The following is a 68,593-nucleotide window of genomic DNA, read 5'->3' as shown; positions in this document are numbered from 1 at the left end:
CGACCCTCACGCCGCTAACACCAGCGACTCGTCCTCTGTGACCCGTCACCTTTTTTTAGTCACTCATGTGTAGTGGTTCATGTAGCAGAGAAGATTTAGTCAGGAAACCCCCATAGAGTTTTTCCCCTCTCTTTTTAGGCTCTTTGAGTGAGTGTCTGTCGCCTGTCGGACTTTGTGTTGCTAGAATCGCTGAGCAATTTTGCGCTTCCTTTGCAATGAAAGGTGCCTTGTGTGTGATAGTTTGTGCGGGGTCAGGGGTGTGTGACTGAGTGTGTGTGTGAGACAGAGTTTTGAGTGTGTCTGTCTGTGTGTATGTACTTGCACTAATGTACTTGAAGGTGGAGTCAACTCCCCAAAATTCTTTATAAGAATATGTTCTATGCAGCCCCACTAGTTGAGACATTGCATTCTGATTGGTGCCTTTGTGGAATATGAGTTAAGCAGCAAAGTGCACTCGTTTTTAGCCATCTCTGGGGGCGGCCATTTTGTCTTCTGTCGACTGACAGTGACATCACAACTGCTCACGACGACCCATCACGGCTCAGATTCGGAAAACAGGTCAGCCGCGATGGGTCGTTGTGAGCAGTTGTGATGTGATTTTCAGTCGACAGAAGACAAAATGGCCGCCCCCACAGATGGCTAAAAACGAGTGCACTTTGCTGCTTAACTTATATTCCACAAACGCAAAATTGATCAGAATGCCGTGTTTCAACGAGTGGGCCTGCTGGGAACATATTCTTGAACAAAATATGTTTGCCTTGACTTGCGCTTTAAGCAGCAAAATCCACCCGTTTTTAGCCATCTCAGGGGGCGGCCATTTTGTCACTTCTGTCGACCGAAAATGACATCACAGTTGCTCAGGGCTGTGGCTAACGATCAATCATGGCTCAGTTTCAGATAAACGTGAGCCGTGATTGGTCGTTACCTGAGCCCTGAGCAGCTGTGATGTCATTTTCAGTCGACAGAAGTGACAAAATGGCCGCCCCCTGAAATGGCTAAAAACGGGTGGATTAACTCTGATCCCACAAACGCCATATCAATCAGAATACCGTGTTCAGACTATTGGAGGCGCATAGAAAATATTATTGCAAAGAAAACTTTTGAGTTAAGTGAGCTTCAGTGTGTGTGTGTGTGTGTTTTCTGAGTGAGCGAGCGAGTGTGTGTTTGCGTGTGCTCGTGCGAGTGGCTGTGCGATTTGCCGCCACTGGATGACTTGAAACGGAGCCTTTGAGTTTTCTTGGTCGGCCATTGCACATGTTCACCTGCCTGATGAGTGTGCGTAGATTAGCGGCGCTCTCTGCCTGCCTTCGCGCTGCCTTCAAGTGCAAGAAAGACCGCGGCAAGAGAAAAGCGCCGTCTTGATTGCACTCTGCGCTCGCCTCACACAACTTTAGGTGCACCGGTTCGATCCAAGACGAGATGCCTTGCAAAGATGATGCAGTTTCAAATGTGATTGTTTCTAAATTTGAATATTTACATACAAGCATTCAGAGGTATGATTATAAAAAATAAAAAAAAATCAGTTTGATAGTCTAAAGTTGAATTGCATACAAGCCATGAAGTTGTTCTTCTTAACATAGAGTGCTGAGTGTAAAATATTTTTGCAAATGCCACCGTCATTTTTTTATTTTTTTATTTCATTCATCCATTCTCGGTAGCACTTTTCCTCACTAGGGTCAAAGTTCTGACAATTTGTCTGGATAGTCACCCAAATCAAATTTAAACATCAACATTAAAAATAAACTATCACCGGGAAGTCTAAAACACAATAATGATAATTAATGCTCACTTTTTTGACACAGAGGCTAACCACTATGTCTAATATTTCGACCATTTCATTCAGTTTAACACGCAATTCAGTGTTAATCAATTGAGATGGCATTTATAGTTTATAAAGCCAAAATGTTTGGTCCATCTTTTTGTTTTGGATCTTATAGGATTACTGTACTGTACCTAATGTTGTGTCCAGCAAGTGCTGCTATCTTACATTATTTTTGCTTTTAAACTGAATGTCTGCATGTGCCATTGCTTGGTTGTGCCGTCTTTTGAATCTGGCGCGTAATCTAAATCGTTTGTCTTTATCGATTCTCCAACACTTCCAATGAAATCAAAGTTTTTGTATTATCTGGGACCAGAGGCTAATCCGGTTTCCGTCCGTCCGTGCGCAGCCATGAACGACCTTCTCCAGACCATGACGGCGGCCGGCGGTCCGGGCGCCGACTGGGCGGGCAGCACGGAGAACCTGGACGGCGGCCAGGCGGCAGACGCGGGCGGCGGCCGGCGAGGAGGGGGCGGCGGCCAGCGCATGAAGGAGCTGGCCTTCTCCACCAACGCCATCGACTGCGCCGCCCTCACGCTGCCCTCGTCCGCCCACAGGAAGGCCGCCCACAGGCTCCGCGTCAAAGGTTTGCAACCCTCCTTTTACGATTATTTCTTTTTATTATTAAAAAGAAATATAATTGCTATTAGGGATGGACCGATTAGCGGCCGGGGCGATTATCGGCACCGATATCTGGCTTTGTGACAAATATCGGCATCGGCCTTAGTCAAAATTCTGCTGGCCGATAATAAATCAATTGAAAACTGTGGAAATGAAAACTAAAATACGTGAAAGTTGAACATTTCTGTCGTTTTGAAATTTTCATTTACTGTCAAAAACTACATGGGGCTATCAAATTTTTATTTATCCTTACGAAGACATGCTGACAACCCTGGGCGCTCCCTTAAGTTTTTGTTAGAATTTTATAACAGATGTATATTGTCAAAAATGTCTTGAAATAATAATAAAAAATAAAAAAAAATCAACATTATGCAAACCTGAACCATTGTTCAATAAAAATGCTTAAAGACGTTGCAACAAAGTTAAGAGTAAATTTTTGCTTTAGAGTTTGATGGATATTTTCCTTTTTACTGAAAATGAATATCGGCTCCAAATATCGGTTATCGGCCTCCTTGACTACTAATAATCGGTATCGGCCCTGCAAAAAGCATATCGCTCCATCTCTAGTTAGCATCAGAGAAAGAAATGCTAACTGTATTTGGCATACGGTACGAATGAAATGATCCATCAAGTTCCTTTTCATCAACAGACAACGCTTCCTGCGAGGATGTCGCCGGCTCCTCGGATGACCCAAAGAGTCAAGGTAAACTCAGTTGGGAATCTGAATGCTGTCAAAAGCAGGTCAACAGTCTCAGTAATCTTTAGGCCCCCCCGCTTGCTTCTTTGACGAAGCCTGGCAGCGGCCATTTTGAGAGTGAGCAAAGGAAAGCCCCGTCCAAAGCTGGATTGACTCTGTTGCGGTCTGCAAGACGCAAATCAGGGCACGTGTTCATTACGTGGGATGTACAGCACGTTTGATCACTGTTTACATGCGTTCTTAAGCTTCTCTTAACACTCTCACTGGGCCTCCTTAATTATGGAAACGTCTTTGCTGATGACTTCCCAGAATGCACTCATAAAACTCCACTCCAAACCTGTAATTAGTCCGCCGTAAATGTATAATACGAGACACGTTACTGAATGCAAAGTCACTAATGAGAAAAATCGTCCCTCTTGGCAGACAGAACGTTTAAGGCTTTTGTCTTTCATTTTAAAATAAAAAGTTATTGAAAATCGACTTTCTCACTAACCCCAATGAATGACCATGTCTTTAGTTATGATAATACTGCCATAATCTCCGATGATATCATCAAATTTCTCTCACAATATAATTTGTCTGTGTTAATGTCATAATCTATGAAGTCATGGTTTGATAATGACATAAACCGGTGTAGTGATGTAACAATGTTGAATTACGATAGTGATGTCTTAATCGACTAACTGTCAATCTGTAACGATGTCATTATCTCCAAGAACGACATGTGCAATGCGTATTAACAAAAACATCACTTCATCAACAATGGTCATCATCTGTCATGTCTTAATCCACATTAACATTGTCATATCTAATAATGTTATCTATTATGTCAATCTTTCATAATGATCAAATCAAATTACGTTAATCCATGATATCAATTGCATAATCTTTAATAACAATGCATTCATCTGTAGTAACAATATTAGTGTTTTAATCTACGATATTGCCATAATCCCTAATAAAAATGTTTTTTAGTGATTTTAAAATGTCTTTGGTAATGTCAAACTATGAGGACGTAATAACGGCAGCTCACTGTCTTACTCTACGATGGCTTCATCGTCTATAGCAGCAATTTCTTCCTGTATGTTGACAAATGTGGCCAACATTTAGTTTGCCGTAAATCCAGTCATGTCTACTTTCCTGGCCCGCCTCCTCTTCCTCGCCGCGGGTTCCGTCTTTGTTCCTCCGGCGGCCACGTTGGCAGCCGGCCACGCTTCCCGTCCGTCCGCCCGGCACGCGCCATCTGCCGCCCCAGCGGGGGGGGGGGGGGGGGGGGCCACCGCCGCCGCCGTGCGCTGTCAAACCTTCACGTTACTTCCTCTGTGTGTTACTACATGTGTCTTCCCTCTTTGTCCTTTCACCCCCACGCCAGCCTCCAGACCCTCCAGTCTCCATAGCAACAGGACCACCAGTAGTAATAGTAACAATAACTCCCAGCTCACCTCTCCCCTGGAGGGAAAAGGTACGCTCTCCCTCCACCTTCCCCCCCCCCCCCCCCCCCTCCTCCTCCTCCTCAGTTATCGGTTTAGTACATGGCGGCACATCTCCGTGCCCCCCGAAAAATCCCCAATGTCTTAATCTATCATGATTTCATAATCTATTTGCACAATGTCTTAATCCATAATAGTGACGCGACAATGTGCATGTTGACTTTGTCATCATATGCAATGACAATTTCATCATCGATAACAACACTAATATGATGTTGCAATCGGTGATAATGGCCTGCTACGCAGTCGGAGTAAAACAATCTTTCAATCTGTTATAATAATCGTGTCATCAAATTGTCATAATCTATGATAAACAGGGTCATAATCTTCATATTCATAATGCAATAATATCTTAATCTATGACATAATGTAACATGATTCTGATAATGTCATAAACGCATGTTGACAACACTGTCATGTTTGAGAATACGAAATGACGACAACATTTTGAAGTATATCACAATCTGATAATGTCATCATCTCAATGAATGGTGTCATATTACAAAATACTGTCATGATCTCATAATTTTGGAGGGAATAAAACTATTTTGTTTTAATCCATAATCACAATGTCTTCTAATGATACAATTTCATCATTTGGATTTGTCTATGTGCTATTAATCAATTTCTTTATATTGGGTTGCAATTAGGATGGCGGATCAATGAAATGATAATGTTACAATCCATAAGTTGTATTCAATAATAACACGAATAATTAGGGATGTAACGATGAATCGAAGATCGATATAAAAGCGATTTGCCTCGTATGATCGAATCGATTCATCGAAAAATCGTGTTGATTAAATTCATTTCGAAAGTGATGTCTTGAAACGTTTTTTTCATTCCAGATGCATAGCACATTTTGAATGTGTAGATCAAATGATGCTTTTGCGCCATCGCGTTTGTGGATGGCTGCACAGGGAGACAAGCATGGTAGCAATTTGTAAAATATCAAATCAAATCAAAAATTGGAAACTGATCAAAAATCGAATCGGGCCTTGAGTGAATCGTTACATCCCTCTGAATAATCCTAATCCCGAACAATTTTGTAATATAGCAGTGTCTTAATCCACAATCCCACTGTTGTTATCTACGACAACAAAATCGGAGTCCGCACTAACGATGCGCTAATGTGCTCCCTCCCTCCCCGTCAGGCACGTGCAACGGCAGCGCGAGCCGTCCTCACAGCGAGAGCAGCGGCGAGTTCAGCTTGAGTTTGGAGCAGGAGGCCTGGTCCAGCAGCGGCAGCAGTCCCGTCCAGCAGCCTTCGTCGTCGCGCTCGTCCCACCAGAGCCCCGGCCCCACGCGGCACTCCCTCGAACCGGCCGCTAACGCCGCCGCCGCTAACGCCAACGCCGCCGCCACCCCAGGCCAGATCAGGAAAACGGCGTCCCCGGGCAGCGAGGTGCTTTCTCTGCAGCAGTTCCTGGACGAGGGAATCGACCCTGCCGAGGTGAGCTCTTAAGTCTGATGTTCTACTGATAGGATACTAAATGATGACGTACTCTATATAGTTAATACAGAGTAGTGATGTGTGTGTGTGTAGAAAAACATGTCTACTGTAGTTTTGTGACTTTCACAGCAGTTCTGGTGCCGCCCTGTGAAATCTGCTTAGCGACCGGTAGCAAAAAAAAAAAATATCCCACCCCCTCCAAAAAATTCGATCATTTTGTATATTGTCGTTGTTCTGTGAAAAATCTCCAGTTTTGGAAACTTTTTAAATGTTCGCATTAATGCCTGTAACGCGGAAACACCGTTCATGTAAAAATAAGAAAATGGAAAAAAAAAAAATGGAGATAAAGTGTTTTTTCACATGACTAACGATATTTTCAAACCTGCTTGAAACAAGCGTCGCAACAAACGTCACAAAAAGCCGAATGTGTTCATCCTATTTTCGGGGTGCTAGGTTTTTAATTAGTGTACGTCCTTTTTAGCAGAATACTCAAAGTTGAGAAGTTGCGTTTATATTAGAAGACAAATGGGCAAAATAAAATAAGTTGATTATCTGTCTGCGATAGTGCTTCTCAGTGTGGCACGCTGGCGCCCCCTGGTGGTATGCAAATCAATCACTGAATCAATGTTTTAACCTGGGCAAAATGTTTAATTAAGATGAAAGTTAGTTTTAACCCAATACAGTTTTGTAAAGTACACTTCAGTCGTTTTTAAATTTAAACACATTTTCATGTTGTTCTTTAGAATTCTTTGTTTTCAAACATTTATTGGGATACAATTTTTATTTAATGCGTACGTGCAATGTTTTATAATCGAATGATTATTTTAGTACATTTTTTTGTTTTTTTATTGGCCTATATCAAGTTATTTGGGTGAATTCTTGCTCTGAGTTTGATGAGTTTGTGGCTGCTTCAAACCAAAATAGTCAACTTCTTGTTCAATATCAGGCATGGGTCTTTGAGACTCTTTGGTGCATCCCGTTTTGAGAAACTGCTGTCGGGATTTTTTTTTTTTTTTCTCTACTTTTGAGGGCGTCATGTTAGGGATTTAAAAAAAAAAAAAACGAATAACCGCACTGATTCCTCCCTGTGTCTCATGTAGTCGGGCAGTCAGGAAAACCTCACCGTGGACTCGCCCCGCCTCCCCGTTTGTTCTGAGCGCGTGCAGAAGGAGCGCCCGGCCGCCCGTGGCCGCGGCATCCTGCGCTCCTCCAGCGGCAAAGCGGCGCCCGTCGGCGCCGAGCGCCCGCCGCGCTCCTCGGGCCAGCCGGGGCGCCCCAGCCTGCGCAAGGCCGAGAGCACCCGCGTGAGGGGCTCGGTCCGGACGGGCCTGTCGGCCCAGGCCCGGGCCACGTCCGTGTCGGAGCGGCTGGACCGGGCGTCGGGCTCGCCGTCGCCGTCGCCCTCGGCGCCGTCGCCGTCGGCGTCCACCCTGCCCCGAGCCAGCAGCGTCATCTCCACGGCCGAGGGCAGCTCGCGGCGCACCAGCATCCACGACATGCTCTCCAAGGACAACCGGCAGCCCGTCTCCGTGGACGAGGTCCGAGCCCCGCCCCAAGCCAGTGAGTACGCCCCAAAGGGAGCCTCGAGTAGCGCCCCCTTGCCAAAGTCCCTCAGCTTGCCGTGCCCGAGCTCGGACGAAGCCGAGCTGCCCACCCTCGAGTCCTTCCTGGGTCCTTCCTTCACCGCCGAGTCGGTCTTCATGGACTCCATCTTTAGCGAGTCGGCGGGCAAAAGCCTCCCCTTCCTCTCCCTCAACCCCTCCCTCGTCAGCAACATCAGCGGACCCCCCGTGGCGGCGCCGAGCCGAGCCGACGGCCCGCCGCCGCCGCCGCCGTCGTCCGGGGCTGAGCATTTGGACGCGGACGAGAACCAGTCGCTGTGGTTCGAGTACGGCTGCGTGTGACGGAGGGGGAGGTTCTGGCCCGCCCGTATCTCTTTGGGGGGGGGGGGGGGCGTGCGCGCGGGTGGTTGGAGGCTCCTTTCCTCTTGTTCTGGTGGTCCCATGGTGCTGTTTTTTTTTTTTTGTCGTTGTTGGTTTTTTTTTGTTTTGGTGTGTAACTTTCTGCTGTTTTGTTTCTCACCGTCCGCCTTCGATTTCCCCTGAAATCGCTTGACTCTGAGCCGGATGCTTCAGTTTGACACACGAAGGATTGTCATATCCTAAAAAGCAAATGAATGTCGCATTAATATTCATGGCACGCTGGTACCTTGACTTACGAGTGCCGCAACTTGGCAATTTTTCAAGCTAGTCGAGTGACGTGAGGGGGGAAAAAAAAAAAAAAAAAAAATTGGAGGAATGAGGGCATTGTTGCGTATGGACTTTTAAGAAATGCCACAAACGGTCAAAACACACAATTAGAAAATGGGAACGCTCGCGAGGAGCTGCTGTCGGCCGCTGCTCAAGCCCAGGCACTCGCGTGCAAAATAACCAACCGACCCGACTCCAGGTCCCGACACGGTAATTAGTTTATGAAATCTGTCGATTTTCTTGACATTTTCTCTTTTTTTTTGGAATGTTTTTATACAGAACAGTAAGTCAAGGGACCACTGTATTCACACTCCACCTGCTGTTTGTGTCTGCATGTTTCATTTTGATCGCTGGGATCAAAATGGCGTTTTTATTTTGTATTTTTTTTTTTTTTTTTTTTTTTGTACACTTCCCCCGGTTTCCTGTCTGTCCCTTTGCGTATATGATTTTCTCGCTTCAGGTTGCCCAAGGGAAAAAAGAAAAGAAAAAAAAAAAAAAAGGTGTATTAGGGTATAGACGGTGTTATTAACCCTCCTGTTATGTTTGTTTCCTCAGGGCACCAAAATTGGCCATGAGTCAATTGGACAATTTGACCTGATGGATGCAAATTCATCCAAATGAAAGATAAAAAAAAATAGCAGAGCATTGATTTTTCAAATGTGAATCTGTAAAACGGGTCAGGATCATAGCAGGAGGGTTCTAAATGAGCGGGGGTGCAGGGATGATGTCATATTTGCTTTTTTTGGGATGGGCTCAGGCAGGGGTGGGCAACCCAAATCGGACCCCAAAATATGGAGCAATGAATTGCTGTCGTTCTACATTGTGAGCGTTTGACGGGCCCGTTGGGTTGGCCACCCCTGCGCTAGCGAGGGACGCTTTCATAGGTGGCTCGAGCGAAAGTGACTTTGAGGGCAAGGAAAGGCGTCGTGAACCCTCTCGTTACATTTTGCCTCTGGTAGACGCCCGGGCAATGCGACCCACCGCATATCCATCCGTTATCCCCAATTTTTTTTTTTTTTTAAACATGTATTTTGGGGCATATTTTTGTGGAAATTGTACACATTACATGTGCCTATTTCAAGAATTTTTTACGTGTATGAAAGGAGGTCTTTTAAGTTGACAAAAATCATCATTTAGAAATATTAGCAGTGAATTAAAGTTAGCTTCTTTTTTTTTTTTTAGACCCCCCCCCCCAAAAAAAAAAAGCTTTTAAAAATAGGTCATTTTCAAGTTCTCAAGTTCTCTTTCCCCATTCTAATGAATGGAAATGCCATTATTCAAAGTTATGTGCTTTGAAGAAACGCTGACGATCTCCTGCTCGCGTTTTCGAGCGCTCACATCCGACATGCCCACGGAAAAGAATCCAAATGAGGCCAGCGGAGCAAATTAAATCCGTTTAAAAATGATTTTAAAACGGGGTCACTTTCACCCGCGGCACACGTGTGACGGGAGGGTTATTAGTGAAAGTCATTGCCGAGATGACGCTCTTTGTACATATTAAGTTATAAACTCATACAAGCATTCGTTGTTGTGCTACTTGCCTATGCTTATTTATTCCCTCTTGTGTTCATTCACTCGCTTGTTTTTGTGTCGGATTTCAAGGTGTGCGCTTGCGGGCGCGTGTGCGTGCGTGCGTGCGTGTAACGACGTTGCTTTATTCCACAGATGTGGAGGGCAGAAAGTCAAAAAGCAGAAGTGGCGAGTGCTAAGCCCCCCACGCGTGGTGAGTGAGCGCGTGCGGGATGGGAGGGAAGGTGGGCTTGCTTGCTTGTTGCCATGGGGAACCTCACACGTGATGTAACCCGTGTCCTCCATCACCCCTTGCAAAGCACTCCCCAAATAATCGGACGCAGATTATTTTTAGTTTTGCCCATCCCTGACTCCTCCTTGTTGCCATGACAACGCATGTAGTTCCCGGCTGGCTGCTACTTCCTGATTCCTGTTTTTTTTTTTCCCGCTGTCATCATCAACTTCTCAACTCCTCCTCTTCCTGTCTCCAGAACAGGGTTCTCCCGAACTTTTGTCCCTTTTACGTTAGGTTGAGGGTCCAATTGACCCAATTTAAATCGGAGGTAATGAACAAAATATTGATTTGAAATGATATTAGACATTTTATACATAAATGACAAAAAAACAAACATTTTGGATCATTAAACATGCCTGGGTCAGATTGACCCTGGAACCATGCATGCGTCAAGTTGACCCAAGAACATTATTGCTGTTTCTGAAAAACGAGTATTAAAAATGAAGTAAAGAAAAATATTTTGTAAAAAAAATTAATATTTCAAACCTATAACGCAGGCGTTACCAACTTTTTTTGAGTTTCTTCTTGGGTACTGATAGAGTTGAAGGGCCACCAGTGTGATACACACGTTTGAAATGTATTCAGAGTACCTTTCATTTCTAATTAAAAATGATATTCATATATTTGGAGGCACTTATTTCACAAGGTAAAAAAACTGATAAACTGCACAACTATTTGCATTTTCAAATGATCACTTCTACAAAGTTCCTCACTGGTGAGTTTTTTTTTTTTTTGTTTGTTTTGTTTTGTTTTGGGGTGACCCCTGATAAAGAATAAACACATTTTTGAACAATTGTAATTGTCTTAACCATGATCCAGTAAAAAAAAATAATACAGATTTATCTAAATTGAATTGAATAAATGGCACGATTAGATAATTAAACAGGTCAAATTGACCCAGCAAACACACCCAAGTCAAATTGAGGAAACATGCTTGGTTCAAATGAACCATTATTGCTCTTGCTGAGAAACAAACACAACAGGAGTGTTTGTTCATTTAAAAAATGGCTTTAAATGGTGAAAAATGAAAAAAAAAAAAAAAAATTTTACTTCCAACCGATTTTTGTTTTCTTGCTCCCTCGAGTTTTGGAAGGCCTTTTCTGGAGTGTCCTGTTCTATTTACTCCCGTGTTGTTTCTAATTTGCTCTCTTCATCTTTCCACTCTGTCGTTGTTCTTCTTGGCTTGCCGGGGACTCACAAGGTGGTCTTGGAGGGTCTGAGGCCCGGTAGACAGACGGCGTGCGTACCCGCGAGGAAAACGATTGTAAAATCCCACCATTTTGTTTCGTGCTCTCCCAACCCTCCTCGAGAGAAAATGGCTTCCTTCTGTTTTGTTTTTCTTCCTTGAATCAAGGAAACGGACGAAGATGCACCCATTTTTTTTTTTTTTTTTTTTTTTTTTCCCCCCCTGGTTCCTCCCCCATGCGTCCTCCGCTGTGATGTGCACTACTCTTTGTAAAGACGACAATTCAAGTGCCAAATCACAGCCCTTCGCCACCCCTCCGGAAAAAAAACGACCTGGATGATTCCCTTTTGGATCTTCTGTGAACTTTAATCAATGATGACAGCATGTACACGCGTGTTCCATACATTCAGCATGTGTACTTCCAAGGCGGAGCCAACAGCCGACCAATCGGAACGTTTCCCGTCCTGTTGGAATTTTGGGAAAAGCCATGAGCGTGTGTGCGCAGTGGATATGAAAAGTCTACACGCCGATTGTTGAAGTGCCAGGTTTTTGTGACATCAAGAAAATTGAGATAAATCATTTGAAAGCTTTACCCATCATCCTGACCTGTAATCCGTACAACTCGACTGAAAAGCACATTTGGCTGCGCAAGTGTGCACACCCTCGTTACTGTGTTCCAAGTTAACCAATCACATTCAAACTCATGTTTAACGGACGTCAGCACACACCTGCCACCGTTTAAAGTGCCTCTGATTAACCCCAAATAAACTTCTGCTGATCTAGTAGGCTTTTCCTGGCATTTTTGTCGTCAAATCATACAGCACAAGCCATAGTCCACAGTTTTTGTTTTTTGATGATTTATCTTGGTCTTTTTTTTCCATATACTCTACATTATAGACGTCACAATAAAGCCGCTATTTGAACAGGGGTGTGTAGACTTTTCTACGTGTGAGGGACGCTTCCACAATAATGTACCATCTTATCAATTAATTCTGTAGTGGTTTTCTGTTTGTCACCTTGCACTCTGGAAAACCTTACTAAAAGCACACATGTATACAGTACATACACAAATGCACACATCTTTCTGTGATCCAGGTGCAATGTTGTTGCTATGGCGATAGAGTTTTCCCTCCTTTTCCACTTTTACATAAACCCATTTGATGTAATTAAAATTCATCAATTAAGAGAAATCGGTGTGTGTGTGTTTTTGTTTGAATTCTTGTAACACTTTGGTTTATGTAGTTTTTTATTCTCAAAAGATGCTTGAATGTAAAAGGAAATGTTAAAAACAAGCTTGTAATGTTTATCAGAGGGTAGGCCATAATTTTAAATGACTTGCATACTTTTGTCAATTTGATTTAGTCTGTTTTTTACTTTTTTCATTTTTAACAATCTTAATCATTAAAGGGGAGGCCTATTTGTAGTACATTTATTTTTGCTTCTATAGTTTTTCACAAATCATAATTTTTATCAATTTTTTTTTTACTGTTTTACAATTTTCCACAAAATCTACATGTCCAAAGATGTTTTATTAGAGGGTAGGCATTTATTTAAATATTCTATTAAATATGATTTCCTCCTTATTTTCATTTAATTTTTTAACAATATAATTTTTACACAATTACTGAAGGGTAGACATTTTTTTCAATAAAATTACACTGTACATAATTTGTACATATTTTAATTGATCGAATTTGACCATTTTGCAATGTCCACAAGTAATTATACTTGACTACATCACACCAAACTAGTGTATACTGGTGTGATAATCAGTGATGCTACGTAAAGGCTTTAGCCCTCTATTGAATACTGTTTTCCAATTCAATTTCGCGTCTTTGTTTAACCATTTCATAATACGTATCCAACGATCGTTATTTGTATTAGATATTTTTTTATTTATTACTCTAAAAATATATTCACAGATCTATTTTCAAATGGCCATTAGTGCACTGAGTTAGTGCGTGAAAAATATCTCCGTCACATCAAACATAAGGACCTACTGTAAAAGTGTGTGCTTGTGTCTTTGTATGGGAACTCTGCAATTAACTGGAGTGTGCAGATGTGTGCGTGTGAAAGTAATTTGGAGTGTGGAAAGATGTGCTGTTAAGGTTCCTCTGTTGCTGTGGCAACGGCAGCATCCCCGCTGCTCAAACCAGCTGGCTAATTAGTACAGTATACAAGTGACTGGAAACTTCATTTGATACACATGCACAATCTAATGAGATCAATACTAGAGTGTATCAAAATATCATCCCTGCGTCTGGGCCTTTTTTATTCAGTGGAAACTTAAACGTGACACCATTCTATGTGGCGGGAATACGAAAAAGAAAAAATCAAAATTATTGTTGTAAATATTTATATTCTATCATGGTTGAATTTAATAAACTATATTTTTGCGGCAGAGTGAAGAAAATATATATTTGGAAAGCTAGTAAACTACCAACAAACCTTAAATGTAAAAAATGTAATGTTTTGATAAAAAACTGTGGTGGCAAAATTATGTCCGTCAAATAGCAGCTAGTTTAGCAGCTATTAAAGTTGGCATTTTCACCACGCAGACTACGAGACAACAAAGACAGCATAATAATGCAAGCGGTTTTTAATTTATTTTAATATCTGTGTTTGGTCGCTTTAAAATGTCATTTCTCTAATAGCTGTTGCAAGTCGGACACTTTTCTTGCCGGACACTAGACCTCAACGTCCAATCACAAACCCCCTTATCGACGTACTTCCGCACATGTGACTTACTGTCATGGAAGCCTCCACGCGCACAAATCTGGCGTGAAGTCGCTATTTCCTTTCTGTCGTATTTTATCTTATTTCCTCGTTCTTACAAATTGAGCCATGAGGCGTTTACTACAGCTTGGACGTTCCTTTTCTCGCTGCCGCGCGCGTCTGTGCCACCAGAGCGTGTACAAAAGTCACGGCACTGTCCGAAGTGTGGGAGTGGACCTTGGAGACAAGTGAGTTGATTTCAGCCTTGTTTCGATTTCCTCGGAAGTGCTCAGAAGGTGGAGCATCACTAAAACCAGGAGTAAGTCACATTAAGATCATTTCGTGGAGGCTTACCAAAAGCCACTCCGAAAAGAAATGAAGACACAACACCACGAGATTTCAGGGGACGAAAAAAAAGTGTTCAATACATTGAAAGTAGTATATTTTAATAGGATGACACTAATCTCAAGTTTTTATCCCGACAACATACCGGTTCAATTTTTCATTAAAAGAATAAAAGACTGAATTCTCATCCGATTCCAAATTTGTGTACGTTTCCGATTTGCAGAAAGCTGGAGATTTCCTCTGGGAGGCTCGCCAAGTTTGCTGATGGCTCTGCTGTAGTCCAGGTAGGCACACACACCACATCTATCGCTCCAAAAGCAAAGCAGAACTGCAGTGTTGTACGCAGCCTTCTTGCACATGTTGTTTCCCTAATAATTCTAATCTAACTGCCTTGCTGCAGCTTGGCAACACTTCTGTGATGGTGACAGCTGTGAGCAAAACCAAACCGTCTCCCTCTCAGTTCATGCCTCTGGTGGTATGTCATTTGTGCACATGTAACGGTACCTTCTGCTTTTCTGGTGCGTCAAATGTGCTGTTTGATTGGCTGGTTGACAGGTAGACTACAGGCAGAAAGCGGCGGCCGCCGGCAGGATCCCCACCAACTATTTGAGGCGAGAGTTGGGCACCACCGACCATGAGATTCTCACCAGCAGACTCATAGGTAACCTAAAAAGCAATCGCATGACGGTGGTACCTCGCTTTACAAGTCGAGCTGACTTATGGCTTTTTTTGCGATACAACCTTTTATTTGGATGATTTTTTAATATATTTTTTTGTCTGACTTTATTGAAAATTTGAGTAACGTGCGATAGATGGGGGCAGCAATAATAGCTTTGTCTCCCAAAAGTATGCTAGCTTAATGCTAACACGGGCAATGAAAAACTTCATAGATGGGCTAAAGAAACTAGCATTGATGTTGCTGTAACTGTAAACTTTGAAACAAGTTATCATTAAATCTAAGTGTACTTTGTCTGGATTATGCTGCCCCCCTGGTGGCCAAGGCGTGTACAACAGAAGGAGCGGCACAATGTCAATAGAATTTAATTGAATCTACATTCTTTTTAATGATCTTATTACTGTACTTAATACTGTAGGGTGCTACTTTTCATATTAAAAAAAACACTTTAAAAAATGTTGGTGTTTTTGGGGCGCTGGAACGAATGAATGAATTAATTGATTCATCTCAGTGGGGAAAGAGGATTTGAGATAAGAATGCTTTGTGTTCCAAGCTTGTTATCGGAAATAATGAAATGTCTTAAGTCAAAGCACCACTGAATATTTGTCTGAATGACTTATGTTTTCTTGTGTTCAGACAGGTCCATTCGACCTCTTTTCCCATCCGGTTACTTTTACGACACTCAGGTCGGTTCTACTTGTTGCTGCCGTGTCTTTTAAAGGGGACCTATGAGGCCTATTGTTCTATATATTATCTTTGTTATATATATATTTTATATTTATATTTTTTATTATATATTATATTATATTATCTTTATGTAGATTCTGTGCAACTTGCTGGCCGTGGATGGCGTCAATGATCCGGACGTGCTGGCTATTAACGCAGGTGGATATGAAATATTCCGTCGTTTGTTCCTATTGTAATTATGGTTTGAGGTCATTGTTTTGTTGTCTTTTCTGTTCCAGCCTCAGCTGCTCTCGCACTCTCCGACATCCCTTGGAACGGCCCCATAGGTGAGCGACGCACGAGTTGCACATTTTCAAACAATTTGGAACAGTGAGGGAAAATTTGTATAATTGTAACTGTGCCGACATTTGTACCGTCATCTGAATCGAAATCAATGCCACTTGATATGAATTGACTGCAGGTGCAGTGCGTATGGGATTGGTGGACGGCGAGCTGCTGGTCAACCCCACCAGAGCGGAGATGGCATCCAGCACGCTCAACATGATCGTGGCGGGAGCCCCCAGCAGTCAAGTGGGTGAGTTAAGGGTTAGGGTTAAAAAAAAAAAAACTAAAAAAAAGAAGAAGAGAAAAAAAAAAAAAAAAGCCTCCACATGCAAGGTTATGTACAATCGGGATCTTGCCCACAAGATGGCGCAACAACACTCTTAATTGTGCTTAGTTGCTTATGTGTGATTCTGATGTCAGGTTGCAAAAGGGTGGAAAAAGTGTGATACATTTACATAATTTTTGTTTTAATATTGTTGTTAATTTTAATGATGATAACAATTATAATATTGTAATGTTCAGTTGCTCTTCCTGACAAAACGCACCATTTTTTTAAAAATCTGGGCTTCGGACAATAATGCAATTCTTAAAAAAAAAAAAAAAAAAGTAAATATTGAAATATAAAGTATAATTGTTATTAAATTACTGTTGTTCTGATTAAATATTAATATCATCACTTTTATATCATTGATATTAACTACAATAATAGTCAATAATTATGTATTATATAAATTTCCAGACAGTTTCTGTATATTGTTATTAGTCATAGAAATGTTTGCAATATTATTACTATTATTGTCAAAATCAATTTCACCATTCAATAATTGTCATGTTTTCAGATTTATATCACTAAGAACACTTATTGTTGTTGTTAGCTATTGCTGCTATTATTACCAATATTTTATCATTGATATTAACAGTAATAAATATAATGCTAATCAAATAATTAGCATGAATATATTCCAAGAGATAAATTTCCAAATGTTGTTAATCATATTGTAGTGTAAATGTATGCCCTATTATGATTATTATTGCCAATAATAATAATTATGTATTATATTTCCATTCATACCATTTTGCGATTTTTCCATTAGACAAAAGCAGCAGCAATATTAATAACAACACGTAGCAGGGCAATTCTTGGCTTTTTTTTTTTTTTTTTATTACCTTGCCATGACTTCACAAAGCAGCCCAGCCCCTCTGACCTGCGTCACCTGCTTCATGTGTGTCGCGGCCAGTGATGATCGAGGCGTCGGCCGAGAACGTTCTGCAGCAGGACTTCTCTCACGCCGTCAAGGTGGGCGTCAAGCACGCGCAGCAAATCATCCTGGCCATCCAGCAGCTGGCGCGAGAGCTCAAAGTCACCAAGCGCACGCCGCCCAAGATGTTCTCGCCCCCCGCCGACATGGTGGCGCACGTGCGGCAGTAAGAACCACGCGCACCACTTCCATGTTGATAAGTCGTGGGGTGTCCATGGAAACGGGCGGCCCACCCACTGTAGTCCAATCACCATCGATTTTATAGAAAGTCGACTCACCTCGGTTCAAAAAGAAAAAGCGATGATCATGCAGTGGCGCCTTGACTTGCGAGTTTAATTTGTGACACGACCATACTCGTAACACAAAACAGACACTCGTATCTGAAATTGATTTTTTTTTTTTTCCCTTCGCTGCCATTGACAGTTTTAAACATCAAAGATTCACTTTTACTGGGCTGGTGAGTACGTTAAGAAAAACAGCACTTCACAGTATTGTACTTTTTTCTTTTTTCTTTTTTTTAAATGTACAAGAGCGCAAACGTATGACCTCTGTAAATGTGCAAAAATTGTACATTAAAATAGTCAGCTCACTTCCTGTACATTTTGAGGTATGGCTACCAGACTTTTTTTTTTGTATGTGCCTCCCACTTTTTGGAGTTATACAAAGTAAACCCATTGTTTTTGTACCCGTGTACTCGTCTGACTTATGTGGTTTAGTCAGACACAAAGTGAAATTAACTTTGTTTTTATTTTTACAGTAACAGTAAAACTTGTAAATGAATACATATTACAGAAAATACATTATTCTTTTAAACTTGAATAGCAAAATAACTAAATCGTGTAATTATTCTGTTTAAGACACTATCGCACAAAATCAACTATTTAAATTGATATTGGTTAAATTCTTTTGAAAAACCGTTTTTAGCTGAAATGCGGTGAGTTCACTTTCTCCATCTCCGCAAAGGCGTTGTTGTTTCTCATCGGCGTGACAATTTTGGACATTTTACGCATCCTATATTGTTGAATGTGCACGCAGGTCCGCCTCAGAGAAGATCTACGCCGTTTTCACCGATTACACACACGACAAGGTCAGCGCCAGACTCACCGTGCTGCTCGCTTTCAAACTGTCCGGTCTCCTCCTTTACCGTAGCAACACTTTCGTCGCAGATTTCAAGAGACGACGCCATCAACAGGATTCGCCTGGAAACCGAGGAGTACCTCAAAGGTAGCCGTCTTGACGCTCTTTGCCTGTCACGATTCCAAATGAAAATGTGTCATTCCCATCTGTCGTTCAGAGAAATTTCCTCAAGCGGAACCTTTCGAAGTCATCGAGTCGTTCAACAATGTGAGCAGGGACATCTTTAGGAATTTAGTGCTCAACGAATACAGGAGGTACGCGTTTGCGATCGCTGCAAGACGTACGCAAAAGTTCAGGACGATAACGCTGCCTTGTGTGCGCTCAGGTGCGACGGCAGGGAGCTAACGGCGTTGCGAGACATCTCCTGCGACGTGGACCTCTTTAAACCGCTTCATGGCTCCGCTTTGTTCCAGAGAGGACAAACGCAGGTATGCTTCATCTTAGACGATTACCTTGAAGAAGAAAGGGAAAAAAAAAAAAAAAAAAAGTCCTAAAAATGAGCTCTCCTCTAGGTGCTGTGTAGCGTCACGTTTGATTCGCTGGAATCCAGCATTAAAGCAGACATCATCACCACAGCTTTAAGGTGAACACGGTTTCAGTAAACGCCCGCGATAGGTGAAACGCTGCCATAGAGACGCCGGCAGCCGTTTCCCGTTGACAAATGTAAACACAGATGGAGTTAACACCAGCCGTTGTAGCTCTAAACCGGAGCATGTAGCGATGCTCACACACATGCGGTGTGCTCTGTGGGAACGACAACTTTTCTTGAAGCGGGTAGTTGGGGACCTTCTCTGCCTCTTCTTCTTACACATATTTTGCATTCCTCGTGTTAACATTCAGTGTATGACACTACATTCTGTCCGCAGTGGCATCAAAGACAAAAACTTTATGCTCCATTATGAGGTAAGGGAAAGCCCTGTTTTGTTTAAAAAGAAAAAAATTTAAAAAAGTGAATTCATGCGGTTGTTTTCATTTCAGTTCCCGCCTTATGCCACCAATGAGATCGGCAAGATGGGAGGTCTCAACAGGAGAGAGCTCGGACACGGTGAGCTGGGATGAATTAGTCGGCTAATACCTCGCGCCTCCCATTTTCAAGCGGGGGGCAGATAGCCGAGAAAACATTCCGGCTTTTTGGAGGAATGCCGATTGCGGGTGCCGTCATTTGTTGTGGCTAATATTACGTCGGGTGTGGCTGCGTGTTTTGACAGGGGCCTTGGCGGAGAAAGCGCTGCGGCCTGTCATTCCCAAAGACTTCCCTTTCACCATCAGAGTCACGGCTGAGGTGCTGGAGTCAAATGGTGAGGAGGGGTGTTTTTTTTTTGCGTGGGGTCCACACTGATTGGTTGACTGACTGTCTGTTTGTGTTTTCACTGGCCAGGGTCTTCATCCATGGCCTCAGCGTGCGGAGGCAGCCTGGCACTCATGGACGCAGGTACGCCACATCAGGCTGAGAGATCCGTCCTCCTTTCATTGCTCTTCTCTTCCACCTTTATTTTCTATGCTTTCCTCCTCCTTCTATTCTCCCTAGTTTTTCTTTCCGCCTGTCTTCCTTTTTGCTAATTCCATCCATCCCTTGTCTGTACCCCTTATACTTTTTTTTTTTTTTTTTTTTTTCCCAAATAGTGGTTTTGTAAATATCTTTCTTCCTTCTGCCAACCTTCCCTTTTTTCTAACGTTTGACCGTCGCAGGGGTCCCCATCTCGTCAGCCGTGGCCGGTGTGGCCGTGGGCCTCGTCTCCAAGTGCAACCCCGACAGGCCCTCTGAGATCCAAGACTACAGACTGCTCACTGACATTCTGGTAATGCGCACTCGGTCACTTGCTGCGAAAGTGAAGCCACAGGCCGAGGTGATCGAGTGACAGCCGTTGCACTTGACCGGGTCTTGAAAGTTCTTTGGGCGCAGGGAATTGAGGATTACCTCGGAGACATGGACTTCAAACTGGCAGGAACAAACAAAGGCATCACCGCCGTACAGGTAGTGAGGTTTCTCGAAGACGGTGGGATTGTGAATATTGAGAAAATATCAAATCCTGATGTACAGTATTATTTAAGATTTCTTTTTCTGAAAGAAAACCTTTTCCTTTTTGTTCACCTTGCAGGCGGACGTGAAGATTCCCGGTCTGCCTCTCAAGGTGGTCATGGAGGCCATCCAGCAGGCCACAGGTAACACGGTCTTCTTTGAAGGTTAAGAAATCGCTGAAATGACATTTTTCCCTCTGGTTCGATGTGGCGAAAATGACATTTTAGTGGCAAAGCGGGAAATCTTGGGCATCATGAACAAGACTCTGGCAAAGCCCAGGACGAGCAGGAAGCCGAACGGGCCCGTTGTCGGTGAGTTTTGGGTCCAACTTAGTTTGTTGGAGGAATTATTCATTATTGTTGAGGGTTTTTTTTTTTTTTCCTCAGAGGATGTGCGGGTGCCCGTGTCCAGACGGGCTCGCTTCGTGGGTCCGGGAGGCTACAACCTTCGGCGGTTACAAGCTCAGACAGGTAACGCCGGTCGCTGTACAAAAAGCCTCTGATGGGAAGCGATGCCAAAACTTCAGCAAGTTGCATTTGGTGTCACGTAAAAGGCGTGACCATCAGTCAGGTGGACGAGGAGACCTTCTCCGTGTTTGCCCCCACGCCGGGAGCGCTGAGCGAGGCGCAGGACTTCATCGGGGAGATCTGCAGAGATGATGTGAGTCACTTTTAGTGTTGTTTTTTTATTTTATTTTTTACATTACATAAATACTGCACGCAAGTCGTGAGGCGCCGTCGTCTATCCATAACCTTGTGACATGACAATCCAGCAACATTCCAAAAGGCTCACTTAAAAACATAATGGAGTGCATTTATTTTGCTTCGTTTTGCAGCAAGAGCAGCAGCTGGAGTTTGGCGCCATTTACACCGCCACCATCACTGAAATAAGGTCAGCTGCTACAGTAAATACGGGGGACTTTACGTGTTTTGAATGGAGAATGTTTTTTTCTTTTCTGTTGCAATTACACCTTTTTGTGCTGCAGGGACATTGGTGTGATGGTGAAGCTCTATCCCAACATGAGTGCCGTCCTGCTGCACAACTCGCAGTTGGACCACAAACGGGTGCGCGCATGTCTGTGAGAGTGCGAAAGTGTGCCTCAGTTCGACATTTTGTTTGAGAGAGAGCGGGTGTGAGAGAACGTTTATGTGTGTGTGTCTGCCAGTGAATTTGAGAGGCTGATCGCATGTGAAAGAAAGACCGATTCAATATTTCACTTGCTCTTCCCCCGAATTAGATCAAACATCCAAGTGCTTTGGGGTTAGAAGTGGGCCAGCAGATTCAGGTTTGTGGTCACCCAGGCTGTATTTCCACTCCATGCTGACACAATTCACAAAATGGGGCCTCTTCTCCCACCAGGTGAAGTATTTCGGACGGGACCCCACGGACGGCAGGATGCGCCTTTCGCGCAAAGTGCTCCAGTCGCCTGCCGCCACCGTAGTCAAGACTCTGAGCGAGAAGCAGAGCATCTCCATGGCGACGGCCGCAAACAACGTTGAAGCGTGAACAAGCAAAAGGCGCTAAAAGAAAACACAATTGCTGGACGTGACACTTGAACGCACCGCCGTGGAAAGTTTGACATGTGCTCTTTTTATTGTGGCAAAGAAGGAACAGAATGGACAAAACAACAATGGTGTAAAATATAGCTCTACGTTTTTGTAGTATGACTAGTACAATGTGATGCAATCACAAGACAGTATATGTTAGGCCTGTGTAAATAAAGTTTGAAGATTACACTGTACTGTGAACGACTGTGTCATACAGTAATTATGGGGCTAACACTCAAAAAGCTAAATATGAATGGAAATGCCATTCATATGTTCCAGCCTCCCCCAAATCATTTGTTGAGGAAAATAGTACTCTATAATACTGTATTTCATAAAAGCCCCCCCCACACAAAAAAATGTGTGATGCAGTGATATTGCAATAAGTGAACCCTGATCGCAATTTACTGTCAAACTAACCATAAAACAGAAAAAAAAACCTACCCGTTGTCTGTAAAACACCTACATAGTTCTACCTAAGCAAAGTTCGCTTAGTTAATGCTAACAATGCAAAACGCCATTAACGTACTAATGCTTAGCTTTGATTCTGACCCTTCACTGTCCGACCGTGAAGGGTATCCTTCGTCTCCTTCTTTTTCGATACTTTATTGATTTTCTGTCTCCACGATAACCGGCTCAAATCAGATTCAAATCTTCCTCTGTTTCAGTGGCGATTCTTCTTTTCCTAATGAACGTAGATTACAACGCTTTGTGGTACAAAGCGCCAACTACTGTACAGGAGGGACTTAGCAGTCGGTGCCATGATATGTCAATCATCTGGGGTGGCACCTGGGGGGTCCAATCAGATTTCGCTGAGGGGGGGTCCGTACCCCATTCAACCAGTTGTAAATCAATGTTTTAGCAGGAAAGTTATGAAAATATTTTACTGAGATCGAATACTTACGCGGTGTTTCTTTAATAGAATGCTATTTTTCCTCATGAAAAAAATATTTTGTGTATTTTTTGGGCAGGGCGAAGAAGAAAAGATGAATGGTTACAAGTTTTTAATCTTTCATTCTCCATTGTATTGTGTAAGTGTAAAAAAAAACCAACAACAACAAAAAGCAAGTCCTGGTGGTGTTGTTGGTGGACTTGGTTCTTTTCTTCTTTTTCCAACTTTTTTTTTTGAGATTTTGAGCGGACTTTGTTCCTTAAGCAACCTCTAGCTGTATGAATGACGTCTAGCTAAAAAAAACAAAAAACAAACAAAAAAAAAAACAAGATCGGATTACAAGATGGCGCCCCGTGGACGTTAGCGAGGAGGCCGCTGGAGTTGTGTTTCCCCCACCTCCACCTCCTCCTCCCCTCCTTCAAACTAGGGGGGGGGGCTTACCTTTCGATTTGTGCGCCGTGAGCATGCCGACGAAGTAGCAGTCGCCGCCGTCGATACTTTTCGTCCTCCCAGCTTGGCTCGCCCGTCCCGTGTAACATGCGGGCGCCAACAAAGTTGTCAGGCTAGGGAGGAAAACACCGAGGCGCCTCGCTTCGCTTGTTAGCATCCAGCTAGCCTAGCCTGCTAGCTCCCCCCCCCCCCAGTTCACAATGTCGGACACTCGGCGGCGAGTGAAAGTTTATACGCTCAACGAAGATCGCCAGTGGGACGACCGGGGCACCGGACACGTTTCGTCGACGTTTGTGGAACGACTCAAGGGAATATCTTTACTAGTTCGGGCTGAATCCGACGGTGAGTCCTCCCTACCCCACACCTCCACCGGCTGATGGTAGTAGCATAGCCACGCTAGCATTCGACGTGATCTCAGTAGCGTGGGGGAGTCATCGAGTCACCTTTTTTTTTTTTTTTTAAATAGAATCACACTTGTCTTTTTCACACGCTGTTTTACACTCTTGTTGAGATCCAATCTGGTTTATATTGAAACACGCTAGTGGTGACTAACACATCCACTCGCCTTTTGTCCTATGCTAAGTCTCACATTGTGTCCTCTTCCAGTCATAAAAGAGGCTCAACCACCATAAAAGTCCTACAACCGCGTTCTTAAATCACAAGTTACATTTAACATTGTATTGTCCGTTTTATTTTAGGGTCACTACTGTTGGAGTCGAAGATAAGCCCCAACACTGCATATCAGAAACAACAGGTAAGTGTAGTTGTAGCTAGGGCCAGCCACAAAGGCAATTACAAACACATCTGCTGTGTTTTATGTCCACAATTCATTTATTATTAACCGTATTTGGCCACAAGCAGTTAATTACTGATTACAGTAAGGGAGCAAGACCCGCGGAGCATACCGTCGTTAAAGATGCCCCCCTTAAACATATTTGTGCTTCACTAAAGGAATAATTCAAAGCCCGAATCTACTCCAAACTATGACATCAAATGAACCCTAAAAATAAATGCCTTCCAGCGGATGTGAATAGAGAAAATAAATGCAAAAGAAATACGAGGATCTAGCCTGTAGACAATAATTTGCTACTTTCTTATGAGCAATTTTATTGCCTAGTGATGCAGTTCCTCTCATTTTTGGATTTGAAGTCCACACACCCGTGTTCAATTGTTCATCACCCATGTTTTTGTCCCCAAAAAAAAATAAGACTAAATAAATCATTTGTAAACTTTTTGCACCACTTATGACCTGTAACCTCTGAAACACAATTAGAAAGTTTAATCTTGTCAAGCGGGGAAGTGAAACTAAACTGAGGCAATGTGGTTGCACAAGTGTGCACACCCTCTCATAACTGTGAACATGGCTGCCTTCAGAATGAACCAATCACACTCAAACATGTTAAATGCGAGTCAGCGATTATCTGCCACCATTTTAAAGTGCCTCTGATGTTTGCCGATTAAAGTTCAGATGTTCTAGTAGGTTTTTCCTGACATTGTTCTGCTTTCGCGCGGAAGCCTGACTGTTTTCTTACCACGAACTGGTGTTTTAAACTGTTCAGTTTGTCACTTTTGTTCTCGATTTTTTTTCCACTTGATGATGACTCCCTTCACTGTTCAATGCTTGAGATATTCTCTTCCACCTTTCTTCCTTTTTTGCCCCCATTACTTAATTGTCAATTCCACATGTCTCTGATCAACTGTCCTACGACCGAATGTTGAGCAGTTTGGTATTTTGGTGCCTGTGTGAGCTTTACTAGCGCAGGGGCTCATTCCATTTTACAAATAACCTTTTGTAGTTATCTAATTGAAAGTTTCCCTCCATATTTGCGCAGGACACGCTGATCGTCTGGTCGGAGGCGGATAATTACGACCTGGCTTTGAGTTTTCAGGAGAAAGCAGGCTGCGATGAGATCTGGGAAAAGATTTGCCAGGTAAACCGTAGTCGGGCGGGAATATTGTTTGGGATTCAAAGGAAGCACTTGTAGGTCAAGGTGCTCAGGGCAGCCATAACTACAACGATGAAAACAAGTGTAACCGTCGCCCTCGCGCAGGTGCAAGGGAAGGACCCCGCCCTGGACATCACCCAGGACCCCATCGACGAGTCGGAGGAGGAGCGTTTCGAGGAGATCCCCGAGACGAGTCACCTGGTGGAGCTCCCGCCCTGCGAGCTCAGCCACCTGGAGGAGATCGCCGACCTGGTGACGTCGGTGCTGTCGTCGCCCATCCGGCGGGAAAAACTGGCCTTGGCCCTCATGAGCGAGGGCTACCTCAAGAAACTGCTGGGCCTCTTCCGAGTGTGCGAGGACCTGGACAACCGGGAGGGCCTGCACCACCTGTACGAGGTGGTGCGCGGCGTCCTCTTCCTCAACAAGGCCGCCCTCTTCGAGGTGATGTTCTCCGACGACTGCATCATGGACGTGGTGGGCTGCCTGGAGTACGACCCGGCGCTGGTCCAGCCCAAGCGCCACCGCGAGTTCTTGACCAAGACGGCCAAGTTCAAGGAGGTGATCCCCATCACGGACTCTGAGCTGAGGCAGAAGATCCACCAGACGTACCGCGTGCAGTACATCCAGGACATCATCCTGCCCACGCCGTCCGTCTTCGAGGAGAACTTCCTCTCCACGCTCAACTCTTTCATCTTCTTCAACAAGGTGGAGATTGTCAGTATGTTGCAGGTATGGACCACATCTTTCCTAGACACACAATGTCCTCGCAAAATGTTGCTTTCTCCGCTTGCTGATCCTTCCGCAGATAGAATTTCGATGAGGGCTCATAGAAGACCACTTTGGAATAGTCCAGTGTTTTTACATTTCGATGACTAAAATGTTGTAATAGGGTTTTTTGGGCGTCTTCTTACTGATTTTTTTTTTTGGCGTGAAACTTTTTTTTTCTCTGCTGAAAATGCTATGCTAAATGCAGATAATGGCAAGATTACTCGTGGGGACCATCATGAACTGTGTGTAGATAAACCGCCTCACCTTTGAAGGCCAGTAAAGCACAGAAAACAAGGTCAAGGGATTCTGTTCTGAAAATCCTGTACTGTATTTCCCATTTGCTCTCTTCATTCACTGCGGAAGATGGTTGCGTTTTAGGGATCATTTGATACACTCTGTGAAAATACCTCCGTGTTTTTTTCGCATTGAATCTTTTGTCTATTGTCTATTGGGGAACCTACATTTTAACGATGGTACCGACATGCGAGGTTACGAAGTACTTTGCCTCGCGGTGTAAATACAATTCGTTGTCACCCGCACTTTTTCTGCTGCCGAGCCTGGACGCAGCGACTTGACTGTATTTTAATATGGAACGCATGCACTGCGTTTTCTTTTCTGTTGGTCTCAGGAGGACGAGAAGTTCCTCACCGAGGTTTTTGCACAGCTCACGGACGAAGGCACAGAGGACAGTAAAAGGCGAGAACTCGTGAGTCCAACAAAGTCGTTTTGATTCATTGCATTTGGCTCGGTGACTGTAGGTTGTTTGCAATGTTCACAGCCGCGCTGTTTCTTCTTCATTTCATGCCCGTCGCCCGATTTTGCATTATTTTTCAGTAGTCATACCTCAAATAACGAGTAACAGTTCGGCACAGTCAAACGGAGGCAAAATGTGAATACCACCTAAACCTAACATTGTATATTCAACCACACTACATAACTTTTGTCTCATGAAAATCAGCTAGCTTAAATGCTAACGCATAATGGGAAACGCTACAGTTGTACTAGCAAAACTAGCCTCGATGTTGTGCTACTTGTAAACCACTCACTTCTACTTCTACTTCTACTGCCGCTTATGGAGCTTAGTGGTGACTTCTTCTGTATTTGGGTGATACTGCCCCCCGGTGGCCAAGGAAGTGCCCGCACTACACCAAACAGAAAATCGTAAATCTCAGGGCTCTCCTACGTCATGTGTTCAAAGTGCAGTCTCAGCCCCAATGAAACGAGGCCATCGGATGGCGTTTTATCTCCATCTTTTGTGGGTGTGATAAACAACAAGTGTATTTATTCCCTTTCCCCTCAGGTGAACTTTGTCAAGGAGTTCTGCGCTTTCTCGCAGACGTTGCAGCCCCAAAACAGGGATGCTTTCTTCAAGACGCTAGCCAATCTCGGCATCTTGCCCGCGCTGGAAATCGTCATGGTAAGCAAGTGCCGCTGCTATTTGGAGCAGTGGAAATGGATGCTGATATGAAGAAGAAAAAAACAAAAAAAGTCCCGTCCACCCCCTCAGGGAATGGATGACCTGCAGGTGAGGGCGGCAGCCACGGACATCTTCTCCTACCTGGTGGAATTCAGCCCCTCTATGGTCCGAGAGTTTGTCATGCAGGAACTACAACAGACCGACGACGTAAGCGCCCGACAACAAATGGTTCATAAAATTGAACAATATCGTGGCAAACGTTTTTTTTTTGTTGTTTTTTTTAATCCCAAAGCAGTTTAATCATAATTCGAAACGCATATTTAAAAGAAAAAAAATCTGAAGTGTGACATGCACATGCGTGAAGACTTGTAACTTCTTTCTCGAACAACTGAGAAACTCCTTTCAACCTACAAACCTTTGTCTCTCAGTTGAGTTCACTTCAACGTACTTCCTTGTCACCAACGTACTCATTTCCTGTTAGCGCGAGCTTTGGTGCTATGGCATTTTGGGGCGTTACGCAAAGATGTTGATTTTTTATTTTTTATAACTGGGAACCGGTTGCATTGCCAAATAAAAACATGCAAGCACAAATATGAAGGCGATTGCTGAACTATAGAATATCGTGGGGAATTCAATTCGAGTAGTTCAATTCAAAAATTCAACTTGTATATTACATAGATTTGCCACAAACAGATGGAAATATTTTGTTGTATTTTTGTGGGATTTTGACATTTCAGCTCAAATTCACCATTTAAAGTAAGTAGAATAACACATCAAATTGATTCTAATTTTAAAAAAACTAAGTTGCAATTGGCTTTCTAAACATAAATTCTTAATGCGTTTGAGTTGTATAATTTTTTTTTTTTTTTTCAGTTTTCAAAATTGAACTACTGAAATGAAAGAAATGTTATACTCTCTTCTAATATCAGATGCACTTGCGTATTTGGTATGCATATATATGTGTGTGTGTGCGTGCGCGTTTCCAGGATGTGCTGCTCATCAACGTGGTGATCAAGCAGATGATCTGCGACTCGGACCCCGAGTTGGGCGGCGCCGTCCAGCTGATGGGGCTGCTCAGGACGCTCATCGACCCCGAGAACATGCTGGCCTCCACCAATGTAAGCGCAACTGCCCGCCCGTGTGGTCATTTGAACATTTCAAGTCATCGCAGGTGTTGAGGGCCAATCTAAATCTTCAACAGGTTGAGCATTTAGAATCGGTGGTCGGATTACTGGAGGGCAACTTCAGATCAAAACGCCCGATTGGGCCTTTGCTGAATTTGATCAGAAGGGAGGGGAAATTGTCAAAGTTGTCCCGATTTATGAGTGGACGAAAGCTCCGTACCGTCAGCTCATTTCACGTCTTTCCCGACAGAAAACGGAGAAGACCGAGTTCCTAAGTTTCTTCTACAAGTACTGCATGCAAGTTTTAACGGCGCCTCTGCTGGCCAACACGGCACATGACAAAAACTCAAAAGGTGAGCTGGCCGCAGGCGTCTTGGAGTAATCGCAACCCAAATGACAACGTGGGCGCTGTGACTCGCTAGTCTCTCGTTCTCTCTCCAAAAGATTTACAAGAGGCAGCCACCAAGATCAACGCTGTGTGTCCAGGTGAGACGCGTGACTCCGAACGTCGGCTGGGCGCCGGACAAACAGCCGTGCAAAATGATGCCCTGCAATTACGGTCATGAAACGAACAATATTAAACATGCAAGACTTGAATGGGGCCACAGTACTGTCACCATGTTTTTTTTTTCAGCATTGAAATTATATTTTGACCTTGAAAGGTCGTAGATTGAAAAACGAAAATGCAGACGTTGAAAAAAATATTTATCCCATATGTTGTTGTCTTTTTTTTCAAATCAGTTTTTGTTCAGATTTCCTCTTCATGTCCATCTTCTTTCTTTTAATAAAGATGAATTTATCGCTTGTGGTTGTTCAGAAAAAGCATAAGAAAGAGGACCTTGAAAAACAAAAGGCATCGCGTATATTAAATCGCAATTTCGAAGGGGGAAAAAAAAATTGCAATTTGATTATTTTTCAAAATCGTTCAGCTCTACGTATCAGTGCCAACATAAGCGTTTATTATTACCGTATTTTCTGGACTATAAGCCACACCTTTATATAAGCCGCATGGTTCACAACTTTCAAAACAAACCTTTTCCTAGGGGGAAAAAAAAAAAGTAGCGACTTATAGCCCGCAAAATACGGTATCTATGAACTGGGGGATTACGGGTGAAATATTCTACTTGCTGTTTTTATTTGTGAGGGAAAAGGAGAGGCCTCTATTTGAGGAAGTTTGAATGACTGATTTTTAAAAAAAAAAATTTCCCTTATTGTCTAGATAACTTTCAGATGGCCCAACTGCTGGCTCTGATCCTGGAGCTGCTTACCTTCTGCGTGGAGCACCACACGTATCACATCAAGACGTACATCATGAACAAAGACCTGCTGCGGCGAGTGCTGGTCCTCATGAACTCCAAGCACACCTTCCTGGCTCTCTGTAAGGCGCGCACACGCCAACAAAAACGCCGCGTTCCCGCCATCACCGGCCTTGTTTTGTCTGCGCCCCAAGGCGCGCTGCGCTTCATGCGGCGCATCATCGGCCTGAAGGACGAGTACTACAACCGCTACATCATCAAAGGGAACCTGTTTGAACCGGTCATCAACGCGCTGCTGGACAACGGCACCCGATACAACCTCCTCAACTCGGCCATCATCGAGCTCTTCGAGTTCATCAAAGTGGTGCGTTGCGGGTGAAATTAAAAAAAAAAAAAAAAAAACTGTTGTGAGAGTCGGTGTCGCCTCTTCCGTTTGCAGGAGGACATCAAGTCCCTCATCGCGCACATTGTGGATAACTTCTACAAAACGCTTGAGCCCATCGAGTACGTGCAGACCTTCAAGGGCCTGAAGGGACGATACGAGCAGGAGAAAGACAGACAGAGTCCCAAACTCACCAGGTTAGCGCACAACAGTTTTGTACATCGGAGAGGCGTTTGGAACCGCCAGCTAAATACCTCACTCGGCAAAAGTTAGAAATTTTAGGATTCACGCTCATGTCCGGCTCTTCGTTTCAATACATTTTTCTCTAACAAGGAGCTGAACAACCAATTAAAAAAAAAAAAAAAAAAATTGTATTTATTTTCAAGAACTTCCAGGGATTTTTTTCTTTTCTGTGCTTCTTGTATCTGTTCCAAGTCAAAATATAGAGCCGCCGCCCTAATTTCAATGCGTTTTTCAGATACCGGGGAGAGGCGCGCCCGTTGGACGAGGATGAGGAGCTGTGGTTCAACGAGGACGAAGACGACGACGAGGCGGAGGCGGCGGACAAGAGCCGCATGGAAGACGATTACTCAGACGGCTACGGCAAGTACATGGAGGCCAAAAAAGGTAAACGCACCAGCTGGCTTTTTAGGATTTGAACGGGTCATCGCTTGGCAAAGCCGAGCGGCGCTTACGCTGCCCTTCGTCTCAGCAGGCGCAGCTAACGGCGCTAACAACGGCAAAGCCCCGGCGCTGCCCCCCACCTCGCCCCCCGGCACGCCCAACAACAGCTCTACGTCCTCGGTCAAGGCGGTCGCACTTCCCGCCTCGCCACTTGTCAAGGTACGTAAAAAAAAAAGGTTTGGAAGGCGAGTGCTCGACAGCGCTACGGATTGGTAAAGCGGGATTTCGCAAAATTCAAATTCAATTCGCAGAAATATTAGCTCCGCTGTTGCCAAATGCAAAACATCAAAATCATTCTGCTCTCGTCTGTTTTCTTAGCAGGAATTAGTCGTGGTACAAGTTAAAAAAAAAAAAAAAAAAAAAAATCGTGAGATGTCACAAAACAAAAGTTCCTAAATTGGCAACATTGAAAACTAGTGGCCGGCAGCTGTTTTTGTTACTGTAAGCCGTCCACATCAACAGAAAGGCACTCCAAGGAAGGAAAGCCACAAAAAAAAAAATTTTTTTTTTTAAAGAAACAGCGGTAAATTTGGATTAATCGGCTTCTTTTTTAGACCTTGCGGCAGCCATTTTGGCTCAGGATGAAAGTGCTCGAATGGAATTAACCTCGCGTGTCTTGTCCGTCAGACCCCTCTGGTCGGTTTGGTGGACTACCCCGATGACGAGGATGAAGAGGAGGAAGATGAAGAGGAGGAAGAGGAGCAATCCCCCAGGAAGCGTCCGCGTCTCAGCTCTTAACATCCCGCAAGTCTGCCACGGGCTCCCGTTGCCCTCACGCTCGGAATTCGATGGACCACCTCCCCTCGTCTCCGGACCCTCGCTAACCTTTAACCTTTCTCCTCTTCTTCATCACCACCATCATCATCATCAAAGTGCCAAGGCCCTTCCCTTTCTCGGCTTTGTTGTTATAGCAACAGAAGCCGCCGACGTGCTACCGAAGCCCGAAGGGAAGCGCCTCACTGACTCACAAAATGGAGGCCGCCGGAGAACTGTGCCACAGGCCAGTCAGGCTAGCAGGACTAGCCCCCCCCCCCCCACAACAACATCCTCCCATTTGTAGTTGTTAGGACGCTTGACTGGCCGTTCGCGGAAAGGAATGGACACAAGCACACGACCGGGGAGCCCAGATGACTGTACAGATTTTGTTTTTCTTTCCACCCTTCGGTTTTATCATTGACGCCCCCCCCCCCTGCCCCCATTTTAAAAAGGGGACAATGACAAACACCCACTTGTTTTTTTTTTTGTTGTTGTTTTTTTTTGGTGGGATGACGTTGCTGTTCTCCCTTTTGGTCCAGTGCATTTGATTCAATGTAAATTTGCAAATGCTGGTTTGAGAAAAAAAAAAAAAAAAAGAAAAAAATGAGAGAGAGAAGGAAAAAGATCACATTGAAACTGCAGTAAAGTTGTTTTTTTGCAGCCAACTTTTGGAAATGTGTTTCAGTTGTGTATTTTTAGCAAGCTAACGCTGCTCAATCTGCATTTTGTTGTTCAAGGGGAAATAATTTCAAAGCAAATGTTGATTCCTTTGATCACTTTGTAGCTCTAAATGAATTTCAATCTCATTTGATACACATTTTTATACAAATGTCACCACTGAATGGACTCTTATTTACGTTATCAAAGCTTGTATCTTTATGTCCTGCACACTTGAGTAAGTGAGGGGTAAAAAAAAAAAACACTTCAGTGGGGACTCCTAAAACGTTTTACCAGTGGCATCTGGTGAATTTCAGACGTGGCCCTTCAGTGGGGCAATTGAAGCGACCTCACCCTCTCCACTGAATACCACCACTACCGCATTGCAATTTTTACAAAATAATATGCATAATTTAACAGTGTTTGAAATTACGAGCAGATATTTCACACATTTGTGATGAATATCATTATTTGAACTAAAGCAAGAACCGTAGTTAACCGCTACACTGCAGTACGATTTCGTCTAATTGACCGTATTTTTAAAAATCATTTAACGACAACCCGAAAGAAAATGCGTCACACTCACCAGAGATGCTAAAAAAATATATTTTTCTTTGCTCCAACTTGTAAGCTAGCTGTAGCCTTCATACTGTTCTCAAAGTGCAGAATAAAACCTCTTGCCAGCAAAGAGGATTTTAAATTCACCTTTAAAATCAATTTTAAGTGTTTGTTACGCACGAACGCACACGTTCTATTTTGAGTGAGGCAAAAGCGTACGCTCATTTGCTGGCTCCCATGTCACGAGGCCAAACCCCGCCTTTTAAAGCCACGCACATTCAAAGTCACAGATACCAGTGTAGAATGGGAGCGCAATCCCAAGTTTTCACATATTACTGAAATATTTGGCTGCCCACGTTTATTCTGTAGTGGAACCAGAGAAAAAGCATACCGCGACACAGTCCACTTTACAAAAGTTGATTTATTCATCCAAGAGCATAGTATATCAAGTATTGCATGGGTACGCCATTGACTCCCAAGATGCACAAAAAAGTACACGGAAAAAGCACTATCTTATTACAACGTAACATCGGGAAGTCGTAAACACCTACTGGTGGGAGTGCGATGCGCGCGCAGTGTTGCATTATGGGACGCAAGCGCAACATGCAGTTTACACAATGTCGTTTTTGTGACGCGATTAAAACGAACGTACTAGGTCCAAGTTGTCTGTGGAGCAAGAGGTGGAAAACATGCGGCTCTTAAACGTGCACACTTTTGACATCTTTTTGTACAACAGGCGGGAGCCGCTTTCACGCTGGCACCTTCCTCGTGGCTTGTCACTTAAGTCGACTTACAAAGTGGCGTCTTGACCACACCGGGCTGCGCAATATACATCGAAAAAAATATCATCATTGCCGTACTAGCACGTGCAATATGCGCAACCCGAATACTTGCGAACATTTTAAAGTGTTTTTTTCCAATATGGTGCAGCCCTACCTCATACAAGTATCAATTTTATGCAACAATAATACTCAACTATAATTTAGAGTGTCATACAACCTTTAGAATATTTACATCCGAAAGCTCCTTCCCTGACAAATGCAACATGTTTTTGTGATTCAATAAAAAAATTAATAAAATAATAATAAATACTGCACAGAATATTGTAACGCGGAGCCGGTTGAATTTGTTGAATTTGAGCTGGCGTTTTTTTTTTTTTTACCAGCTTGTTGTCCTGCCACAAAATCACCTGTCACCATATAATCATCCGAATGCGCTATGCCGCAACGGCCGCGTCAACGTACTCCGGAAGGGCCAATCGACTAAATCCCGGCGTCCAAAGCGTGAAAGTGTCTCATCTCTCATTCGGGAAGATCTCTGTGAGGCTAACCGCTTCTAACGGGAGAACAAAAGTGAGCGTTCCCACTTGCAGGAAAATAAATACATGCGACTGCATTCATATAGCGCACGGAGGTCATTTCTTGATGACTTCCTCCTTCAGCTTGTCGGCAAGGTGTTTTCTCTTCTGCAGCTTCTTGCGCTCCTCCGTCGAAATCTCCTGGGAGAAGAAGAAAAAAAAAAAAAAAAAAAAAGCGGCGTCAAAGTCAGCGGCGCCTGGCAAAGTTTCCGGTAGGACTCACGGAGGCTGGAGGAGGCGCGGGCGAGGAGGGAGAGCAAGGTGCCTCCTGCTCGGCCGCGGGGGTCTGCTTGGCGGCGCGGTCCTTCTTGAGAGCGTGCAGCTTGTCGCGCTGCTCGCGCAAGTAGGACGCCCTCTGCTGGAGACGCTCCTGCTGAGCTGCCGACAGCTCCTGTTGAGGACACGGGTGCGTTGAAATCGGCGGTTTGGGCTCAAGTACTTCGGCGAAGTTCTTGAGGTACACTCGCACAAGGGTTGTGCTAAACGGTCCGTCTTGATAAAGGCAATTCTAATGTTTATTGTAATTGTAGTACGCAGACGTGGACAACTTTAATGCACTGTATCATAATTGTGGAGAGCTGTTTGTAATATTTCTATGTGACTAAATAAAGTTGCCAAAATGGCAGTTAGTTTTTTTTTGTTTTTTTTTAATCCCCGAAAACATTTTTTTTACAGATGTATTCTAAAAAAAAGTCAAAAAATATTGTCAGTTAAAAAAAAAAAAATTATAACAAATTTAGGTGATAATTATTTGTCCCTTTTAAGTGACTGTTACTAAAAATATTAGGAACCTTTTTTCTTTTTTATACTTAAATATATTTTAAACAACAGTTTTTCTCATTGTTTTTATTATATCCCAATGTAGACATCTCCATTGCTCACATTTTTAAAAACAGGGTTATCATAAATATTTTTAAAAAATAAATAAATGAATAAACTGATTTGTTTGTCAGAAGTAATTGTAAAATGAACCATGACCAAACCAAAATCTTTTAGATTTTTTTCCAACGACATGCAGACATCGCCATTTAAAAGTGGTTAAATAATGTCACCACAAATATTTTTAAAAATACTGTACATATTTTTTTTCTATGTTCCTCAGATTCCGTTGTAAAAATTGTAAGTATTTTTCTTCACCATTTTGTTGATCCAAACAACAGTTCCAATCACTTTGGCAATGTGACTAAATGTTACCAAAAATACTACAACGCATTAAAAAATGTATCCCTTTTTTTTTTTTCCATTCACAAATTTGTATCTGTTTTTTAATCCAATTTGATCAATTTAATCCATTAACAACATGTGAGAAACCATTGATCTAATTGTAAGTATTAATTCAAATGACTTATAACTTTGACTTTTTGATAACGCACACCAAAAATATGGATTTCATTTTTTTTTTTTTTAAACAAGAGTGGTGTCAATGTGACAAATTCAAGTGATTAAGTGAGGTTACCCCAAATATTCCAAAATGTTTCTCAGATTTCTTCTTTTTTTGTGTGTGTGTGTGTGTGTGTTTGTAGCTAATTGAGCGTACTCACAGCGTACGGCTGAGCGAAGCCGGCCTCCTTGTGCGCTTCGTCCAGCCAAGCTTGCTCGGCGCCAACGGGCGCTTTGACGGGCGGCAGCACTCGGGGCTCCGCGCTGGCACTGACACTGCCTGCGCACGCCGTCCCTCACGTTAATACGCCTTCAAATGAATGCACACACTGCAAATGGTGCTGCTTTTACCAGAGGTGCGTGTTGAAGAAGAAGAAGAAGAAGAAGAAGAAGAAGAGGAGCTGCTTTTTTCTACATGCTTCACATCTGCTGTGACGGCAAACTTGCTCTCGGCGTTTTGGGGGGTTTTGCCATTCACCTGCACGGAAAAGACAAACAGAGTATAGTGTCATTGCAGTCAAAAAAATAAAATAAAATTGAAAGAAAAGAGGGGTTTATGGCTGTACTTTATCTTTTAATAAAGAAAAAAAAAATATTTGTCTTTTTATGAAAATGATTCTTTTGGTCCAACCTGGTTGGACTGCGCGGCTGCACTTTTCCCATTCATGGTTGGTCCTTGGTGGGCGATTGTGTCACTGCTGTCAGCCTGGGAGGAAAATAATTTTTTTTTTTTTTTTTTTTTTTTAAATCATTTTAAAAAATCCAATTCGGCAATGCTGGCAAGTGTGAGCCTGCCCAGAAGACTCCATTTCATTTGAATTTTCTCATTTGAGTTGGTTGACCTTGGCAGTGGCACCATCTTGTTGCGCGTGGCCGCCGGACGTCGAACACGCACGCTCCTCGTCCAGCAGCAACCTCCACGACATTTCCTCCTCGTATTCCTCTTTGGACTTTCTGGCGGAGGAAGAACGACGTTGTTAGCACACGCGCACAACAGCCTTGTGGATCAAAACATTTCAAATTCATTTGCAATTCATTTTATCCTCCAAAAATATATTTAAAAAAAAAAAAAATACTAAGATTAAAATTTGGTTTTGTCTTTGTTTCCGTTTTTTGTCAAAGTTGGGGTGGGGTTTCAATTTAGACTTTTTGACTGGGGTTTCAAAGTATGGTTTTAAACTAAGGTTAGGGATTCAAATTAGGGGTTTAAACAAGGGTTAGGGTATAAAAGTAGGTTTCAAACTAGAAATAGGGCTTCAAAGTAGGATTTGAAACTAGGGTTAGGGTTTCAATTAGGGTTTAAAACTAGAGTCAGGGTTTAAAAGTGGGGTTTTAAACTAAGGTTAAGGTTTCAAAGTAGGGTTAGGATTTGAAGTAGGGTTTCAAACTAGGGTTAGGGTTTCAAACTTCGGTTAGGGTTTAGAAGTAGGTTTCAAACTAGAGTTAGGGTTTAGAGGTAGGGTTTCAAACTAGGGTTAGGGTTTCAAAGTAGAGTTAGGGTTTAGAGGTAGGGTTTCAAAGTAGAGTTAGGGTTTAGAGGTAGGGTTTCAAACTAGGGTTAGGGTTTCAAAGTAGAGTTAGGGTATAGAGGTAGGGTTTCAAACTAGGGTTAGGGTTTCAAAGTAGAGTTAGGGTTTAGAGGTAGGGTTTCAAACTAGAGTTAGGGTTTAGATGTAGGGTTTCAAACTATGGTTAGGGTTTCAAAGTAGAGTTAGGGTTTAGAGGTAGGGTTTCAAACTAGGGTTAGGGTTTCAAAGTAGAGTTAGGGTTTAGAGGTATGGTTTCAAACTAGGGTTAGGGTTTAGAGGTAGGGTTTCAAACTAGGCTTAGGGTTTCAAAGTAGAGTTAGGGTTTAGAGGTAGGGTTTCAAAGTAGAGTTAGGGTTTAGAGGTAGGGTTTCAAAGTAGGGTTAGGGTTTAGAGGTAGGGTTTCAAACTAGGGTTAGGGTTTCAAAGTAGAGTTAGGGTTTAGAGGTAGGGTTTCAAACTAGAGTTAGGGTTTAGAGGTAGGGTTTCAAACTAGGGTTAGGGTTTCAAAGTAGAGTTAGGGTTTAGAGGTAGGGTTTCAAACTAGAGTTAGGGTTTAGAGGTAGGGTTTCAAACTAGAGTTAGGGTTTAGATGTAGGGTTTCAAACTATGGTTAGGGTTTCAAAGTAGAGTTAGGGTTTAGAGGTAGGGTTTCAAACTAGGGTTAGGGTTTCAAAGTAGAGTTAGGGTTTAGAGGTATGGTTTCAAACTAGGGTTAGGGTTTAGAGGTAGGGTTTCAAACTAGGGTTAGGGTTTCAAAGTAGAGTTAGGGTTTAGAGGTAGGGTTTCAAAGTAGAGTTAGGGTTTAGAGGTAGGGTTTCAAAGTAGGGTTAGGGTTTAGAGGTAGGGTTTCAAACTAGGGTTAGGGTTTCAAAGTAGAGTTAGGGTATAGAGGTAGGGTTTCAAACTAGGGTTAGGGTTTCAAAGTAGAGTTAGGGTTTAGAGGTAGGGTTTCAAACTAGAGTTAGGGTTTAGATGTAGGGTTTCAAACTATGGTTAGGGTTTCAAAGTAGAGTTAGGGTTTAGAGGTAGGGTTTCAAACTAGGGTTAGGGTTTCAAAGTAGAGTTAGGGTTTAGAGGTATGGTTTCAAACTAGGGTTAGGGTTTAGAGGTAGGGTTTCAAACTAGGGTTAGGGTTTCAAAGTAGAGTTAGGGGTTAGAGGTAGGGTTTCAAACTAGAGTTAGGGTTTAGAGGTAGGGTTTCAAACTAGGGTTAGGGTTTCAAAGTAGAGTTAGGGTTTAGAGGTAGGGTTTCAAAGTAGAGTTAGGGTTTAGAGGTAGGGTTTCAAACTAGGGTTAAAATGAGGGTTTCAAGGGTTAGGGTTTTAACCTGGGGACGGGGTTTAGAAGTAGGGTTTCAAACTTGGGTTAAAATTAGGGTTTCAAGGGTTATGGTTTTAACCTGGGGACGGGGTTTAGAAGTAGGGTTTCAAACTTGGGTTAGGGGTTAGAAATCGAGTTTCAAACTAGTGATAAGGTTTTAAAGTTGAGTTTTAAAGTGGGATTAGCTGTTTTCTGGACATTCTTTGCATTTCCTTCTGTACCGAAATGGGCTTGTGGAGAGTTGCCAGTCATTCCACCCCACTCCAGAAGATGGCTCCCTCCACCCAGTCCACCCCAATGACATTTTAAGGCAGCATTTGGGCCTTGGAGAGCCTCCAAGTGGGGATCTTAAATGCATCCAGGTAGGACAAAGTGGATAAAAATAGTCCTTCTTCCTCAGTAGCGCCTTGCTACTGTTGGTGTCAATGGCGCCTACGGAAATTAGCCTGAGCCTAAGTAGCTTAAAGTGGACTTCTCTTCTGGGTCAGGATGCCGCTCACTAAATCCCATCAGGAGAGCAGGCCGCCGCCGCCGCCGCCACTGTGGCCGACTTAGATCATTACACATGTTTAAGGGGAAAGTCAACCCAAAGATATTTTTTCCAAGAATGTGTTCCATGCAAGACCACCAGTTGAAACAAGGCGTTCTGATAAATTGTGTTTGTGGAATATGAGTTAAGCAGCAAAATCCACCCGTTTTTAGCGACCAATCACGGCTCATCTTTAGAAAACAAGGCGAGCTGCGATTGGTCGTTCCCTGAGCCCTGGGTAGTTGTGATGTCATTTTCAGTCGACAGAAGTGACAAGATGGCCGCCCCCTGAGATGGCTCAAAATTGAATCATATTGCCTCGTTTCAACTAGTGGGCCTGCTGGCAACATATTATTGAAAAAAAGATGTTTGGCTTGATTGTCCCCTTTAAGTGTGTGGAAACCAGGGCTGGGGTTACCATTTTTTGGGCCAAATATTGTTTTTGTGATGCTCTAAAAACACACTCGCGGTGTTATTATTACGAAATGAAAGCTTACTTGAGGACCTCCTGCAGGATCTTCATCTCTTGCTGCTGCAGCTCCGTCATCACGTCCTCGCCGTCCGTCAAGCAATCGGGAAGCGCACCTGGCCCATGGACAGATGTGTTACTTCAGAAGCCACATAAGCTCTCTGTCTCTCCCCCTCTCTCACCGCCTCTCTCTCTCCCTACCTTGATTTGGTTTGATGAACTGTCATCGGTTCAAAAAGTACGGTATGTTGAGTGTGTTGCTTACAGTGCGCAACGGCAAACTTACCGTTCCTCTCTTTGATGACGCGGAGCGCCTGAAGCTGCAGCTCCATGTTCTTCTGCACCATCAGCGAGCGGAAAATTTGGAAGTCATCCGTGGCCAGGACCGGTTGGAACACAGACTGGAGCCGGAATATAAAGCAAAAAAGTCCGTGTTTTACTTTGTCCCGTTCGTGTGACATTTACAGGTGGCAGGTTTTGCTGTGAGGTGGAGTTTGGCGCACCTGCACCGTTTTAGACTTGGCAAAAGGGGAGGTGCACGCATCCAAAAACTGCTGCTCGTTGATGCCCACCTCCTGCATGTAATTCTCCAATAGCTTCTCGACCTGCAAAAGCAGAAAAAATAAATGCCCAATGTACAGGTGCAGTTCAATACTTTGGAATATTGTAGAGATCATATTATTTTGAGTTATTTGATTCAAAACGTGAAACATATTGATTCACTACACACAGCGACATATTTACTGATTTCATTTTTATAATATGCATTATAGTTACTTAACATTTCCTCTAGAAAATTTTAACTTAAAAAACAACTTGAAATGTGGGGATTTGTTAACCGGTTTCGGAAAGTCTTATTTATATAATTATAACACAGTATTTAATTTATTTATACTACTATCAGTAATATAATTTTTGTTTGGGTTTTATATTATTTTTCAAGAATTTAATGTGCATTTAGTGTTTGTTAGCATGTGAAAAACAGCTGTACTCACCAACTTTTTATACTGCTGATGGATTTCCGTGTACACTAACTTATTTTCATCTTCATCGTCAAACACTGAAATGTAACGACATGTGGATTAGTCAAGGAAGCATGTCCAAATTCACATTTTGTTCTCGTTATTTTGTTAAAAGAATACAATACTAAGTTTCATTTAGCACATCTAGTAAGTGGGCTAACTATTGCACTGTAATTGTAACAATTAAGTGCTACATTTAACACTTTTGTCTCTTTAGTGGCTTAGGGAAAATGTTATACATTAGTATAGAAATTTGACGTGCAAGTTTATACTTACCAAAAGTGAAATCTGAGCTTGTTTAATTGAGCACAAAGCGCATATATTTCTGCTGCAACGTCACCACAAGATCAGTGACATTAAAAAATGTATGGGGGAAAAAAACGATACTATCATTTATCGTGATGGTTTCTGGAGAAAATTTGTTATCGTGATAGGTTCAAAAACATGCATTATTAACTTTAGACAAGGAGCCAAAATGGAGGCTAGTGGAGGTAGTGTCTCATAATTCAGCATTTATCCATACATCCATTATCCAACTGTTAATTGCTGCATTTAATCACTCACGTTTCTTTCATTGCTTCGGAAAAAAATGTTTGTTTCCAAATTATCATTTTGAACCACGACGCAAATCAGTCAATAGTAATACAGATTCAATGTGCAAAAATGTCAATTGTCATGCAGGTAACTTCGCTCTCCACTTTAGCATTAGCTTAAAGCACGGAGCCTGAATGGAGGCTAATGGAGGTAGTTGCTAATGACGCTTGAGTTTTTCGTCCTAATTGTAACTATGAATTGCCACTTTTGATGACTCTTATCCCGTTCTTGGCTCAGTGAAAATGACAAATGTGTTTTAATATTCGGAATGTCAATGCCGATCGGCGCCAAAATGTCAACAGTAAAACAGACAAACATCGCTGCACGCGCAATATTAGCTTGACCAACTGGAGTCACAATGGAGGCTAGCGGAGCTCCGTGCTAACATAAACAAAGCTCATAAGACGACCTTTAGTCGTGCAAGAAGTCACCTGTGCATTTGTGCTCCATGAAATCCGTGACGGGGATGACCCACTCGGGACTTCCCAGGTAGCCCACGATGCTCTCCACCACCCACACGCTCTCGTCCTCGGCCATGTTGGCTCAAAAGTCAGCGGTGGCTGCAGAGGCTGCTGGCCCAAGACGAGCGGCGCTCCTCCGGGCTTGTACGCGTCCCAGCTCCGCTATGGTACGGACGCACGCAGCCGGCAGATGCAAACATTTATGAGGGCTGTTGTGCTCCATAAACAGCCCCCCATTGCACACGTATCCATTCGCAACGAGAGGGGAGGGAGGGAGGGGGGCGGCGGTGGTTGTTTTGTCCACCCGGAGCAGAGAAAAATTGCTGCGCACTCGTGGAGAACAGAGTGGTGGTGACGCCTCGTGGTTGCCACGGAAACAATGACGTCACCGCGGCTTCCAAGCCTATTGAAATTTCTGCTACTCAAAAAACAATCAACAACAAAAAATTCTGCTACTCTTCCTTGTTGTGTTTCATCTATATGTAAACACCTTGAAATTAACAAAAAATAAGAAGTGTTTTTACATTACAGTTCCTTCGTGAATTATCTCTGGTTGGTTATCTCGAATGAACGCTTACTGTGCCTTACATTTTTATTTATATATTTTTTTCCTTTCCTTTTTCTTCTATGTTGGCTTTTTGTGTGTTGCCCCGGTCAGCTGTAGACTACAATTTAAGATTATACTCATGGTCTATAAATCACTGATGGGCAAGTACTGATACAAGGTATTGTCTTGGTATCCTCCAAGTTGTAATGAGTGAAGGATGCTGCTTATATGCATTCTGTTAGAAATATGAGCTTTGAGTGTCATCAGCAGGTTGCAAAAGAGACTGCAAGAGTCACAAACAGATGTAAAACAGGGTGACTTTGGAATTTTTTTTTTTGAAAAAAGTCAATTTTACCTTTCGTCTTCTTGTTAGCTAACACTAAATTGTGCAAAAAAACCGACTAGAATATTGAACACTTGAGACATTTAGAGAAGTCAAATAAATGCAACTCTCGGCTCGGTGTCAGGCAGCAGGGGGCGCCAGACTTCCTCTGCTAAAAACAGCCGTTCATATTTTATTTCTGTTTATTTGGACTCACGACTCACGTTTTTCCCCCTTAAATAGTACTACACACGTTTAAGAGCAACATGTGGAAGTCTAGATCAAAAGCAGACTCGCACACGCACACAACATCAGATAAACAATGAGCCAATAGGACATTCGGAACTACACGCGCACGCGCGCGCACACACGCGCGCGCGCGCACGACATAATAAGGAGGACTTCGTTCGTCGACATGCGCCGTTTCCACTCTGGACCTCCACTGTATCTCTGCACGGTGAGCACACACACACGCACACACAAAGGCATTTGTAACTGTAAATGGTCAATCGAAGTTGGATGTGTGTAGGTGCGGCCGCTTTGCCAACTGTCGTTTGCGGCAGTCCTGCAGCCAAATGCCCGAGAGCAGCCCTCATGGCACGAGCACAGGCACGTCGACGGAGGATGTGTTTGACGACACCTACGCGGAGAAAGGAGGTCCCGGACCCCCCAGGGCGCTGGTGTGGAGGAACATCTGGCTCATGGTGGTGCTGCACGCCGGCGCTCTGTACGGAGTCTTCCTCATTACGGCCGCTTGTGCACTCACGCTCGTCTGGAGTAAGTAGCATGGCTGGACTGCAGTGTGTTGACAGTTCACATGGGAAAATGCTTTTAATAGTACAGACTTCGAAGAGCATAGATCAAAGCTTTGAGGACATTGGACTCGCTCTGTTTTTCCATTATGATTTTTTTTTTTTTTTTTTTAATTTGATGAGAAACTTTTTCATAGCAACAACAATATTTTTAAAAATTGATGTTGCATTATTCAAAATGTGTTTTTATGGCCCTGACATCAACGGCGACGCACTTATAAAAAGTAATACTTTTGAATAATTTCTGATGTATTATTTTAAAAGTCTGTTGCCAAGCAATTCATTTGATGCAACAGACAAAAATGCCAGGATTAATACTCGTTTGCAAAACAAAAGTGTTGGTTTTACTGTTAGCGTATGATACCGCATTCTTTATTCTAATCGTTTCTGAGGATTTCCACTCAATTCCAATTCATTCCAATAAACAAGATTTCCACAGTGAAAATTCCAATTGAAAGTTCCCGTTCATGAGAAATTTCCACCCCTTTCCGACCATATACTGTAAATGTATTGTGTCACGAACATTGTTTGTTTTTCTCGTGACCCCCGCCAAGGATGCAACTATGTATTTGATTAAGGTTTTATCTTTTGGGAGCAGCATTAAGCTACCTCAGCATTTTATGACTCAACTAGGATCCACAAAACTTTGTAGCGGATCCAGGATTTGTATTTTTACTTTCTATACTTCTTAATTTGATATACTTTTCATCACAGAAGAAGTGGGAAGACGCACTTTCCTCTGCTTCATTCGTTTGGTAGATGGAAACCACTTTGTTGGGCACATTACTCTCACCGAGTGCACCAATCGCAATTTTGGACGTATGAAAGCACAATTCAACTTATTCAAACACTTTGTAAATATATTTACAGCTGTTGTGCTCAAGCCCGTTGACAATGTGTCTAAAAAGTGTGTTCTAATGAACAGATACAAAAGAAAAAGTTTGAAAACACTTGCAGGGAGATGCTGAAGGCCACAACTTGATGACACTTGCTTAGCCACGCTATTTAAAGTCACACAACCAACACACGGATACTACAGTAATTACACTTTCCGAAAGTAGTCTACATATCAACATTGTCCTTTGTTATGTTTTATTATATCTTGACACAATACAGTGTTTTTTTTTTTTTTTTTTAATATTTGATATTTTTGCGGGGCCGGAATGGATTTTGTGACATCGTAATCCATTTCAATGCCGGAAATTGTCCCCATTTTTCCACTCATTTTAAACATTGGACTTTGCAGCCTATACGGCAGACGATCGGCGCATTTCACAAATTCCAGAACAGTCTTCACTTTGTCTGCTTCCCCTCCCCGTGCCTCCTCCTCCCCCTCTTTGCAATGCTGGGCCGCATATTATTTCACAGTGGAAGACAAAGCACAATCAGCACTCCCATAGACATTCCATTGTGGCCGGCGTGGCACCACAAGACAATTGGTCTTTGGCTGCCAGAAGGCCCCTGTATGCTTGCGCCCGACACGCCGCAGACGACAACAAAACGGCGCACCTGACCCTCACACCCGCTTCCAACGTTGCTCCGATAGTGACACTTTGTCATTTCTCTTCCCGCCAGCTGCCGCGTGCTTCTTCTTCAGCGCCCTGGGTGTGACGGCGGGTGCGCACAGATTATGGAGCCACAGATCCTACAAGGCTACGCCGGCCCTCAGGGTCTTCCTGGCTCTGGCCAACTCGATGGCGTTTCAGGTACAACACTTTCCAGCGCAGTGTGCACAATTGCAATGAGAGGGTGGAGGGGGAGCATCTTTGATGGCAGGAACGCATGCGCGCTGGGGAAATTTGTCCCCTGCATTGACGTCACAACTGCTCAGTACACTCGAAAAAAAACATTTGGGGTAAAAATAACACAATTTGAGGTCAAAAATGGGCCGATCCATTATTTGGGTCAATTTGACCCGCTTTCTTGTGTTGTTTTGTACGAAACAGTCCAATTTTTTGGGGTTGTTTTGAAAGAAAATTTGGTAGTTGGATTAAATTGACCCAAGTAGTGGATTGGTTCACTTTTGACCCCAAATTGGGTTATTTTTAACCTAACTGTTTTTAAAGTGTATGCTGCGGTAATACTAGCGGTAGTCATTTTTCTCATTTGTTGTTTTATTACCCGTCTACGTGTCTTTACTGTTAAATTATCCATTGCTTCAAGGGTTGAATTAAAACACACTTCAACTTCTTAAAACACATTTTTTTTCTTTTCAGTTATTACTTTCAAAGTGTGCTTGCTTCAAGCTTTATTTGATAGTTGCAGTAGAATTTTTTTTTAAAAATGAGCCAAAAAACAAAAGAGAATTAAACATTGTATATTTAAACATCCAAATGTTTTTTCCAAACCCATAATGTGCCCCCTCCTTTATAAGACCATAGTTTGGCATTTGTCCCCCCCACGAATTTTCTTGCCATTGCATTCAACTCTGCCAAATCATTTCAAAGGTCCATTAGCTTAATGCTACCGTATTGTGTCAAGTACTATATTTGGGCTAAGAAAATTAGCATAGATGTTGCGATAATGATAAATCTTTAAACAACTGGTACTTTAACACACATGGACCAACAACACATACAAACAGAGCATGATTTTCTGCCTGTTCTTCTTGCTCATAATTACGCCGCATCGGAAGGATTTCAAAAATTTCACATGTGTTCGTATGTCCGAAATCGCGGCAGCCGGCGCGTGATCTGGCTTTCTGTTCTCGGGTGCAGAATGACATTTACGAGTGGGCGAGGGACCACCGCGTCCATCACAAGTATTCGGAGACGGACGCCGACCCGCACAACGCCAAGCGGGGCTTCTTCTTCGCGCACATCGGCTGGCTGCTGGTTCGCAAGCACCCCGACGTCGCTGAGAAGGGCCGCAAACTGGAGCTGTCCGATCTGAAGGCCGATAAAGTGGTCATGTTCCAAAGACGGTAAGGAGAACGCAGTCTGGACACTTTGGTGGTCCCCGCAAAAAACACGTACATCAGAACATGTTTTTTTTTTTAGAAGCAAAAGCGCCTTTAAAAAAAATATACATCATTTAAATGTGCCATAAATATGTATGCACACACAGCCATTATTAACATCTAAACCACTGGCAACAAAAGTGAGCACACCAGTGTCAAACCAGTTAGCAATTTGTCCTTCCCAGAGAGCTGGAATGTTACATTTAGTGCACTCTAAAAACAGCTGGGTTAAAAATAACACCATTTTGGGTCAAAAATGGAGCGATACACAACTTGGGTCAATTTGACCCAACTTTCTTGGTTGTTTATGCAAAAAAGTACCCTAAAAATTGGTAGTTTTGTCCAAAACAACCTAGAAAAAAATTGGCTGTTTTGTACAAAACAATGCAAGAAAGTGGGTCAAATTGACCCAATTTGTGTATCGCTCCATTTTTGACCCAAAATTGTGTTATTTTTAACCCAAGTGTTTTTAGAGTGTGTTATCACTCACACATCCAGAACATCATATTGGCTGTGTTCTATACTGCATGCACACTATGTTGATTTGATTGATTTCAGGCACTACAAGCTCTCGGTGTTGATCTTGTGCTTCCTGGTGCCCATGTTGGTGCCCTGGTACTTTTGGGGCGAGTCCCTCCTGGTGGGCTACTTCCTGCCTGTGTTGCTGAGGTACACCGTTGGGCTCAACGCCACCTGGCTGGTCAACAGCGCCGCGCACATGTGGGGCAACCGGCCGTACGACCGCACCATCAGCCCCAGGGAGAACAGGATTGTCGCCTTCAGCGCCATAGGTAGGAAATACTCCTGACAACGTCCACATACAACATAGTGGTGCCTTCACATACGAGTTTTAAGAAGTTTTTACTTTTAAGATATGAACTGTCATTTAGCCGTTACGTGCATTTAGCTGGCATGCAAAAATGTGAGTTGCACACGCTTTATGGCGGCTGTTTGGCAGATAGTGAACATTAAAAAAAAAAAAAAAAAAAGAAAAGAGGCATCAAGGTCTTTATCGCCTCTCACGTTGTCAAACTAAACGTAAAACAAAAAGAATTCATTGTTTCAACACAACCACAGCGTTAAGATAAGCTTGTTTAGTGTAATGCTAACAAACAACGCAAAATGCTAAAGACAAGCTAACGAATAGAATCGGTGTTGCGGTTTTATAACCCTTTAACGAGGAAATCAAGCCAAACATGTTTTTTTTCAAGAATATGTTCCCTGCAACACAAAACAAGTGTTTTACAATAATAGCCATGTTGTTGTAGTTTTTTTTTTTTTTTTTTTTTTTAGAAGCAAATGGCAGTCAAAATTCCACTAATCACGTTCCTTCTTGTGTCTACAAATGTATACACTGTTCCGTTTTCATTCTGGCTTCCAAGCAAACTAAACTGACACTTTCTAGCAAGCACTACCAAGGTTGAACACCTGTTTCATGGAGGTGGTGAAAATGTCGTGGGATTCAGCGCATGCCACACCTTACCTGCTTCACTGTTGTTATTTTAGCAAGGCTTACCTAAAATGCCCGTTAACTATTTTACCGAACGAGCCGTCCTCTGTTCATGACGCCTGAGTCACTAACCTACGTTGGTGAGACGGGCACAACTGCATTAATATTGCTTGTTACTTTTATACAGCCCTTGTTTATATTACAGAAAAGAGCTTCACAATTAATCAATAGTCACATTGGAGATTTTTCTTACCCAATATTCATAAAATAATAGGTGCTGAAATTTCTTGGATAGTTGGTTTTAAAATCTTATAATGTATGAGGCCGATAAAATATTCAAATAAGTTTGAAAAAAAAATCACAAGAAGCTATAATCTGAAAGGCATACAGTATAAGTACTTAAAAGGGCAATAATTAAATTCAAAGTGATGGAAAGTGTCACGTGAGGGGCGGAATTTGGACCCAGGAGCAGACATGTCACGGAAGTTGAAAAGTAAGAAAGCGGACATTCTGACCCAAAGGAAGCTTGACGGAACGGGTCACTGAGTAACTCAAGTTTAAATACAGATCCTGTACGACAGAATAAGTTGACATCATTAAAAGACCAAAGAATAAAAGGACCACAGTAACTGAATAGCAACTGCAGATACATCAAGGATCAACAATCAGGAACAGTAGTGAAAAGTTCTATGTTATGGAACAACGTTAACGTAGAAATAAAAGGGTCAAAGCTGCACTGATGTATCTAAAAACCTAATTAAATTAAGGCTGTTAAATAACAGAGTTGGGCATTTTACTAAAAATTGAGCGTCCGTTAGCCGTCATCCGTCTGCAGCGTGGGTACCCTTCCGTCGTCCGTCATTTGTCTTTTTTTTTCTGGGGGGGGGGGGGAGAGAACATATATTGTCTACAGGCCGGTCCGCCTCTAATTTTAAACGTCTGTTAGTCGGTGAGTCCGACTAAACTTTCACTTGCAAAGAAACGAAAACGTATTGATTTATGTAAACAGAGAGGCTAAAGGGAAATTTGATTGTGAAATGTAATATTTTTCTGTATAAAGGGCAAAAAACGAATTTCATTCTTCCTTCTGCTCTTTTCCATTTGAATTTTGTGATTTTAACATATGTTAACATGTATGTTTTCTTCCTAATGTGTAATGGAACATAAATGGAGTTCCGCATTGTGTGTTAGCATTAAGCTAGCAAACTTCTGTATAAGACAAAGAAAGGTATGTTATCGTTTTAAATAAGAAAACTTGATATTTTTTTTATGAGATTCAGTTTAATATCAAACTTAACTTGGAGTGGCACAAACCAGCTTGAAGCAAGCACTTGGCATAACGTTTTGAAGAATTGTTCACGAGTAGCCAAACTAGTGCTTGTTGTGACCGTCCCCACCCGGAGTCAGCATTTTTGACTCTTTCTTTTCCATCCCGTTGCCAGGGGAAGGCTTCCACAACTACCACCACACGTTCCCTTTCGACTACGCCACCAGCGAATTCGGCTGCAGGCTCAACCTCACCACCGCCTTCATCGACCTCATGTGCTTCCTACGTCTGGCCGGCGAACGCAGGGCGGCGTCCAAGGAGATGATAGCGGCCCGCGTGCAGCGGACGGGCGACTGCAGCGCTAAAAGTGGCTGAGTCGGAACGTAGCGGACACATTATGATGATGATTATTATTAGGTGGCACATAGGTAGTAAGTTTTTACCCACCCAAATACCGGATCAACAACAGAAAGGATATTTGGGGGGGGGGGGGGGGGCTTATCCGGATTAATTTTTGCGCTTTTCCACTGTACGGTACTGACTTACTATTGACACTTTTCTAACAGGTACTCGAAACTGTACCTGTTGAAAGTAACCCAAATTGGCTTGAGTTGAATATCAGTGGCTTTTTTTTTTTTTTTTTTACATGGGATTCGCCATTCACTTCATGAACCGTGTCATCTTTTCTCATAAGATATATTTATACCATACATACCCAAATTCTGTCATTAATTTATTAATTACTTTGTTTATAATCTTTGGCAAAAAGTCGGCTTGAAAAAGGCCTACTCCCATGTTTTCTTTCTTCTTCATTCAAATTGACACAATGCATTCATCCATTATCTGTGTGCTGCAATCTAGTGGACACCATTGGAATCACCACCAAAATAAACGGGAGGCAAACCAAACCTCGTTATAACTTTATAAAAAAAAATAAAAATATGCAAAATAAAAGAATGCAAAAGTGAGTGAGTTGATTGCGCTGCATCTCTTCCAGTGTAACTCAGTGCTGCCCTGATTGTTGTGGCACAATGGGGTACTATATATATATATATATATATATATATATATGTATATGTGTAAAATACATATGTGTGTGTGTATATATGTATATGTATATAATATATATATGTGTGTGTATATATATATATATATATATATATATATATAATGTATATGTGTAAAATACATATGTGTGTGTGTATATATGTATATGTATATAATATATATATAATATATATATGTGTGTGTATATATATATATATATATATATATATATATATATATATATATATATATATATATATATAGGCTAGGAGTCAATGAGTTTTTCTGCACGAGCACTGAAACCTTTCCCTTATATGTTTATGCTGTTATTTTTGATTTGAAGATAAAGGTTTAACCTCAGATAAGAATGTCAGTCAGAAACGCGCTGCAGCAAAACATCCCGGAGTCACGTGTGTGGGGGTTTTGATATGCCTTGCAAGGGTGATCTACTAATACAAACCGAAGCACAAATCATCCAAATAGATGGTGTGGTATCATTTTTTGCGTTGTTATAGCTATTTAGAAGTGACTAATGAGTGTTCGGTTGACGATTTTTACAGTGTCAACTGATTAAAAAAAAAAAAGAAAAGAAAAAGCCAGCACTTTTCAAAGAATGTCCATCATAATAAACGCAATTTTATACCTGATAACTGTTGCTCATCATTTTGTTGCATTACATTTGACACGTTAAGGTTTCCCTCACAGGAAATAATAATTTTTAAAAAGTACTGCCTCATCATATTATAACATATTCTGGATACAATTTCCCTTTGCATATGAGTGTTCTTCTACGCTGCTGAAAAAGGGAGACCCCAAACTTTTGAGCAGTACACTGCAAAATACACAACTTGTTTTGGGGCTAATTTTAGTTGGAACAGCTTTAAAATATAAATTACTGACATATATGGCAACGATAGTTAGTACAGCAAATCAAGCAGGTAACAGTTCCAGTTAAAATCAGTTAAAGTTTCGATTTTTGGGCACCAAATTAACATTGTGATACAGAATCGCAAAATATGGCACACACACATAACATATATGCTGTTTTTTTTTCTTCTCCCTAGGACATCTTGTACGTTAATTGAGTGTCCCGCACACAACCTTGTGATTGCCATCGGGCTGACTCCGGTTTGTCACACGCACACGCAAAAATAATTGTGCGCACGTGCGTCCTTATCTCACTGCGCATTTTTCAGATAGCGCCGCACGCCGTCTCGTTTGTTGGACATTCCCCGTTTGACAGTGTGTCATCGTTGGTCGTCAAAGCAGCTGCTAACGAAACAAGAAAACACGGTGGAATCAGATAAAGGGCAAAAGACGCGAGGAAAAAAAAATGTAATGGGGGCCTATGGAGCTGTGCAGTAGTGCCATCTGCTGGACAAATGAAGATACTTACCGGCCAAAGGAGGGATTTCGTCTCCAGTGGACACATGGAGAGAGAGAAGAAAAAGCAACAACCAATTCCTGTGCAATTGTCAAGGATATATACGGTGAGTGCAGGGTTGGGTCAAACATAGCACAAGACAAATCAAATATCTCATAAAGTAAAGACTTGTGTGGTTAAAATGGACGATCGAATCAAATGAAGTAACTGCTTTTCTTGGAACACAACATGATATAAATTGTGTGTTCAAAAAATGTTGCTGCCGAATTTGTCCTCCAATCCTGGAATGACCGCAAAAAAAAATAAAAAATACAAATAAATAAATAAATACTACCACCCCAGGTATGGTAAAAACAAATAGAGTATACGATTCTAATAATGTTTTCATTACTCGGGTGTACCTAATCAAGTGGCCACATTCTGACGTCTTCATGCATTAAAAACCCACGCGCACACGCACACACACACATCAGGATGAAGCCCTTTCTTTTAAGCATTCCTCTTTGTATCTTAATCCAAAAACATCCTTTGAAAGTATTTTGTCCTAATCCTAATTTGCACACAAGAAGGTTGTATTTCCAAGGAGAGGGACCTGCATGCATGCCGGGATTGATTTGGGCACATGAATGAGCCCCTCTTGCATGCAAGTGTCGGCACCGTCTGAATTTGGGATGCAAATGTCATCAATGGTGATCAACTGCCAAAGGCGGTCGCGACATACGTCGTTTTAAAGTTCCGAACACCCACGGATTAGGATTTTTTTTTTCTTCATTTCATTGTTTCATTATATGGCCTAGAAGTGCAGGTTTCACACATTTTTTTTTCTGTAATTCGGATTTCGAGATTAGTTGTGCTCGTTACAATTTACGTGCAATTACGGGTTACTTTCAATCAATCAATCAATCACATTTTATTTATATAGCACTTTTCATACATAAAAATGCAACTCAAAGTGCTTTAAAACATTCAAAGCAAAACATAGAATTATCTTCAATCAAAAGAAAAGATAAATTATTTAAAAGTTGTTGAAAGCCAAACTAAAAAGGTGTGCTTTGCTGCCGTTTATGAACTGAATTCTGTCGTAAAATGAGGACGTCATGCTAACTTTTAACAAAAAAAAAAAAAAACCCCAAAAGTTCGAGTCGCCTTATACTGAGAACTCTCTGTGGCGTATTAAGCATTTTAATTCTTGGGATGGATTTAAAAAAATAAATAAAAGCTATTGTACTATATATAACTTTCGATTAAAAAAATGTGCAAATATATATATACATATTATTATATATATATTGTAAAGTAACATTTTATTTGATTAAAAAATATATATACTTAAAAATCATTTAAAGTTGCTGTTGTGGGAACTGAAAGAAATCCCTAAATCAACTAAATAATCAACCAGATATTAAAAACGATCATCACTGCGCGTGCATTTTGCATAAGAAACACAAAGACATTTAAAAATATACAAATAACATCAAATAATCGAATGCTTTTTACATCAAAGTACAAGTTGTCGCCACAGTAACGGGACTCCGTCATAAACCGAGGACTATAATTTGTTTCTATATTCCAATCCAACACATGCGCGCCGACTCCCTGAACAGCGTGCAAATATTGGATTAAGAATGAAAACAACTTCACCGCTTTGATACTTGAACGCCACGACGCCATTACTGATGGAATGACAAACACATTTTGTGTCTTATCTCCCCAACATCTCTTAATCCCTCCCGACAACCACTTGGATGATTTTCTTTGTTTTCCTTGCAGCGTTGTACTTTTTTTTTTTTTTTTTTTTCCTTTAGTCGCGGACGAATCTGATCGGTCCCGGTGGGCCGCCGGCCCTCGAGGCCCAGGGTGCCCCTTTTGATCGTCTCAGTCACCGCGACTCTCGGGATTGGTCGCGAGGGTATAGGAAGAAGAGGTTACGGTGGGGGGAGGCGATCTTTAATTAAGCAGATCATCTCTCGTTGAGGAAGAGAGCGGCTCCATTTCAGAGCATGCCCCTCCTCATCCTCATCCTCGTCCTCCTCTTCCTCTTCCCGCAGTTTGCAGGCGAAGCTCTTCAGTCTCCATCTCCTTCGTCACCTGTCAGCATGTTCATGCACTGGGAGGTTTGCTTCTACAGTTTCATCCTGCTGGCGCACATGAGGTCCTACTGCTGCTGGTGAGTGCAATCCGCCTCACTTTTTTTGCGTCGTAGTGCAATGCGGTTCATTCTGGGGGTGGGGTGGGGGCGGGGGGGGGGGGAATGGGGGGGTTGCTTCAAAGTTAGCAGAGTATCTTTTTTGTAAGAGTCTTGATATAGGGGGCACTGCAAAAATGATCAGTTGCTCTGGTTTTGTATGTTCATCGTTGTGGGGTCAAACCAACGGACAGCAACAGAAGTCACAAGAGAAATAGTGTTCATTGGAGCATTGCAAGTCAATGAGATGTCCTCAATTTTTTGGGATGCATTACAATTCAATGGATTTGAATAGTATCATTTCAAAGTGACCGCTTGTCATCACAAGGGTCATGCACATTTTTAAAAATGATATATGTGTAAAAAAAAAAAAAAAAAATGTAAAAGAAAAAACGCCACACATGCTTAAATTAAAATGATGCGGTTTTTTTTTTTGTAATTTGAAAGTAAGTTTAAGTAAGTAAGTAAGTAAGTAAGCAGATACGTAAATAACAACAAGCAACTATAAGTAACTGGGTACGCAAGTATGTAAAAAAAAAAGTTTAAAAAGTAAGTAAAATAAGTACACTGCAAAAAATGACGTGCATCATTTACTCAATTTTATGTCTTCAAAAAGGTTGCACGAAATATAATCATCTGAATCAAGATACATTTTTTAAGTAAACTATACATCTCCTTAAAATTTTGTATTTTGTGCAACCACCTGACGAAATATAATTGAGTAAATTCAACCATCATTTTTTTTTGTGTGTAAGTAAATAAGTATATAAGTAAATCATATAGGTATGCAAGCACATAAGTAACCTAGTAAGTGATAAAGTAACAATAGCTAAGTCAAAAAAGTTAAAAGTAAATAAGAGAATAAGTAAAAATATCTGTAAGTCAATAAGTATATAGATAGGTTAGCAAATAAGCATTTAGGCTATAAAAATTCATATAGGCATAGAAGTCAACAAGTAAATGAGTATGTAAATAAATAGGTAAGAAAATAAGTTAGAAGGTCAGCAAGTAAATAATTAAATTTGATTTATATAGCACTTTTCACAGAGAGGTCCCGCAGTATATTCTACAGTATCGAAAATACAGAAACACAATAAAGTTACAATTTGGTTAATATGTAAGGAAACCACAAATAACATAAAAAGGGAAAACAAATACCATTTTTTTAAAAAGTGAAAGAAGGAGACACATCTATTCTGAAAGTAGTCTAAACTATTAAACTGGTAGTTGTCATTAATAATAAAACATAATTTGCTGCTGTCGGGCAGAATCCCCAAACCCCCAAAAGCATTACTTTTCAGTAATCACCCACTCCAAAAAAACAACAAAACAAACAAACAAACAAACAAAAAACACACACATTTTGTTTTTAGCGGGGAGCTGGAACGAATTAAGAACATTTCCATTCATTTCAATGGGGAAAGACGACTTGAGATACAAACGTCTGCAATTTCTGACATGGTCACGGAGAAAAATTCTCTTGCATTTCAGCGCACCCCTGTCTTGAAATGTGCCTTATTCACGTCGTCTGCTCGTTGTTTGCATAAAATCCACGTCGGCATTGCTCACTCCAAATGACTTGAAACGATCCATTTCCTGGTGGATGCAACGAACTCAATTGTCGCTAACGTATAGAAACAGCAGCGGCAATGTGACTATTATGGGATATTTCCGTCCTTATCGGTTGTGTGTGACAGTTTCCCATGCGCTAATGAGCGGAATGTGTTATGGACACTGAGCTTCCCGGAGTCCAATAAGCTGTCTCCTTTTCCAGGTCAGTGAATAATTTCTTGATGACTGGACCCAAGGTAAGCCAATTTCCTTTTGATCTCTCCTTCCCATCCCCACGGAAAACTTGCTCCCGCTTTTTCCTCACTATGTGCGTGTGTGTGTGTGTGTGTGTGTGTGTGTTTCTTCCCCCTTCACGTTTTTGTGCCGTACCCATGTGGGATTCATGCAGCCATATTCGTCCTCATTCTTTTCCCCTCCTGCATGCGTACACTTGACCTTATTGAGAGGTTGTGTGTGTGTGTAGCAGCGGGTGAATGTGTTAAGAGGCAAGGGCGGCTATTGCTTTAGTGGGTGGTCATCATTAGCGAGACCCTGGGCCCCCGTGTGCGTGCATGCGTGTGTGTGTGTGTGTGTGTGTGTGTGTGAGGTGCTATACACTCCACCACAGAAAAAGGAAGAAAAAAGAAGGCCACTTGAGACATATTAGCCGTATGATCATTCACACGCTCATAGTGGTGGGCAGCGCATTTGATACGTGATCCACTATCACGTCACAAATACAAGAATCAACCAGAAAATTCCAGCGGAAATTCTGAATGGGCCCAGTGAGTCTCGCGAGGCCGGAAGGCGTATTTGCAAAGGCGGGCTTGCCCTGTTTCATTATTTGAGCCTTTAATGTCAATGAAAAGTTTTTTTTTTTCTTACAAATGAGTAGAGAAGGTAAATAAATGAATACAAATGGTGGTTTTTCGCATTTATTTTGAAATTTCGAAAAAAAAAAATTGGGAATAAGAATAAGTCGGAACGGTTTGAATCTGTTAAAAAAAAAAAAAAAAAAGTTGAAATTGGAGGTAAAAAAATCCCCAAATGTTAATTTTTTATTCTATTATTTTGAAATTTTGAAAAACATTAATAAATGAGAATTAGTGGAACAGTTTAAAGTTGGAATGGTTTGGATCAGCCAAGAAATGTGAAAAGTAGAGGTAAATATTAGAATAAGATCTTAATTTGGGGGCTTTTATTTTGAAATTCTGAAAATAAAATTGGAATAGCAATGATCTGACCAATTTAAAGTTGGGACGGTTTGAATCGGTCAAGAACAAAATATGCTAACAGGTAAAAGCCCCCAAATTAGAATTTTGTACTTTTATTTTGAAAATTTGGGGAAAATGGATTAGGAGTGAAATGAACACATTAAAGTCGGAATGATTCATCAAAAAGTGGGGAAATTAGAGGTACAGGCCGCCACCCCAAAATGTTCTTTTCAGGCTTTTGTTTTGAAATTCCCCCCAAAAAAGAAGAAGCTCATATTTATCAAACGGTACAAACCTTTCAAACAGATTGTCTTACCGTTCAACAAATGGCAGAAAAGTCAAAGCTGCCGACTGCGGCTCTCCTTTCCCGCATGGAAGGGCATAGAGTATGAACACCGTAAGAACCCATTCAAAAGTCAAAAGGGCTCCGTATGTGATCCGGCTCTTGTCTTGGATTTCTGTCTATGGGCTCATCGGGTCGTGTCCCCCGTGCAGGCGTACCTGATCTACTCCAGCAGCGTGGCGGCGGGGGCCCAGAGCGGCATCGAGGAGTGCAAGTACCAGTTTGGATGGGATCGCTGGAACTGCCCTGAGAGAGCTCTGCAGTTGTCCACGCACAGCGGCCTGCGCAGCGGTAAGAGCGCCGCGCTGCACGGAATTCGACACTCAGCGTCTCAGTCCCGGTGTTATGTTTTGTCCACTACTAGTGCCACTTTTGGCCTACGAGTTCAACATTACGCTCAGCTGAAGGCCTTTGCGCTAGTAGGCGCTTTGTCCTTGTAAGACAATCCAGCGCATGGGCGTACTAGTACTTTAAGTTGGGGTGGGGGGGGGGGGCAATAGTGTCTGTAAATTTTATCGTTGTGAAATGCGGGAAAGTTTTCACATCTGCAAAACTTGAAATATTGCCCAACTTAAAATTTGATTGCGGTTTGTTGCCTTAAAATGTTGAGTTCGCCCAATTTTTTTTTTCAGTGGAGTATTTTTTTCCCTCACTAGTGTCTTCCATCACTGTCTGACATTTCTGCACACCGCTCTAAAAACAATTGGGTTAAAAATAACACAATTTTGGGTCAAAAAAGGACCGATCCACTACTTGGGTCAATTTGACCCAACTTTCTGGGTTGTTTTTGCAGACAACAAAAAAAAAATGGGTCGTTTTGTACAAAACAACCCCAAAAAAATTGGGCTGCAAGAAGGTGGGTCAAATTGACCCAATTCGTGGATTGGTCCATTTTTGACCTAAAACGGTGTTATTTTTAACCCAACTGTTTTTGTAGAAAGAGATATTACGTGATAGGACCCACTGCAAATAACACTTGAGGAATTTAAATTGTGCATATTTGAATTTGGCTGTGTTTCCTGAAGCTGAAGTTTGAGCAACTCAAGGATGAGTTGGAGTTGGAGCTGTAGAAATAAAATGGATGGGCAACCTGCCCCAAATGTAGTTGTGTTCATCCAGTGTGTCATTTTTTTATTTTTTGGGGAGTGGGCAGCTTTGGCATACTAGTAGGACGGCTACATGTTAATAGTGAGGCAAAATTGTGCACTACTAGTACTATACAACTAGGGTGCACTAGTACAACTGTCTTACTAGTCATGTTATTTTTCTCCCATTTCTATGTGACATTTCTGTACAGGAGAAGGAAAATGTTGGCATACTAGTAGTATGTTGTATCACCAGTAGTCCTAGTATCACACAGTTTTGATCTCGACAAGATGGCTTCACTAGTACGACAATGCAGTGCGCCGAAATTGGACAAAAGAGCGTACTGGTACATTGACCAATATGGAACAAAAAGCTCAAGCGGCTTTTCATCGCCGCCATCCCCGGTGTGGGACTGTCGCATTGCCTTTTGTTGCACGTGCCAAAACAAACAGGCTAATCCAACAGTCTCACTGGATCAGCGCTAGTCGTGAATGCGACGCACAAAGCCAATTAGCATCGGGAAGAAGGCGGACCGCCATGCGCATGGAATGAAATTCACCAGACGTTTGATTAGGGACAATAGAGAGCTATACAATAAAAGGGCTGTGGTAAAAAAAAAAAAAAACAAAAAAAAAAAAACGAACAAACTAATGCTCAATTGTGATTGACACGATGAGAAAGGAAGAAATTAGGAAAACAGTTGTTCTTTTTTTTTTTTTTTTGAATGAATAATAAAGGTAAATTATTTGCGGATTTTTGCTCGTCAAAACGCAGGAACGCCATGAGACCTGCTTGACGTCACATGCCACGCCACCAGGCCCCGCCTCTTAAAGGCACATGCATGTGCAACACACCGGCACGACAAAAAACCTGCGTTATTTTGCTACATTTGATGCTTGAAATGTTCGTGTAGGCATTCAAATACATTTCCATTTTCTTCCAAAAGTGTCTTTTAATTTTCACACGTGTGGGAGGAGTCAAATAATATTTGAAAAAGTTCTTACACTGTATGGATTTTCACCAATTGCCCGTCGGGTCTGGAATGTGTGGGGTTAGCCGTAAGGCTAAAAAAAACAAAACAAAAAAAAACTTCAAACAACATCCTAGTGGACTTGTAGCATTCTCGTGATGATGTTTCAACGAGTGTCTCCGGCAGCCAATCGGGAGACGGCCTTCGTGCACGCCATCAGCTCAGCGGGCGTCATGTACACGCTGACCAGGAACTGCAGTCTGGGGGATTTCGACAACTGCGGCTGCGACGACAGCAGGAACGGACAACGAGGTGAGAGTTATTGTAAAATAACGTCTGTCACAGCTCCTTTCTGTCTTGACGATAAAAAAAAAAAAAAAAAAAACGTCTTTGGAATCGAATGAGTTCATCGATCAATATTTATTTAACTCAAGGAGATCATTATTTGTCTTTTCATAGTCCAGCCATTCGATCCCAGGAATTTCTTTCTATCTTTTAAAATATTTTTTCAAACGTTAGGGTTAAAGAGGGTCTGAAAATATCTGGCACCGAATTAATAGGACTGATACCAAAATGCGTTTTTTATCATCATGCATTTGAGCAGAAAACGACAGACAATATGATATTTGTCATGGCTTGATTTGCCCCATTCAAATCAATTCAAATGCCATGAATCCGCCGCAAAAACGATGACCATAGACAATTTTTTTTCAAAGCGTAATTGCTCCGTGGACTGTGGCGTATTGGAGTTGTGCCTTTAAGGGGCGTGGCCTCGTGAGTCACATCAGCCGGAGTTGGATGTCAGTAAAGCCAATGACACTTTTGTAACCCGAACTAGTGAATGTCTTTACCCTCATTGATAATAAAAGTAAATAATAATAAATAATAATAATAATAATAATAATAAAGTTTCGGCGCGTTCACAAATTCATGCATAGGTCTCAGAAATAACACCTGCTATTGTGTGAATAGAAAATGAGGCAGCCCTCATCCTGCCACTTCAGCTCACAGATCCCTCAGGTGTGTTGCGACAACATAATGAGGCTCTCGTTATGAGTGGAAAGGACTCCCCAAAAAAGCAACTCTGAAGACGCCAAGGAATTGGAGATTCTATTTCCAATAATGTACCGATTGTATCTTCACAAAACCTACTGCAAATCATGACGCTTCATTTCAGAACGCTCAAGACATTTTGGCATTACAAATATGAACAATTTATTACTCATATCTATTACTCCTATTGCGACATTTCTTCTTGAACAAAAATGATGACTGCGACGACCAATAATTCAAATTCTCACGTTAGTCAAATGAATCGATCTTTAAAAGGAAAGGCAGCGGGGTACGTTTTTACCGTTTTTGTTCTTCCAGGTGGTCACGGTTGGTTGTGGGGGGGCTGCAGCGACAACGTCGGCTTCGGCGAGGCCATCGCCAAACAGTTTGTCGACGCTTTGGAGACCGGCCAGGATGCCCGAGCGGCTATGAATCTGCACAACAATGAAGCTGGCAGGAAGGTACGCTTTAGCATCCACTGATTGCTAGCTTTCATTTTTTTTTTATTGGGGGGGGGGGGGTGTTTGCAAGCGATAGGGACGTTGATATTCTTGGGACTCCTTCTCGGCCTTCCGTCTGATTTCATCCGTGCCCCCACGCATCTCGGCGAGTGTGCCACCCAAGAATTCCCTTTCACGCGGCTATAAGTGAGGTGCCACTCGTCCCCCGGCCATAACAGTGTGTTCGCTGTACCAGAAGGGCCTATTTACCAGCTCTGAATGACAATCCCTCAACTCGAGAATCGCAGGATCGCCGGCGTGCAAGCCTAATTGGAGATCCAGGGGAGCCAGACATTGCGCGGCGTTCCGTATTATCCCCCCGTTTTTTTAAATAAGTGTTTAGTTTTATTCTTGCAATAAGGATCCCACATTTATGTCGGTCTTTGTCCGGCTCCGGAGGTAGTCTGAGGGGACCACAGGCGTGCAGCTGAAGTGTTCTTTGTCGACGGTGCCTTTGCAACCCCCCCGTCGGGCCCCGGGATCCCCACGGCACCTGGAGCATCATTGTAACAGAAAAAAATGGGCACAGAATGGGGGGGGGGGGGGGGGGTCGGGTTAAAAAAAAAATCCTTTTTCATATCCCCACTCAATGGGACTCTCCATTGGGTCTCGTCACTCTCGGAAAACATGATGATAATGAACGGGCTAAATAAATACTCGCGTTTCTTCAAGGGGGAGGCGCGGACGGGTACTTGATGTGAAACTTTTGGATTGACAAAAAGAACAAGAGGACGTCCTCTTTTCAAGCGACAGATGTTTTGTGTTGGTTGAAGTCAGGAAGCGCCGACGACAACAAAAATACAGCCGGGGACCTTGGGGCGCTCACCTTTGTCTTTGACTGCGAGTTCAGGCTTTTTGTTTTACTGGAGTATGCCGTGTTGAGGACACAATCCATTTGTTTGAAAAGACCCCAGTTAAGGGGATACTGAATAGGGATAGACCGATTATTCGCCAGGCCGATTATTGGCCAGGCCGATATTCAGTATTTTGATGATATCGGTATCGGCCGTTTTTTAAAAATCTGACGGCCGATGATGAATCAATTTAAAACTGTTAACTTCAAGGAAGTATTGATTTGAATTTTCAGCGAACTTTATAAGAGATTCTACTGACCAATGGGAACACTATGCACCTTTTGTTTTTATTTGAAATCAATACAATACGATATCTCTTTTTGTTAGAATTTTACAACAAAGATGGCCACACAGGAAAACATTTCTAATCATTAAAAAAAAAAAAAAATCAACTTTGTGCAAATCTGAAAAATTGTTCAATAAACGTATGCTCAAAGACGATTAAACAAAGTTCAGAGTTTTATTTTTTTATTTTGACGCCAATATTTTCCTTTTTAGTGAAAATCGGCATTTTAGTGAATATCGGCTCCAAATATCGGTTATCGGCCTCCTTGACTACCAATAATCGGTGTCGGCCCTGAAAAAAGTATATCGGTCTATCTCTAATACTGAACATCCCATCTGTTCACTGCTATTTGGGTTTGGGATGGAGTTTTGGTACCTCGTCTGTCCCTTGTGGCTACTCTTCTTCGAGGCAGTCTTGCGATCTAATCTGTATGAAATAATTATTTACGACGGGCGTCCGTCCGTGACGGGCCGCCAACGACCGACGCGGTTAGTGACGCTCGCTCTGACGGACGAGAATCCACTTCCGTCAGTGCTTAGTCCGTCATTTTTTTAAAAAAAGCGTCCCGTCATTCGTCCATCGTCATCAAAACGGGCGTCAGTCTGACGGAATTCCCACCCCCGCTAGCGCTTCCGATTTCCCAACAGTTCCCAACGATCTCGCGCGGTTAGGAATCGCTGGTCTATTTAAAGCTCACCAGCTGGTTTATCCCGACTGCAGGCGGTGAAGGGGACCATGCAGAAGACGTGCAAGTGCCACGGGGTGTCAGGGAGCTGCACCACGCAGACCTGCTGGCTGCAGCTGCCCGAGTTCAGGGAGGTGGGCAACTACCTGAAGGAGAAGTACCACAGAGCCCTGAAGGTGGACCTCCTCCGCGGGGCCGGGAACAGCGCGGCCGGCCGGGGGGCCGTGGCCGAGTCCTTCAGCTCCATCTCCCGCAAGGAGCTGGTCCACCTGGAAGACTCGCCCGACTACTGCCTGGAGAACCGCACGCTGGGCCTGCCGGGCACCGAGGGCCGCGAGTGCCTGAAGAAGGGCAAGAACTTGAGTAAGTGGGAGAAGCGCAGCTGCAAGAGGCTGTGCGGCGAGTGCGGCCTGGCCGTGGAGGAGCGCAAGGCCGAGACGGTGTCCAGCTGCAACTGTAAGTTCCACTGGTGCTGCGCGGTCAAGTGCGAACAGTGCCGAAAGACGGTGACCAAATTCTTCTGCGTGAAGAAAGGAGGCGCCAGGGGGAGGAACGAGAGTGCGGGCGGACGACGTAAGACCCTCAAGCCCGGCAAGAAGCACTGAGCCTGGAATACTTTGGGTCACATATGGAGGGAAAGGTTTTCAGAGAAAAAAAAAAAAAAAAAAAAAAAAAGACAATCTCAAGACAACTGCTTGAAATATTCGGTAAGACAAAAAAAAAAAAAACGTCAAATTCAGAGAGATTTTTCCTGAAATAAAACGACTGTCGGGGGATTTTTTTTTTCACAAATTACAATTAGGCTTTTGAAAAAGTACATAGTGTAGGCAGCACGGTTAGCACTTTCACCTCACAGTTCAGAGGTTGAGGGTTCAAATCCGGGCTTTGCAGCGCTTGCGTGAGTTTCCTCCGGGTACTCCGTTTCCTCCCACATTCCCAAAACACGCAGATTAGATTCATTGAAGACTTTCAATCACAGGAGTCCAAGTTCAGGATCGCTATCAGGCTACTGCAGAGCTTGATGATGAATTCATCATTTGAATCAGGTGTGTCGGAGGAGGGAAACATCTAAAACATGCAAAATATCGGCCAGCCGATTAATCGGTCATGCCCGATTAAGGACCGAGTCAACCCAAACATATTTTTTTCAAGAATATGTTCCCAGCAGGCCCACTACTTGAAACACGGCATTCTGATTCATTTTGCCTTCAATAAATTCAGCAGCAAAATGCACTTGTTCTTAGCCATCTCTGGGGGCGGCCATTTTGTCTTCTGTCGACTGAAAACGACATCGCAACTGCTCACGACGACCAATCACGGCTGACCTGTTTTCTGAATCTGAGCCGTGATTGGTCGTTACCTGAGCAGTTGTGATGTCATTTTCAGTCGACAGAAGACAAAATGGCCGCCCCCCAGAGATGGCTAAGAACGAGTGGATAAACACTTAATCCACAAACGCGATATTTATCCGAATGCCCTGTTTCGACTAGTGGCCTTGCATAGAACATATTCTTGAAAAAAATAATGTTTACGTTGACTTCCGCTTTAAGTCATTACTACTATGACTTTGGAAAGAATCGTCCGTGTTGATTCTAAGTCATCCAGGTCATGACAATTCATCCGAATTGAATTCTAACCAGTTTGTCGCCCCCTTGATGTATTTAAATGTAAATAAGATGAAGCACTTTGTACTGTACATTGTTAATTTATTGCACCGCCTTACCTTAGTTGTGTTGTTAGCCGTTTTGTTTGTTTTCTATTCAGCTGTAATGAAAGAATAATAAATCCTTCCTGGTATCATTCCGCCTCGTCTCGTGACTGTCGTTTTGAAGTAAACATAGCCGTGACCCCTCGCATTGTTCACACAAGGGGGTTAGGGTCCTCAAGGTGGGGTCGGGAAAGAAAGGAAAACCCCTTCAACTTCTCTTCATCCTGCCTTTCTCAATTTCGCCCCCACAACAAATCCCTCCTGTAACCTCCCTCGTCTTGGTAATCCTCAAAAGAACGCCCGAGTTTCTTTACTGTTTAATACTAGTTTAATTAACTTTGTCCAGACAGAGTAGTATACCCTGGAGGGGGCATCTTGGAGGAGGCCATGAGGCAAGTCGCCCTTATAAAAATCATCCCGCCTCTAATTTTGTATGCTAATCTCCTTTTTCACGCCGCGCCTCCTTAGCGGCGTGTTCAGGCAGGGGTGGGGTGGGGGGTGAATGTTGGGGAAACTTGTGCAAGGCTTCCTGCGGCTGTTTTATCCCGACGGGCCCACCTATTTGGCTCCTTTCACTTCTCTAGGGCCTGCCTTTGCTCGATTTAACAATGCACGCGGAGCTAATCAGCTCTCTCGGGAATGCGCCGCTGTCGAGGAAGGTAATCCCCCTTCTCCGGGCGCTCTCAATGGCCCGTCGCCTCCGAAAGGACTTTGGGAAAAGGCTTTACACAGATTCACACTGTTCCCTCAAAAGAAGTTAGTTCAAGTATTGTGCCCCAACAAGTGGCTTTTATAAACACATGCCTGCCAAGCGAGCGGAAGAAGTGCCAGGCCCGACCTGGCAGGGGCCAGCGCATGGCAGCCGAGGGCCAACCCCTTCAGACGAGAAAGAGAAGATTAGAGGTCCCATTGAGAAAGAAGGGGGAGCGGTTTCTGCACCTTCCTCCTTTGGCTCAATAATGTGTCAAGGAAACACCTTGTTGACATCTTATTTAGCAAATCACGATAATCAAAAGACACCCCCCCCCCCCCTCCGATGAACCCCCGCATGCCCCGGCGGGATCACTCTGCCCGGCATGAAAAGCAGCATTCCAGATATGTTGCCCTGTGGACACTGGACTGTTAGCACCCAAAGCTAAATGCTAAAGCTATGTAAACATGCATTGTAAAAAAAATACGTTTTTGGAGCTAAAACAGTCATTTAAGTTGGAACAACTTAAAAAATAAATTATCAACATTCATGGCAATAATGTTAGTTCTTTAAATGGGGAGGGGGGAACAATACTATTCTTCACCTTAAGAATGAAGTTACAAGTTAAAAATATCAGGTTTCACTAAATGAATTATTAACGTGACTCAAAGCTCAAATATTTTGTGTGATGGATTACTTCCATTTTTAAAAGTTCATGTTTTATTTATTTATTTTTAGTGTACTAGACTCTTTAAATTGCTTGATGACTCGCTGCAGTATACGTTTGTAATTGTATCAGTACTGCCACATTACTGGTCGTCTTACATTGCTTAATGACTCGCCGCACTTATGTTTTTATGCCCTAAATGCAAATTTTGTTACTATGGTTGTTTGCCGTGTATTGGCTTCAACTACCTGAGACAAATCTTTGTGAGCAATCTACTCTAATATGACACCTCTAATTTGAAAGATTAACCGAATCCGTCCAGTTACTGTCCACTTAACGTTCTTCCCATTTATCATGTATTCATCCTCAAGCGAAAAAAAAAAAGCATTGCTGCGCTTTATGTTGATCATGACTCAGACACACAAACATTTGCCCCCACCCAGCAGGCGACGCGACCTCCGACCGAGGGGTCTGAAGTTCCATGTTCGCGGGCCGGCCCTGCCATGTCCAATTTGCCAACCCACATGAGCACAAGGTGGCGGGGGAGAGATGGACGACAGCGAGCAGGAAGTGTAGGATTTCCAGCAGCCTCTTTCTCACAAACGTTTGTTGACCATCACTTTTAGGCTAAATTACTCGCACTCTGATAGAAGTGCGGATGCATTTCTCAAACATAAGGAATTAAAAAAAATGTTGAAACAAGATTTTAGCGGGAAACAACAAATACATTTGCTTGACCGCCATGTTGGAGGCCCAGATCTGAGATAAGCTAGGAAAGATATTTCACGCATCATTTCCTGTCATTGAAATGAATAGAAATACTATTAATCTGTTCTACACTCCCAGAAAAAAAAATGGCATCATATCACGTTGTATGTTATAAAAACAGTTACAACAATTTAAAATCCTGATCGCTCTACCTCAGTGCTTTCTGGATTCAGGTTGCTAAATATTAGCATAAGCACAGTTAGCATGTTATCACTTCAGCTATTAACGTTAAAAAATATACCCAACCTCAGCGCCCAATTTAAAATCCTTATCTCTCTACCTCAGTGCTTTCCGCGGTGCGTTCTGAAAATTCACTTTGACAGCCTAACACTACCGAGAGTAGGTCTGTTTGGAGAGGCAACGCTCGGAGGCTCGGAGCTGAGCAGAGCGTGTTTGGAGAGTTCAGGATGCACCCTTTGAGTCACTCCTTGCTAAATGTTAGCATAAGAACAATTAGCATGTTAGCATTTTATTGACTCTCACAATTACTTGCTCACGGGGCACAAAGTTGAGTCTTTGTTGCTCTGCCTTTGTAGTTTTTTATACTCTAGATGCTATGTTGCTGTATGTCAGCATAGCCTAATGACTGTTAGCATTTTAGCAACAGTCATTCAAAATTGGTATGATTCTCCTTTTCGTTGAGGCCAAAGTTTAAAATAGTCTTACAAGTTAAAATGCAACAGTTAACAGGCATATTCAAAATTTGTGCATGACTTTTTCTATTTTTTTATTCAAAATAACATGGAAAGATCGCTGATTCTTCTTAGATAGCAAGCAAAGTGAAGAAAAAAAAAAACAGTTTCTAATGCTTGAGAGAATCCCTGACTAATAGGATTTAAGGCTTAGGGGTTCTGGACCTACAACACCTAGAGGGGCGAGGGTCAATATGAATGTGAGAGAAAGCCAACATAGATGAGGAAGAGGAGGGAGGATGTAGGACGCGCTATCATGTGCTCCCATTCCCCAAAAATCTGTGGAATCCGTGTCACAAATTCCTCAAATATCTGTCTGACCGTGTTCAACTTCCATAGAGGAGTTGAAATTAAAAAAAAAAAAGAGCAACGGATAGAGAGGAGACAATAGTGGTGCGTTATCAGTCAGGATTGAGACACAAGCTTCTACTGGGGAGGGGAGGATGGCGGGCGGCTCACCGGGGTGGTCAATCTCCCTGCTCATCCACACAAGAATGGGCAAGGAGAGGAGCATCAGAGGGATCAAGCTCAGCTCATCCCACTGATGTGCACAGGAAACACAAGAGCATGGGAACCCACCGGGGAGCCCGCAGCGCTAGTTGAGGTTCCCCGCGGGGCGGAGGTGACTGCAGATCAAGTCAGGAGGAAACAAACAAGGCGCTTCCCTTTCAGGAATGTGTTCATTTGTGTTTCGTTGGGGATATTTTGGGAGCTTTTGATCAAACGGCAAATGGCCTACTTGAAAAACTTGCTCATCTTAAGGCATTAATAAAGTATATATGCAATCTAAGGCCTTTTCAAACTGCGCTTAGCAAGGTGCGGTGTGCCATTCAATTCATTGTGTATGTAATACTGTATGAAGGCACGAAAACGAAATGCCTTGAAAAATTTGAGAGTGCCATCATGGTGGCAGTAGGAGGGCCCATCCAATAGGACAGCGAATGGCGGAGTGATTTCAGAGCGCTAACAGCACTTGACCAAACAGCGGGAAAAGCCCAACTTAATGCTGTCATCCGCATGTGCTGCCCACGGCGAACACAAAGAAAACGAAGTATAGTGTGAAAAGTGAAGGTTATCTTTTATAATGTAAAAAATGTGCCACTTGGTTGGTAAACGTATCCTTATACGGTCAAGAAACGTACAGCAACAGCACCCTCTAGCGTTAAAAAGTCTTACAACAATAGATTTATTTTAACATTCAAAACTTAAAACAACACTGTGTCATATGTCAGTTTTTGTTCATTATGGCGGCGCCATGTGGACAAAAGCGGTAGTGTTTTGACAAAAGTCAACCACATTTCCCATGCACGCCAGCGCGCAGTGTCGTGAAATTCTGAGCTCTCACTGGCCTGCAAGTTGGACTGAATTGTATTTCTATTTCCAGTGGCTGTGTGGAAGATGAATAGCAATGAAGTAAGGAATCTAATTTCGTTCAAACAATACTTTTGTTTTTTTGTTTGTTTTGGGGCTTCTGCCATGACACCAGTAATAGCGTGTAGACGTTCGAGTTCCTTATTGGCAATTATGCCAAATGGGCAGCATTTAACACTATCTGGTGCTATAAAATGTTAGTTAGAATAATGCAAAAGTCCATTTAACAAGAGAATACGCTGCTGGTAGTAGGTAATTGTCCACTCTCGTTCTTGTCCAAATCAGTTGGAGCAGAATCCGTCCATTTAATTGACACAGAAAATTTACCTGGGAGACATCATTTATTTCTTAAAAAACATTTTACAAGCATTATTGCCATTATTTATGTTATTATTTTGTGTGTTTTTTTCGTGTCCAAATACTGTAGTCATGACAGTCCTAAAATTATTTATGATCACATTGCAAAAAAACCAAAAACAATAACAACAACAAAAAAACAACCACGTGTGCCGTTCTCTCTCCACAACGCCAGGTGCCGCTCTTTCATTTTTCAGGGACCTCCGCTAAGTAGTTTGCGGTTAATCTCGTTTGTTTTCCGGATGTC

The 68,593-nt window shown here is 42.6% G+C and overlaps 6 protein-coding genes and 1 long non-coding RNA gene across 15 annotated transcripts in view; 5 read left to right on the top strand and 2 right to left on the bottom strand.

Annotated features, from left to right (window-relative positions):
* Nucleotides 1–12,509, top strand: part of ccdc88ab (coiled-coil and HOOK domain protein 88ab) — a 60,229-nt gene extending 47,720 nt beyond the window's left edge. For 4 of the 6 annotated variants that reach the window (XM_086044774.1, XM_086044773.1, XM_086044770.1 and 1 more), the window contains 5 exons: nt 2,169–2,405; nt 3,090–3,143; nt 4,510–4,599; nt 5,782–6,080; nt 7,181–8,012. In XM_086044774.1, the coding sequence (XP_085900900.1) occupies nt 2,169–2,405; nt 3,090–3,143; nt 4,510–4,599; nt 5,782–6,080; nt 7,181–7,984 (1,484 nt within the window). In that variant the 3' untranslated portion in view covers nt 7,985–8,012. Of the gene's footprint in view, nt 1–2,168; nt 2,406–3,089; nt 3,144–4,509; nt 4,600–5,781; nt 6,081–7,180; nt 8,013–9,994; nt 10,053–11,334 lie in introns of those variants that run through there. The other 2 variants (XM_086044775.1, XM_086044772.1) reach the window with 2 other exon arrangements.
* Nucleotides 12,510–13,993: 1,484 nt separating this feature from the next.
* On the top strand, nt 13,994–22,230 carry pnpt1 (polyribonucleotide nucleotidyltransferase 1). Of its 2 annotated transcripts, none has more exons than XM_086044540.1 (28): nt 13,994–14,282; nt 14,603–14,663; nt 14,780–14,854; nt 14,935–15,040; nt 15,692–15,741; nt 15,877–15,940; nt 16,021–16,068; nt 16,203–16,316; nt 17,305–17,491; nt 18,361–18,412; nt 18,492–18,549; nt 18,620–18,716; nt 18,788–18,890; nt 18,975–19,045; nt 19,329–19,365; nt 19,441–19,507; nt 19,671–19,760; nt 19,841–19,894; nt 20,152–20,261; nt 20,366–20,437; nt 20,562–20,625; nt 20,710–20,793; nt 20,869–20,952; nt 21,036–21,142; nt 21,318–21,373; nt 21,468–21,546; nt 21,720–21,767; nt 21,842–22,230. In XM_086044540.1, the coding sequence occupies exons 1-28, from the start codon at nt 14,164–14,166 to the stop codon at nt 21,986–21,988; spliced, it is 2,304 nt and encodes a 767-aa protein (XP_085900666.1). In that variant the 5' UTR covers nt 13,994–14,163; the 3' UTR covers nt 21,989–22,230. The 2 variants fall into 2 exon arrangements, with proteins under 2 accessions (XP_085900666.1, XP_085900667.1); XM_086044541.1 differs by lacking the exon at nt 13,994–14,282 and adding an exon at nt 14,295–14,353.
* Nucleotides 17,071–23,767, bottom strand: LOC147140172 (uncharacterized). The gene is made up of 4 exons (XR_015088575.1): nt 23,360–23,767; nt 20,555–21,129; nt 18,747–18,914; nt 17,071–18,572 (listed from the first exon to the last, which is right to left on the bottom strand). It is a non-coding gene; the product is annotated as an uncharacterized LOC147140172 (long non-coding RNA).
* On the top strand, nt 23,241–32,535 carry ppp4r3b (protein phosphatase 4, regulatory subunit 3B). Of its 2 annotated transcripts, none has more exons than XM_086044539.1 (16): nt 23,241–23,710; nt 24,067–24,122; nt 25,201–25,299; nt 25,420–26,043; nt 26,711–26,788; nt 27,383–27,499; nt 27,590–27,706; nt 28,486–28,617; nt 28,874–28,976; nt 29,068–29,109; nt 29,843–30,001; nt 30,074–30,243; nt 30,319–30,458; nt 30,740–30,888; nt 30,977–31,104; nt 31,573–32,535. In XM_086044539.1, the coding sequence occupies exons 1-16, from the start codon at nt 23,569–23,571 to the stop codon at nt 31,681–31,683; spliced, it is 2,367 nt and encodes a 788-aa protein (XP_085900665.1). In that variant the 5' UTR covers nt 23,241–23,568; the 3' UTR covers nt 31,684–32,535. The 2 variants fall into 2 exon arrangements, with proteins under 2 accessions (XP_085900665.1, XP_085900664.1); XM_086044538.1 differs by having other exon boundaries at nt 23,243–23,710; nt 30,974–31,104.
* A 784-nt stretch (nt 32,536–33,319) lies between these two features.
* cfap36 (cilia and flagella associated protein 36) lies at nt 33,320–41,921 on the bottom strand. The gene is made up of 11 exons (XM_086044542.1): nt 41,548–41,921; nt 40,496–40,560; nt 40,004–40,105; nt 39,787–39,901; nt 39,529–39,616; nt 36,496–36,607; nt 36,285–36,359; nt 36,005–36,131; nt 35,815–35,933; nt 34,497–34,664; nt 33,320–34,414 (listed from the first exon to the last, which is right to left on the bottom strand). The coding sequence occupies exons 1-11, from the start codon at nt 41,651–41,653 to the stop codon at nt 34,331–34,333; spliced, it is 1,161 nt and encodes a 386-aa protein (XP_085900668.1). The 5' UTR covers nt 41,654–41,921; the 3' UTR covers nt 33,320–34,330.
* An 855-nt stretch (nt 41,922–42,776) lies between these two features.
* Nucleotides 42,777–49,902, top strand: scdb (stearoyl-CoA desaturase b). Its single transcript, XM_086045517.1, has 6 exons — nt 42,777–42,903; nt 42,976–43,223; nt 44,834–44,964; nt 45,976–46,181; nt 46,776–47,008; nt 49,110–49,902. Exons 2-6 carry the CDS (start codon nt 43,022–43,024, stop codon nt 49,307–49,309), a joined length of 972 nt encoding a protein of 323 aa, XP_085901643.1. The 5' UTR covers nt 42,777–42,903; nt 42,976–43,021; the 3' UTR covers nt 49,310–49,902.
* Nucleotides 49,903–51,127: 1,225 nt separating this feature from the next.
* Nucleotides 51,128–63,388, top strand: wnt8b (wingless-type MMTV integration site family, member 8b). 2 transcript variants are annotated; one of them, XM_086045611.1, is made up of 7 exons: nt 51,128–51,471; nt 53,414–53,532; nt 55,325–55,358; nt 56,811–56,949; nt 58,901–59,026; nt 60,086–60,228; nt 62,128–63,388. In XM_086045611.1, exons 1-7 carry the CDS (start codon nt 51,364–51,366, stop codon nt 62,695–62,697), a joined length of 1,239 nt encoding a protein of 412 aa, XP_085901737.1. In that variant the 5' UTR covers nt 51,128–51,363; the 3' UTR covers nt 62,698–63,388. The 2 variants fall into 2 exon arrangements, with proteins under 2 accessions (XP_085901737.1, XP_085901738.1); XM_086045612.1 differs by lacking the exon at nt 51,128–51,471 and having other exon boundaries at nt 52,926–53,532.
* The last annotated feature ends 5,205 nt before the right edge of the window (nt 63,389–68,593 follow it).

Source organism: Filicampus tigris, chromosome 11, assembly GCF_054856515.1.
Source record: "Filicampus tigris isolate MCC_2025a chromosome 11, RoL_Ftig_1.0, whole genome shotgun sequence".
NCBI classification, from domain to species: domain Eukaryota; kingdom Metazoa; phylum Chordata; class Actinopteri; order Syngnathiformes; family Syngnathidae; genus Filicampus; species Filicampus tigris.
The sequence above is the reverse complement of the archived record's forward strand: the minus strand, read 5'-3'. Positions and strand labels throughout refer to the sequence as shown.

Excerpts from the sequence above, each read along its gene's own strand:
- cfap36 (XM_086044542.1), bottom strand. The coding sequence starts at position 41,653 with ATGGCCGAGGACGAGAGCGTGTGGGTGGTGGAGAGCATCGTGGGCTAC. Across the intron at positions 36,132-36,284 it reads CAGCCGCGCAGTCCAACCAG|GTGAATGGCAAAACCCCCCA; the intron begins GTTGGACCAAAA and ends TTTTCCGTGCAG. Across the intron at positions 34,665-35,814 it reads GCTTCGCTCAGCCGTACGCT|GAGCTGTCGGCAGCTCAGCA; the intron begins GTGAGTACGCTC and ends TGTCCTCAACAG.
- pnpt1 (XM_086044540.1), top strand. The coding sequence starts at position 14,164 with ATGAGGCGTTTACTACAGCTTGGACGTTCCTTTTCTCGCTGCCGCGCG. Across the intron at positions 19,508-19,670 it reads CAGGAGAGAGCTCGGACACG|GGGCCTTGGCGGAGAAAGCG; the intron begins GTGAGCTGGGAT and ends GTGTTTTGACAG. Across the intron at positions 21,547-21,719 it reads CGCAGTTGGACCACAAACGG|ATCAAACATCCAAGTGCTTT; the intron begins GTGCGCGCATGT and ends CCCCCGAATTAG.
- wnt8b (XM_086045611.1), top strand. The coding sequence starts at position 51,364 with ATGAAGATACTTACCGGCCAAAGGAGGGATTTCGTCTCCAGTGGACAC. Across the intron at positions 55,359-56,810 it reads TCTTGATGACTGGACCCAAG|GCGTACCTGATCTACTCCAG; the intron begins GTAAGCCAATTT and ends TCCCCCGTGCAG. Across the intron at positions 56,950-58,900 it reads GCACAGCGGCCTGCGCAGCG|CCAATCGGGAGACGGCCTTC; the intron begins GTAAGAGCGCCG and ends TGTCTCCGGCAG.
- scdb (XM_086045517.1), top strand. The coding sequence starts at position 43,022 with ATGCCCGAGAGCAGCCCTCATGGCACGAGCACAGGCACGTCGACGGAG. Across the intron at positions 46,182-46,775 it reads GTGGTCATGTTCCAAAGACG|GCACTACAAGCTCTCGGTGT; the intron begins GTAAGGAGAACG and ends GATTGATTTCAG. Across the intron at positions 47,009-49,109 it reads TGTCGCCTTCAGCGCCATAG|GGGAAGGCTTCCACAACTAC; the intron begins GTAGGAAATACT and ends TCCCGTTGCCAG.
- ppp4r3b (XM_086044538.1), top strand. The coding sequence starts at position 23,569 with ATGTCGGACACTCGGCGGCGAGTGAAAGTTTATACGCTCAACGAAGAT. Across the intron at positions 23,711-24,066 it reads AGTTCGGGCTGAATCCGACG|GGTCACTACTGTTGGAGTCG; the intron begins GTGAGTCCTCCC and ends GTTTTATTTTAG. Across the intron at positions 29,110-29,842 it reads GATCAACGCTGTGTGTCCAG|ATAACTTTCAGATGGCCCAA; the intron begins GTGAGACGCGTG and ends CTTATTGTCTAG.